Source organism: Prionailurus bengalensis, chromosome D1 (assembly GCF_016509475.1).
Source record: "Prionailurus bengalensis isolate Pbe53 chromosome D1, Fcat_Pben_1.1_paternal_pri, whole genome shotgun sequence".
Taxonomy (NCBI): domain Eukaryota; kingdom Metazoa; phylum Chordata; class Mammalia; order Carnivora; family Felidae; genus Prionailurus; species Prionailurus bengalensis.
The window spans coordinates 30,166,101-30,238,189 of NC_057346.1; positions in this window are offsets into that span (position 1 = coordinate 30,166,101).

Here is a 72,089-nt window from a genome sequence, read left to right on the forward strand (position 1 = left end):
TTTCTTTTTTTTTAATGAAATTTATTGACAAATTGGTTTCCATACAACACCCAGTGCTCATCCCAAAAGGTGCCCTCCTCAATACCCATCACCGACCCTCTCCTCCCTCCCACCCCCCATCAACCCTCAGTTTGTTCTCAGTTTTTAACAGTCTCTTATGCTTTGGCTCTCTCCCATTCTAACCTCTTTTTTTTTCCTTCCCCTCCCCCATGGGTTCCAAAATGAACAAATCAGGAGACTATAGATGCTGGAGAGGATGTGGAGAAACGGGAACCCTCTTGCACTGTTGGTGGGAATGCAAATTGGTGCAGCCGCTCTGGAAAGCAGTGTGGAGGTTCCCCAGAAAATTAAAAATAGACCTACCCTATGACCCAGCAATAGCACTGCTAGGAATTTATCCAAGGGGTACAGGAGTACTGATGCATAGGGCCACTTGTACCCCAATGTTCATAGCAGCACTCTCAACAATAGCCAAATTATGGAAAGAGCCTAAATGTCCATCAACTGATGAATGGATAAAGAAATTGTGGTTTATATACACAATGGAATATTACATGGCAATGAGAAAAAATGAAATATGGCCTTTTGTAGCAACGTGGATGGAACTGGAGAGTGTGATGCTAAGTGAAATAAGCCATACAGAGAAATTCAGTCTTACTTTAAATGCACTGAAGAATTGAAACCTCAACTAATACTCCTAGTTCCCTTATGCCCCTTTGCAAACTCTGCAACACTCAGGCCTATCCAAGCCTATCAGCCTCAACCTACATTCATCTTGTGATCATCAAGCACTTCTGGGCTCAGTGTTGCTTTTCCTCCACACTCAACTCTAGCTCCATCTTCTCTCTGGTATCCATTTTGATTGCCAAGTCATTTGCCTTCAATGTCTCCAAGCTCCTCTGAAAATATTATCTGTACTTACCATTTGTTACCTTATATATGGCATGGTTTTTCAGGGGACCATAAGAACCTTACAGGCAGGGTCATTTGACTCCTATTTTTATTTCTAACAACTAGTACTGTTCCCTGTTTCTGGAAAAAATGCCAGAAATGTTCACTGAAAAGAATATAGAGAGCACAAAAATGTGTTACCAAGGCCCTATAGAGTCTTCTCCTTATAGAGACCAGATGACTCCCTACCTTTTTCCTAATTCTTTTCACAACTACCATAGTCAAGAAGTTTCTGGGCTTCTCCATGCTCCCTAGAGAGAGGATGTGGGATGGAGATGGACTCAAACAAAGGAAGCAGTACTCTCATGTAGATGATGTTCCCAGGAGATGGGACTATGCCAAATCCAGTTTTCCTTTTCAATGCATTTGGCTGGAGTCACATACCTAGTGGTTGAGGCCCATCTGAGAAGCAACCAATTCAAGCAAGGTCCAGCTCTCTGAGAGGGGAACTTGGCAAACCCAAGTTGCCACGGTAACTGGGCTCCCAGCTTCAACATTTCCTACTTATGTTTTTTTTTAGTTTGGGGTTTATGTTTTGGAGAGTTTTTTTCCCTTCCTTTTAACCTCCAAGTATGTGAGACTATGTCTGCCAGGAGAATTAAGAGAACACACTGCATATAAGCAACTAGGAACCATGGGGACTTAAAGGTCTCTGAGACTGAAAAAAACAACACACAGGGCCTGGAATCTAAGCAACAGGATATTAGAACAGTGGGTTGTAGTTGGCTTCACAGGCCTCCTGTGTAGCCTCCTTCTTTATACAACCAATTTTTCATGTCATAAATACCACATTCCATTTTTATAAAGCATCAAGAATCTTACATTTCTTGGGTGTGATAGCATTTTTTAAAGAAATAGAGCTTAAAACATGTTCAGAAGGGCCATTTGCCATGTAGACGGTCCCCAGTTCACCCAGCCTGTATTCATGCCAGCCTGGAAATATCATCAATCATTCAATATATTAACTGGACCAAGGTGTGGGTATAATTTTGGAGACAGGAAAGGAGATAATGCTCAAAGGGACCCGAGAACCAAGGACCATGTGTGGAAGGTTGTTCCAGCCCTACCATTTTCCAGTTGGTAACTCCAACTCTGAATGGCTAGTCTAACCTCTACCTGAAAGGGATGAACAACAAAGCTTGTGGTTCGGATGAAATCCTCCATGATCATGCTTTGTCCTGAGATTTTGTGCCAGCAGAGTAATTTTGGCAGTTTTAAAGACATAATGAAAATGGTCTACCTTAACTTTGCCAATTACTGAAGGAAGGCTACTTATCTCTCCTGTTAGCCACTAAGATGACTTGAGTGTTTAGAAGACACAGACAGAGGAGAGAAGAGTTATTAAGTTTTAATGTAATATACAGAAAAATTAGAAATAAATATGAGAAATAGAATATCTTAGATCATAGCTAAGAGATCAAGTTGACCTCAAGTTAGAGATCACCACTAACTTTAAGCTGTATAAAAAAACAAATTCAATGCACACACACCCATGTATATTACACATACATAGTTTGCATATTATACATATAAGACCATATAATATATATATATATGACTACATATTATACATGAAAGATTGTGTGTGTATATATATATATACACACACTAAGACATACATATATATATACTAAGACATATATATATATATACACTAAGACATATATATGCATATATATGTCTTAGCATATGCTGTCATGTATGCATGTGGTTTTCAATGCAGTATGCAATTGCCAGTAAATGATGCAGATAAAGATTTCAAAAAATGTTTTTCTTCTTTCACACACCTACATATGTGTGGCATGCATCATTTCCAAAAGACATGATAATAATCTATCAGTTTTAGGAACTAAACTAAGCCCATAGGGATAATTAACTCAGGCATGCAATAATAAACATGTCAAGATAGGAGAAGCATTTATTCTCCTAAACAAGAAATGACGGTCTGATGGGAAATGTTATTCCATGGTAGGTGAACAATATGCCCATAATCAATCTTCTATAGTAAACTGTCATAATTTGTGCTAATATGTATTGGTCAGGAGATACCTACTCCTAGAAGGAATTAAAATCATGACTTTGGGAATAGAATTCTAGAGTTCACAATAAGCCTCTTATGGGTCTTCAGGTCGATTTTTCTATTCCCAGGAAAGACCTCACTTAATCCACCATCATCTGTCATCATCTTCATCAAAATGTTTTGTCTTATGTGTAATGAAACTTAATTTAAAAAATATATTTTTTAATCTACAGATACATTTCAACATCTCAGAGCCATGTTGAAGTCAGGATACTTGTAACATTCTCCTTAAATCCACTGCTGCCAAAAAAAAAAAAATCAATTTCTTATTGTTTTATTTTCTGTGAAGAAAAGAGGCAATTTCTATTGACACTGTATGGAAGTATTTAGAAATTTGGAGCCAAATGAAAAAGCAACTGGAGTAGAGTACATATTACCAGATGCCAACAAATATTTTGAATATAAATTCCATTGGTTTTAAGACAAATTGTTTCATTTTAGCTTTTTTGGCATCAAAAAATTTAAACTTTTATCGTAAGATACATTAACATTTCAGAACCATTAAAATGAGGGTCATGTGTACCTTAGAACCAAGAAAACAAGGTTTGGTTTGTTTTTGCTTATTTTGTTGTTTTATCATGTTAACAGTCTCATGAAACTGTGCAGTGACTATATAGAATATGAAAGCCAGGGCTTATTCCTGGGTTCATGCAACACCACGCTGAACTTTACATATATTCATATGTATGACCAAAAAAAAAAAAGTTCTCAGTCTTAATGTCATATCAATAGAGAAAACTCAGACTGAGTAGAAAATGGATGACAAGGTGTCAGAAGCTCTCATGTGGATAACGTGTCAGGAAACAAGATTTTGCTTAGTTTTCTTCTTCCATGAACCTGGCCTCTGACTTTTGGGCAATTCAAAATGGAATGTGAGGGTGCCTGGGTGGCTCCATGTGTCCGACTTCACCTTAGGTCATGATCTAGAGGTTCATGAGTTCAAGTCCTGCTTTGGGCTCTGTGCTGACATCTCGGAGACTGAAGCCTGCTTCTGATTCTATGCCTCCCTTTCTCTCTGCCCCTTCCCCATTCATGCTCTTTTTTTCTCTCTCTCTCTCAAAAATAAATAAATAAATAAATAAATAAATAAATAAAAATATTAAAACATTATAAAACTAAACAAAAAATGGAATGTAAAACTGCACTCTGAATAAGACATATTAATGGGCAATGGATTACTCCTACCCACCTTAAATAACCATAAAAACTGAATGAAATATATTAGGCAATTGTTTTCAGGCATTGGACAATAGGCAGCCCCACACTCCAATCTTTGAGAGAGGGAAACTCATGGAGATGAACCCTATGATTACCATAGATGTGCCTGCAGATAATTTCCTGCCATTAGCACCACAGCTTGGAATCAAAGCAGGATACAGTAGCTCTACTAACCTAAAAATGCAGAGTTCAAACTTTGGAGTAGTTTAAGAGACTGGTATTCTTAAAGGCAAAAACCAGGGAGGAGGAAGCAACACATCTGTGTCACCATGATTCTATATAAAGGGGTTCCTTTGACACCTGCAGCCAAAGTCTGAGTTCCAGGTGCCCAGGGTGTGAGTAGACAAGGCTTACCAGAAACTGAATTCTACAGGCTGAGAACAAAAGAGTAATTTTAAAGTTCAAGCAGTTCTGTGGAGCTTTGGGATTATTGCCCCATTTGAGTAGATAGACCTCATTTAAATCTTGGTAATTCCTCAGGAACCCAGCTGAGACACCAGAGAGACCATCCCTGAGGAGTAAGGACCAAGCCCTAGAGTAAAGCATTCTATCAAAGTCTAAAGGCAAGCATTGGCTAAATCTTCATGGAGGAGAGAGTTTAAAGGTTGAGTACTGCTGTTAGAGGAACTTTAGAGAAACTTGGGTTTTCCAAAGATCATCCCAATAAAACATGAATTCAAGTCTATGTAACTTCAAGGCCAGAAGTCAGTAACTGAACTACCTTCTAGGTAAAAAGTATCACTTTTCACACAAAAAAATTACAGAATCCAGTCTCTGCTGTGTGCCCTTCCCAACAAAATCCAAAAATATTAAAAAATCACCAGATATTCAAAAATGGGAAAATATGACCCACAATAAAGAAAAAAGGTAGTTTGGAAATGGAAACATATCCTCAAATGACCCAGACAGGCTTTAGCAGACAATGGTTTAAAGTCGTTTTTATACATATGTTGAAAGATACTTGATTCTTAAATGTAAGGAAGACATGGTCTTTATTTTTTTTTTTTTGGTATTTTCATTTAATTTATTTTTTAAATTTACATCTAAGTTAGTTAGCACATAGGGCAACAATGATTTCAGTAGATTCCTTAATGTCCCTTACCCATTTAGCCCATCCCCACTCCCAAAACCCCTCCCATAACCCACAGTTTGTTCTCCATATTTATGAATCTCTTCTGCTTTTTTCCCTCTCCATGTTTTTATATTATTTTTGTTTCCCTTCCCTTATGTTCATCTGTTTTGTCTCTTAAATTCCACATATGAGTGAAGTCATATGATTTTTGTCTTTCTCTGACTAATTTCACTTAGCATAATACCCTCCAGTTCCAACCACGTAGTTGCAAATGGCAAGATTTCATTCTTTTTGATTGCCGAGTAATACTCCATTGTATATATATACCACATCTTCCTTATCCACTCATCCATCGATGGACATTTGGGCTCTTTCCATACTTTGGCTATTGTTGATAGTGCTGCTATAAACATGGGGGTGCATGTGCCCCTTTGAAACAGCACACCTGTATACCATGGATAAATGCCTAGTAGTGCAATTGCTGGGTCGTAGGGTACTTCTATTTTTAGTTTTTTGAGGACTCTCCAAACAAAAGCCACTCTGTTTTCCAGAATGGCTGCACCAGTTTGCATTCCCAGCAGCAGTGCAAAAGAGATCCTCTTTCTCCACATCCTCACCAACATCTTTAGTTGCCTGAGTTGTTAATGTTAGCCATTCTGACAGGTGTGAGGTGGTATCTCATTGTGGTTTTGATTTGTATTTCCCTGATGATGAGTGATGTTGAGCATTTTTTCATGTGTCAGTTAGCCATCTGGATATTTTGTTTGGAGAAGTGTCTCTTCATGTCTTTTGCCCATTTCTTCACTGGATTGTTTGTTTTTTGGGTGTTGAGTTTGATAAATTCTTTATAGATTTTGGATACTAACCCTTTATAAACTGATCTGTCATTTGCAAATATCTTCTCCCATTCTGTCGGTTGCCTTTTAGTTTTGCTGATTGTTTCATTCACTGTGCAGAAGATTTTATTTTGATGAGGTCCCAGTAATTCATTATTGCTTTTGTTTCCCTTGCCTCTGGAGACATGTTGAGAAAGAAGTTGCTGTGGCCAAGATCAAAGAGGTTTTTGCTTGCTTTCTCCTGAAGATCTTGATGGTTTCCTGTCTTACATTTAAGTCTTTCATCCATTGTGAGTTTATTTTTGTGTATGGTGTATGAAAGTGGTCCAGGTTCATTCTTCTGCATGTCGCTGTCCAGTTTTCCCAGCACCACTTGCTGAAGAGAATGTCTTTATTCTATTGGGTATTCATTGATGCTTTGTCAAAGATTAGTTGGCCATACATTTGTAAGTCCATTTCTGGGTTCTCTATTCTGTTCCATTGATCTGGGTGTCTGTTCTTGCACCAGTACCATACTGTGTTGATGATTACAGCTTTGTAGTATAGCTTGAAGTCTGGGATTGTGATGCCTCCTGCTTTGGTTTTCTTTTTCAGGATTGCTTTGGCTATTCAGGGTCTTTTTTGGTTCCATACAAATTTTATGATTGTTCTAGCTCCGTGAAGAATGCTGGTGTTATTTTGATAGGGATTGCATTGAATATGTAGATTGCTTCGGGTAGTATTGACATTTTAATAATATTTGTTCTTCATATCCAGGAGCATGGAATACTTTTCCATTTTTTTTGTGTGTGTTTTCTTCCATTTCTTTCATAAGCTTTCTATAGTTTTCAGTGTATAGATTTTTCACAGACCCATAACCAGTAAGGAAATCAAATTAGTAATCAAAAATCTGCCAAAAAACAAGAGTCCAGGGCCAGATGGCTTTCCAGAGGAATTCTACCAAACATTTAAGGGTAAGCAGATGGGCTAAATGGGTAAGGGGCACTAAGGAATCTACTCCTGAAATCATTGTTGCACTATATGCTAACTAATTTGGATGTAAATTTAAAAAAAAAATAAAAAATAAAACAAGTTAAAAAAAGAAATTACATTGTTTTCCCCTAGAAGTCAAACTATGAAGCACTTTATAGTTCATAAAACAAGAGACCGAGAGACTTGTGGTGTTCCTGAAGAGCGTGGCTGGCCCAGTTGGGCGGGGCTTCCTGTAATGGCTCCGTTCTCCACTAGTTGGCGCTGCTTAACTTACTGGGGTGGATTGTTGTGGCTCTTGTAGGTGTGTATGTGCATACACGGGAGGGGTGAAAATAGCATCACCCAGCTGCCCAGTCTCTAGTATTGGAACTCTGTGCTCTCCTTGGCCAGCTAGCACACACCCATCCTTTGTCTCCATCTTCCATCCACTCCCCACTTTTACGGTGTCTGTGACCAAGCCATCAGGTTGCCAGGCAGCACCTTCTCCTGAGTTTTGTCTCAGATGCAGCTGCACCCAGGAATGTTCACAGGACCATGCTGCTGCCACTGCTCAGAGACTGCAGTTGGGTGCCAGCCCACCCCAGAAAAAACTTATGTGATTATATAGCAGCAGCATTATGTAAAATCACAATACAAATCTGCCACCAGGTTTCACCCTTAATGATCTTGTTCCAGCACCAGCAAATGTGGTTGTTTTCTGGGGTCTTCTGGGACCAAGTGGCCACACAGCCTCTACCAAATGTTCTTCCACTAGGGGAACCACCTGTCCCAGTGTGGTCTGAGGATCCCAAGACCTTACTCTGCTCCTGGGGATTCACCTTTGCCACCAGAGTACCTCCAGGTATTGAGCTGCAGAGTTTCAGACTCTGTGATCCCCCTGTTTATAGAGTCTTAATGGAATTTAAACCCTCTCCTTTCTCCTTTCTCTCCTTTTAGCTCAGTCCCTGTGGCTGCTCCCACTTTCCAGTTTCTTTGGGGGGGGGATGTTTTCCTGTACTCTCCCCCTGTCTCCATACTCTCTCCATAAGTGGAAACAGCTCCCTGCCCTCTGCAGTTTCTCTCTCCCCCAGTTCACCTCTCCATGCCACATACCTGCTGAGTTCTGTGGTTCAGGTTGTGCAGATTGTTGTGTTAATCCTCAAATAAGTTTTCTAGGTGTGCAGGATGGTTTAGTGTTGATCTGGCTGTATTTCATGGTCTTGAGACACACAAAAAACTTTCATGCTGTTCTGCCATCTTGGCTCCTCCCCCTAAGGAAGACATGCTCTTAATGAGAAAAGAGATTCAGAATTCTAGAAGAGAAATGAACATTATAAACAACAATAACAACAAAGAACCAAATGGGGAAAATAAAATAGAATAAGTAAAATTTTTAAAAATTCTGGACAGCCTTTTATTTTTAAAATGTTTTTAATGTTTATTCATTTCTGAGAAAGACAGAGCATGAGCAGGGGAGGGGCAAAGAGAGAGGGAGATACAAAATATGAAGCAGGCTCCAGGTTCTGAGGTGTCAGCACAGAGCCCAACACAATGCCCAAACTCACAAACTGTTGATATCATGACCTGAGCCAAAGTCAAACACTTACCCAACCGAGCCACCCAGGTGCCCCATGGACAGTCCTAACAGCAGATTGGAAGTAACATAATAGCCAGTAAACTTTACAAATAATCAATAAAAACTATTCAATCTCACTAAGGGAAAAAATTGTAACTATGTGAGGTGATGGATGTTAACTAAACATTTTACGGTAATCATTTTTAATATATATGTATGTCAAGTCACTATGTTGTACACCTTAAACTTATACAGTGTTGTATGTCAATTATATTTCAATAAAACTTAAAAAAAACAAATAAAATAATAAAGAGTATCTAATTTTAATCGGTGAGAAAAATTATTGAAGAAAAATGAATACAGCCTTAGAGATCCATGGGGCAAATGTAAACAGTTTAACATGTATATAATAGGTACACAGAGAAGAGAATGAGAATGCAACTAAAAGCATATTTGAAGAAGTATAATAGCTGAATATTTGCCAAATTTGATGAAAAATACCAACTTTCAAATTCAAGAAGTTCAATAAGCCCACGCAGGATAAATATAAGACAAATCATAGCCAGTCACAACATAGGCAAACTGTGAAAAAAGAAAAAAAAAAGAAGAAGAGACAGAGAGAGAGAGAGAGAGAATCTTGAAACAGCTTATTGTGGTAGTAGAGGGGTGAATATTATGCATAGGGAAACAGCCACCTGGATTATTAGATTTATTTCCAAGTTGGAAACAACTGTCACCAGGAGACAATGTAACAACATTAAGTTCTCAATTAAAACCATCTCTCAATCTAAAACTCTGTATTCAGTAAAAGTATCCCTCAAAAATTAGGATGAAATACAGACATATTTAAGTAAACTAAAGCTGAAAGAATTTTTCAACAGCAGACATATAATAGAAGGAGTACTGTAGAATGATAACAGATGCTCAGTCTTATAGTGAGGCAAGAAAAACGGAAATGGCTAATAAGTAAGTAAATAGAAAATAGTATATTTTTCCTGTTTTTTTTATTTCAAAAAATTTTTTTTGATTCCCAGTAGTTCTTAGTTTTCTTGGTAGTGTGGGAATATGAAAATGACTAAACACCTTGAAACCACACAAAGTGATATTAATAATCAATGGGAAAATTATGATGGTTCTACCTTTACAATTCTTTGTCAAAATATTAACTCTTTACTCTTCATTATGTAAATGCATAAGAAAGAGAGAAAAAGTAAAATCAATATTTAGATACTGTAATTTAGAACATCAGAATCATTGAGAATTGAAATATTTCCACTACAAAAAGAAATTACCAAGAGTAGCTTGAAGAATGCTTGCCTTCTCTTCATATAACTTAAGATATAGAATGAACATCTTTGTTATGCCTTGGAAAATTTTTAACTCCTTTTTAAAGTTTGGATCAGTTCCTAACAGATTACATTTTTAACTGATGAGGGCTTTGTGCTTTCAATATCATGAAGTATCTCTAAGAGTCTTTGAAATGTGATTCATTTATTTTTGGGGTGGCATTACTTCTTGGAAGACACCATCATCCTTTTTAATCACAGATACTTTTTTAATTTATGGTTATAATTTTGCCTTCACTAAGTCATTTGGCTGAATATCTAGAGTCTCTCAAATAGTGGCAGTGTCAACAGTCCCACATGATCAAGTATTTCTTCAATAACTCTGCTGAAGTTCCAGGGAAGTTTCACTTATCACATACTATTACTTTTCATTTCTTTGCTGCTCTATCATCTTTGTTGGCCAACTTCCTCATTTTACCATTCATTTTTGTACACTATTATGTGGGTCTCTCACTGGGAGACAAAGAAGTGACACACCTATATTGCTTTGCTGTCTGTGCATTAGTTAATGCACTAATAACTAAATGTTATTTTTTTAATTTTTTTAACATTTATTTATTATTGAGAGACAGAGAGAGACAGAGTATGAACAGGGGAGGGACAGAGAGAGAGGGAGACACAGAATCTGAGCTGTCAGCACAAAGCCTGACATGGGGCTCAAACTCACGAACCACGAGATCATGACCTGAGCTGAAGTTGGACGTTTAACTGACTGAGCCACCCAGGTGCCCCTGAACTAAATGTTATTTAGTTAAGTAACAAATGAAAGGCGACATAGTCATGAACAGACTTAGCAAGAAGATTGGTTACTGATCATGATATACACCGACTATTTATGCCGTGATTCACTGACTGAAAAGCCAGCAACAAAGTTTGTATTTTATATAATTACTCACAGCGGTAACTGAAATGTAAGTCCTTTTGTTAGAGGACTGATATTAATTAAATGAATGTTATAACTGAAATTTGTGTATCACAACTGTACAAAGCTAGGACTACCTGTATTTAAAGCAAATATAACATTATAGGGTACAGTTTATAATGAATGCAGAAGTAAGAGAACACAAATAAACTAACAAAAATCCTAGAGTTGAAAAATTCATTAACTAAACTGAAGAATTCAATAGAGACTTTCAAAAGTAGACTTGACCATGCAGTAGAAATAATCTGACCTGAAGGTTAGAACATTGGAAATTACCCAGAGGAGAAAAAAAAAGAAAAAATGAATGAAAATAGTGAGGAATACCTATATGAATTATGGTGCACAATGGAAAGAAACAATATTTATATTCTGCGGTATGGTAATAGTGCAGAATTCACTTAAAACTAGTTAAAAATAAACATGGTCAAAAACATAACTATGACAATCTGTTATTAGTTACATAATATAAAGAATATATAATTATAACCGCAATTATTTAAAATGTGAGGGGAGGGAAAAGTAAAAATGTAAAGTTTATGAATTCTATTGAAGATATCAGTTTAAAATAGGTTGTTATAATTTTAAGATATTTCCTGTAAGTGTCATGGTAACCACAGGGGATAATCTTGTAGTAATTATGCAAAGGAACATGATAAAGAATTCAAATCAATCTGATACCAGAACACATCAAAAAACACATACAAAAAGACAGCAAGACAAGAAACAAGGAACAATATATCTACAAAACAACTTAAAAATGATAACAAAATACCAATCATAAGTTCTTATCCATTAATGATTAAACATAAAAGGAATAAATTCTTCAAAGGACAGAATGACTAAATGGATTTAAAAAACAAGATTCAACAATCTGCTGCTCACAAGAGAGTCACTTTGGTCTATAAAAAACACATAAACTGAGAGTGAAGGAATGGAAAAGGACCTCTCAAGTGAATGGTAACAAAAAAAACAAAAAACAAAAAGCAGGGGCTATACATAGACAAAATAGGCATTGAATTAAATATTGTAAAAAGAGACAAAGAAGATTATTATACAATATAGTACATCAAGAAGATATAATAACTATAAATATTTATGTGCCCAACATTGAAGCACCTAAATATATAAAACAAAACCTAATATAGCTAAAAGAAATAAACTGTAATATAATAGTAGTTGGGAACTTTAATATGTCACTCTCAATAATGGATAGATTATTCAGAAAAATCAATAAAGAAACAGATTTAAACAATAGCATAGATCAAATGGGCCTAACAGACATATACAGAACATTCTATCCATAAACAGCAAAATACACATTTTTCTCAAGCACACATGAAAAATTTTCTAGGAAAGACCATATGTCAGGCCACAAAACAACTCTCAGCAAATTCAAGAAGACTGAAATTATATCAAGTATCTTTTTTTTTTTACTGCAATGCCAAAAAACTAGAAATAAAAATAAGGGGCCAAAAACTGGAAAATTCACAAACACATGGAAATTAATCATTCTTCTCAACAACCAATGGATCAAGAATAAATTAAAAGGAAAATAAAAAGTTTTCTTGAGACAAATGAAAATGGTAGCATATTATACCAGAACTTGTGGGACACAGCACAAGCAGATCTAAGAGAGAAGATCATTCTAATAAACACCTGCATTAAAAAGCAACACAGGGGCGCCTGGGTGGCTCAGTCGGTTAAGCGTCCGAATTCAGCTCAGGTCATGATCTCGCGGTCCGTGAGTTCGAGCCCCGCATCGGGCTCTGTGCTGACAGCTCAGAGCCTGGAGCCTGCTTCAGATTATGTGTCTCCCTCTCTCTCTGACCCTCCCCCATTCATGCTCTGTCTCTCTCTGTCTCAAAAATAAATAAACATTTAAAAAAATTTAAAAAAAAGAACCAAGACAGATCCCAAATTAACAACCTTACTCTATGACTTAAGGAACTGTAAAAAGAAGAGGAAAATGAGCTTAAAGTTAGAAGAAGAAAGGAAATAATAAAGATTAGAGCAGAAATAAGTGAAATAGAAAACAGAAAAAATGATTAAAAAAAAAAAAGGTTAACCATACTAACAGTAGGTGCTTTGAAAAGATAACCAAATTTGACAAACCCTTAGCTAGGCTAACCAAGGAAAAGAGAGAAAGTAATAAAATTAACAAAATTATAAATGAAAAAGGAAAGGAGACATTATAACTGTTATAACAAATTCAAAGGATTATAAGATGAACAACTATACACCAACAAATTGAACAACCTAGGAAAAATTCTTAGAAACATATAACTTCTCAAAACTGAATTAGGAAGAAGTAGAAAATATGAATTGACCAATCACTAATAAAGACATTAAATCAGTAATAAAAAAAAAAATTCTTCCAATGAGTAAAGCTGAGGATCAGAGGACTTCACTGGTGAATTTTACCAAACGTTTAAAGAGGAGTTACACTAATCCTTTTCAAACCCTTCCAAAAAAATGAAGAAGAGGGAACACTTTCACACTCATTTTATGAGGCCAGCATTATCTTGATACCAAAAAAAGAAAAGGACATAGTAGAAAAGAAAATTATAGGCCAATGTCCCTGGTGAATATAGATGCAAAAGTTCTCAATAAAATACTAGAAAATCCAATTCATCAGCACATTAAGATGATCATTCACCATGATTAAGTGGGATCTATCCCTGGAATGTAAGGATTGTTGAGCATATGCAAATCAATCAATGTGATACATTACATTAATAGAATGGAAAAAAAGAATCATGATCCTCTCAATAGACACAGATAAAGCATTTGACAAAATTCAACATCCATTCCTGATTTAAAAATTCTTAAATTAGGTATAGAAGAAACATCTCAACATAGTAAATGCCATATATGACAAACCCACAACTATCATACTCGATAGTGAAAGATTGAAAACTTTTATTCTAAGATCAAAAATAAGACAAGGGCGTCTACTCTTGCTACTCCTATTCAAGATAGTGCTAGTTACAGCAATCAGGCAAGAAAAAGAAATAAAAGATATCAAAATTTGAAAAGAAGAAGTAGAATTGTCTCTATTTGCAGATAACATGCTTTTAGATCTAGAGAATCCTAAAGACTAACCCAAAAAAACTGTAACATCCAATCAAAGAGTTCAGTAAAGTTGTAGGATACAAAATTAACATACAAAAATCAGTAGCATTTCTATACACTAACAATCCAATTTGGGGAAAATTTGATTACATTTTAATAGTATCAAAAACAATATAATACTTGGAATAAATTAAGTAGGTGAAAGATTTCCACACTGAAAACTACAAGACACTGATGAAAGAAATCAAAGCATATACAAATAAATGGAAATGTATCCAGTGTTCCCGGATTGGAAGAATTAATATTGTTAAAATGTCAAAAATACAAAAAAAAAAAAGCCATCTATAGGTTCAATGCAATCCCTATCAAGATTCCCATGGCTTCTTTTACAGAAGCAAGGGGAAAAACTCCTAAAATTTATACGGAGCCACAACAGACTCCACGTAGTAAAAGAAATCCTGAGAAAGAAGAACAAAGCAAGAGGCATCACACTTTTTGATTCAAGCTATACTAAACCTACAGTCATCAAATCAGTATGGTACTGTCATAAAAACAGACAAATGGATCAATGGAACAGAATTGAGAGCCCAGAAAGAAACCCAAGTATATAGAGGTCAACTAATATTTGACAAGGGTGCCAAAAATACTCAAAGGGAGAAAAGAAAGCTTTTAAATAAATGGTGTGAGGATAATTAAATATTTACATGTAAAATAATTAAACAATAAAACTGGACCCATATATTACACTATTCCCAAAAAATTAACTCAAAACAGATTAAAGAATTAAATGTAAGATCTAAAACCATGAAATCCCTAGAAGGAAACATAAGAATAACACTTCTTGACCTGGGTCTTGGTAATGATTTTTTGGATATGACACCTAAAGTGCAAGAAATAAAATAAATAAATAAATAAATGAGTGGGAATAAACTAAAAAGCTTCTCCACAGCCCAAGAAACTACAGCAAAATGGGAAACAATCTACAAAATGGGAAAAAAAATATTTGCAACCATATATCTGATAAAGGGTTAATATCCAAAATATGTAAAGAACTCATACAACTCAATATCAAATAATAATAATAACCTGATTTTTATTTTTTTAAATATGAAATTTATTGTCAAATTGGTTTCCATACAACACCCAGTACTCATCCCAACAGGTGCCCTCCTCAATACCCCTCACCCACCCTTCCTTCCCTCCCATCCCCCATCAACCCTCAGTTTGTTCTCAGTTTTTAAGACTCTCTTATGTTTTGGCTCCCTCCCTCTCTAACCTTTCTTTTATTTCCTTCCCCTCCCCTATGGTCTTCTGTTAACTTTCTCAGGATCTACATAGGAGTGAAAACATATGCTATCTGTCTTTCTCTGTATGACTTATTTCACTTAGCATAACACTCTCCAGTTCCGTCCACGTTGCTACAAAAGGCCATATTCTTTCTCATTGCCATGTAGTATTCCACTGTGTATATAAACCACAATTTCTTTATCCATTCGTCAATTGATGGACATTTAGGCTCTTTCCATAATTTGGCTATTGTTGAAAGTGCTGTTATAAACATTGGGAGTACAAGTGCCTCTATGCATTAGCACTCCTGTATCCCTTGGATAAATTCCTAGCAGTGCTATTGTGGGGCCACAGGGTAGATCTATTACTCCACACCCAAAATAACCCAATTTTTAAAATGGGCAAAGGATTTGAGTAGACATTTATCCAAAGAGGATATACAAAGAGCCAACAGGTACATGAAAAGATGATCAAGATCACCAGTCATTAGGGTGATGATGACATATCGCCTCATGCCTAGGTGATATGTGCACTTTGGGGATTTTAAATGGTGCAGCCACTATGGAAAACAGTATGGAGGAAGCTCAAAAAATTTTAAAAAATATTACCACATGATCTAGCAATTCCACTTCTGGAGATATATCCAGAGGAAACAGAAACACTAACTCAAAAAAAGATAAATTCACCTCCATATTAATGGCAGCATTATTTACCATAGCTAAGACATTGAAACAACTTAACCATCCACTAATAGATGAATGGACAAGGAAGTTGTGTAGTATATACACAGTGGAATATTATTCAGTCATAAAGCATGATGAAATCCTACCATGTGGACCTTGAAGTCATTATCAAGTGAAATAAGTTATACATATAAAGACAGATACTATATGATTTCATTTAAATGTGGAATTATAAAAAGACACCAGACTTATGGTTACCAGATGCCAGAGGTGAAAGAACTGGAGGAAGGTGGTCAAAAGGTACAAACTACCAATTATAAGATAAAGAAATACTAAGGATGCACCATACAACATGATAACTATAGCTAATGTTACTGTAGGATCTATAGAAAAGTTGTTAATAGAGTAAATCCTAAGAGTTTTCATCATGAGAATTTTTTTCATTTTTTGTTTTTCTTTTTATTGTATCTATGTGAGAAGATGAATGTTTGCTGAGCCTATTGTGGTAATCATTTCACAACATCTGTAAATCAAGCCATCATGCTGTATGCCTTTAACTTATACAGTGATATATGTCAATTATTTTTCAATAAAACTTTTTCACATATTTTATATTTTATCACATAGTCAATATGTGACAGCTATTACAGTGCACATGATATCTGAACTCAAACTGGACTATGTCAAGTGACAAAGGATTGTATTTTTTCCCTATTTGAAACTACCAACAAAGAAAATCATTACAAAATAATAATAAATTCACTTAATAAATCACTTCATAAGAATGTAATTTTTAAAAACTGAGATAATCACACCCCCATAAAAATTCTGAAGATATTATTGCTATAAATAGGTGGCATATCAATAAGTATATATTAATGTATACATGTACATAATTTAATATATATACTAAAGTTCATGTCTTAGCTGAAGCTGGGCCATATATCTAAAAGCTGCACATCACTTCCATCCCAAACAATTCTTAACCTTTGACTGTCAAACTCCTACTCATCCTACCAAGCTCATGTGCCACCTTCTCCAGAAAATCTCCCCCATCTCACCTCCTTAGTAGTTCTTATTCATGTCTGTATTGCTGAATTTACCATCTTCTTTTCTCAACATCTGGGTATCCTTTTCTTACATTAGTTACTGAGGTCCTTCAAGATAGGGACAACTCCTAACTCTTCTTGGCTTATCCTTTCCATGTAACCTCCCCAAACACATGTCATTCAGTGCTTTGCACACATTAGGTATTTAATGCAGGTACTTAGTAGTTTAAGTTAGCTTCTTCTCTGCCTCTTTATCTATGATATGTCCATAAGTGACTGTGCATGTGTTCCCACTATATTATTCAAGTGTAAACATTTCAACCCCATCCAGAAATCAGATTACAGCTGATTCCTCCAATTGGGGTTCCTCCTGGGAACTGTAGCTTGGAACAGTGAAGCACATCCTATTAATGAGGCATGGATAAAGCATCTGGAACTTATTAGCAATGGATAAGATGTCATTACTATAATTTATTGGAGATTTTCATCTTACATAATTTAGAAATGATCAAACTGTGGAAACTGTGAGTGCAACACAAACTATGACTTGCTTTTTGCTATGACTTGCTTTACTGTTTGATCTCTCTTCAGTCAACATAAATTGTTTCACATCATTGCTTAGAGAATCAACACAAATCCAAGTTTCACCAAGAAAGGAGAATTGACCTTTCCAGGTTAATCACTATGGCTGCCCTGAGTCAAGATCGAAGCCAGAGTCAGGAGCACCAAAATCAGCTCAACTGAGTTTACACATCTATGTTAGGTCACTAGGGTATGATTGAAAACAATGTAGATTGAGAATTAGAAGAAGTAAATGGTTTCAGTGGGAGCAGGCTAAGTAAATGAGAGTTCTGAATCGAGTTTTCAAGACAAAGTCAAGAGCACAAGATATTTGAGTCCAAATCAAATCATCAACCTAATATCAGAAGCATCAAAATCAGTCAAGATCTCCATAAGAACAGATCCATGTCTTATTCATCCTTACATCTCTCTTCTACTCTGAGCACTTTCCTTAACACATTAGTAGAAGGCATAAAACAAACAAATAAAAACAAGAACCTTTTGAGCAATCTCTAAAAGTTTCAATAATTAATCCATTTAGGCCTGAAGTACTCAGAGAGCAATTTGGTTTTATTTATACTGAAGAATAGAGAAGAGGCTTCTTCTTCATAACGTAGCAAACTATATCCTGGGCTTATTTCTGATATGCTATGACAAGCTTCCAAATCTCAGTGGAGTTTATTTCTCATCGCATAAAGTAGTAAACACATGTCCCTGCTCAGATTGAGGCTCCTCACTTGGGAGGGCCCCACACTTCTATTACCTAGTGGCTCTCTGTCTCCCAGTTCATGACCCCAAACCATCATATCCATTAACATCAAGTCAGATGGGGAACAAAGAAACATGGAGGACTAAGTATGAATTTTTTTTAATGAAGTTGCTTGAAAGTGGCATAAAATACTTCCACTCATATCCTGGTCAAAACTGAGTTACCAGGCTGCCCTAACTGCAGAGAAGGCCAGAAAATATAGTCATGCCTAAGAAGAGACCAGGGGATTGTTTATCAGTTAACAGACTATGTCACAATCCTCTCTGTGTTCCCTTATTTCTCAGAGGGATGAGGGGGTGAGAAAAAAAACTCCCAACTTGAGATTGTTAAACCTGACTTTAATTCACCACTTCCAACTTATTCTTCCCCTAAAAATGTAACACTACCTTGGAAGAACCTTTCAGGGATTTGACAATATTCCAGCTGAGCAAGGTAGATAGCCAGAATTAGAATCACCCCCCTTTACCTGTCTTTAATATGCAAGCAACACAAGTTCCTTATGTTTCTATTTATTGGTTCATTCATTAAACATTAAATATTTTTTCAGCATCTACTCTGTGGAAAGCACTGTGCTGGCTATACAGAAGAGATAAACAATACAGTTCCAGGAAGTAGAGATGATTTCTCAGGTGAACTGGGTTTTATCTAAGTTCTATAATCAAGTTATAGCAGCCAGGCCAGATTCTGGCTCACCTCAGTTTTGAAGGTGAGGTGCTAACCAAGGGGAAATGGCTTCCCCCAAGCAATAACATCCAAGTGTGTGTGACTACCTCACAACTTGCCTCTGGATCCCTACTATATTACTGACCCTGGTTCCTGCACCCAGCCCACCCTGTGTTCCTTATATATGCTTTTCTGATTATTCACATCTTGTTATTTAATTACACCCTTTCTGCATTTTATTGTATATGAATAAAGTTACCATCTCTCAGGATGATCAGAATGCAAAACTCTTGGTGCCAAAATATGCACAAAAAGATGCTGAAAAAACATTTTTTTTAATGATAAAAGATGCTGATAGCAGTTTCTCCTACAAGAAAGGACAGTGAAAGTAGGGCAGAGGGACAGAAGAATGCTCCACTCCTGACCCTCAGGCCCCTCCTTTCTTCTGTATCACAGTCAGAAAGCTCAGCCTCATAGTTATGCATATCCTACAGAAGATGCCAGATCAATGGTTCTTCGACAAGCTGCTACCCTGGTGTCACTGGACCCTTCTTATGTCCCCTCCAGAAGTGCTGGCTCAGCTGCTGAGGAGGGTCTCAACCCAAGTTCTGTAAGTATCTAGTTACTGGGTTCACAAGAGGATAAGTAAGTGAGTATAACAGGACAGAACAGATGCAGAATGAGGCCTCGGGATGAGGTCAGCTTTCCTTTGCATCTTGTTTATTGTTTGGAGACCTAATCATCCTGGTGTCTAGGATTGAAGGGTTACATATGTATGAACATGTTTCAGGGAAAAAATGAAAAAAGAATCAATTAATAAATGCCCTTTTGGTCTGAACTCACATCATGGACAATCAATGTCTCAAATTATTATCACTGGGGCTGGCCAATGAGGAAGTCAGTCAACTACCAGTTTAAAGATATTAAAAAGAGATGCATAAGTTTGTGCCCAAGAGTCATAAAGAAGGATGTTGGGCAGAGAGAAAATTCAAGAGTGAAACAGAGAAATAGAAACTGGGGATACCAGAGTATGACATGCAGGCTAGGTGAGGAGATGAGAATCAAGTTTCCTGTCACTTCTTGAGCAGGATGTAGCCAGGTTCTTTTGCAGAGCACCTGTGCACCTACACAGATGGAGGCCAGTCCCAGAGAGTCCCCGATTACTTCAGAAATTTTCCTCCCTATAAACGTTCTACAAGATCCACTTTCAGAATCAGGAAAGAGACAGAGATTCTAATCTCCTTTTTTTTCTACACAAATTGATTGAAATAAAGCAATTTTGCAGCTCCTACTAGAAATCTCATTCATTCAGCAAGTATTAACTAAAGGCCTATTGGAGTTCTTTTTTTTATCTATTTAAACTGGTGCTGGTATTCCTTTACCAGATTATATGATGGCTCTGCCACTTCCTCTTTCTGCTCTCCTCCTTTTTCATATCTGACACACGTGTATGAGCCAATAAGCTTAGCATTTGGTGAATATCTGCAATGGTGGGGATCAAAGTGGTCACAGTAGATATTGAGACAACAGAAAAAAAAACAGACTTTTGTTTCTTAATGCTTGATAGCATGTAAACACAATGGTAAGCCTTACACTTTTGGAAGGAGGAGCTAGATGGGTCCACACACACATAGCCTTGGAAACTCTGCTGCCTACCAAATTAGGGAGCTGAGACTAGAGAATGAATTTATTTGCAAAGAGGTGTACCAATATCATTGTGAGTACAAGGTTTCCACACTCTAGCCATCTCAAACACAGAAAAGTACTAACACCTTATATGTGTCTCATGCTGTGCGAGGTGTTGTGAATTACACAAAAGAAATTTAAGACACAGTCCCTTCTCTACAGGATCCAACAATACAGCTTAATGAAGCCATTGAATAACAATTCAAGGTAACATGTGACTAAGTGTCACAGGAGTGATCCAGCTGGTCTATGCAGGAAGATATCAGGAAGATATCGTGGAGAAAATGAGTGGGGGCTGTAGCATTGGAGAAGACTTCTACAAGGAAGTGGGGAGATAGCTGGACACAGATCAACAGCAGCACTTACATAGCAGAAGAGGGGGAGAAAGAGCCCAGGCAGGGGAGGTAGTGTGAGCTAAGCCTTAGAACAAGGAATGAGCAGGTTCCTGTGTCAAGGACTTGTTACAGCAGCTGACTAGAACACAGGTGTCCAAAGAAAGACAGTAAGGGTCCAAATTAGTGTTGGAACCAGGTCATGAGGGACATAAAAAGAATGTTCCAGGAGAAAATGGGGACCACCGAAAGTTTTTGAAGTTTTAGGACAGTGATTTGGAATCTACTACAGCCGTACAGGTCTGAGTGATCACGTACTTAGGTGGGACAGTGGCTGTTGGAACAGTGACAATCTGTATCTATATTTGTGAAGATGGGGTCATATAAGACGTCTGCAGTTTAAGGGACCAGAGGGAGATTCAAGCAAAGACATCTCTGAAGCAACTAGTGTGTCATGTCTTGAAATTGTATGATAAGTTGAGCTGTAGACATCAGACAGGAATAGTCACCAGGACATGAACAACAGTCAAAATAGTCTGAACTGGTTCAAACAGAACCAGTTCAAAAAGGGGGAAACAAAACATTTTAAAGAAAAGTATGGCAAAAAACAAAATCACAGTTAGAAAATAAGGAACACTGAAAGACAAGTGTCATCGTAAAAAAATTACTGCATCATGTATAACAGGCAAAGAATTGATATCCAAGCTATAAAAATAATTTAAGAAAGATAGAAAGGAAGGAAGAAAGGAAGGAAGGAAGGAAGGAAGGAAGGAAGGAAGGAAGGAAGGAACCACTAATTACCTAATCGAAAACTAGCTATAGATGTAAATAGGGAACTTGATAGAAGAGAAAATACAAATGGCTCAAAGCACATGAAGGACATTTGGCCTCAGCAGAATGTGGGACCCAGGACAACATGATGGTGAACTGTGCAGACCCAGGCCAAGTCTGAGTACCTCCACCACTCCTTACAAGCTGTGAAAGCTTGGATACCATATTAAACCTCATTTTATTGTCTGTAAAATGAGAATGAGAACAATAGAAACTATCTGAAGGGGTTGTGGTGAAGATTAAGTAAGTTAATATATGTAAACTGCTTAGAATAATGTCTGGCACTGAATAAGTGCTATGTAATTGTTAGCTATTATTAATAATAGATAAATATAAATTAAAATAACAATGAGATATAATTTTTCACCCACAGATTGTCAGAAATTTTAAATTGTGACAATATCAAGTGTTGACAAGGATTTGGGTGATATGATACTCATAAATTGTGAGTGGGGATGTAAATTGGTACATCTACTTGGGAGGAAAAAAATGGCATATCTTATAAAATTGAAAATCGGTTTGTTTCATAACCCAGCAGTTCCACTTTTGTGTATATGCCTTGGAGAAACTCCTCCCAATGTGTACAAAGAAATATGTTCACGGGTGTGACTGGAGCATTTTTGTTGTTGTTGGCTGGTAGAACACTGGAAAGAAGGTAAATGTCCATACATAGGGGAACGTATCACAAAGTAATTCAGTGTTATACATATTTTATAATAGAATATTTTGTAGCAACTAAAAAGAATAAACACAGATCTCTGTAAATACAACTAATGGCTAGGACAAACACTAACGCCATGTGATGCCCATGTATCATTCATGGATATGTAACACTAAAAGCCAGAGACATGAACTGCAAGGCTTGCCTCTGGGAACTATTGGAGAGGAAAAGGAAAGGGGATGTTGACTGAAGGGAACTTTAACTTGAATGTCTCTATAATGCTTTATTTCTTCAAGAAGAACAAAAGAATACTAGATACCAAGGAGACAAAATGCTAATAGCTGTTGATTTTGAATGGTGAAGCTGTACATGTGAGTTAGAGTATTCATTGTACTTTTCTATATTTTTAAATCTTGAAAAAAGGATAAATGCTCTGAACAGATGTTCTGGATGTCATCTAAAATATTTCATGAGAAAAAGAAGAAAAGCAGTAAAAGGAGGGTAGAGAACTGGGCCTCAGAATAGCACACTCAGAGGGAGGGGTCAGTGAGGGAACCCACCAAGGCAGGGAAATTCATAGCAAGAGAGGTACAGCCCTTTGGAGGTCATTCAACCTGAGGCAGAGGTAAGTGCAGTAAAGAGGGGTTTCATCACTCAGAATGGGGGCCTAGAAAAGAAATGACCCAGGAACAGACTATAGGCTCATGAGCAATGAGTGCATGTTCTGCAAGAGAGGAGCCCCATCAAAGAGCAAGCATGGGATAACTATTGAGGTGGTATAGACCAGCAGGCTAGTGATTCAGACAGTCTGGCTATGAAGAAAAGTTGTAGCAACATGAGAGGATGAGGGTTACTGAAGGAGAGAGTGTGGGTCAGGGTGTATATTGATTCAAGAATCCAAACCAATGCTATTGGTAGAACAAAGAGAAAGGGGCAATGGGAAAGAGGGGGAAGTAATCCCCCAAGAGCTTGACAGAGCTGGAATCCAGGGCCCAGGTCCAGGCCCAGGCCCAGAGGGCAAGCACAAACACAATGAGAACCCATTCGGCTGGGGCAGCCCTGCTGCTGGAACGAACTCCCAGTGCCTCTGATGTGCTCAGGGATGCCTTAGAGAATCAGTCTGTGTTTAGGCCCGACTTACTACAGCCACCCACGAGTAGAGCTGGCAGCATTCCCCAGGGTGGGGCTGTGCAGCAGATGCACACTTTCTCATTAAGTGACTTGCATATGGAGTGAAAACACCTCTCCCCTTCGCCCACCCTGGCTCCCACCCCTCACGTGCACCATGAGCTGCCAGCTTCCCCAGCTCCCTGCACACCCAGCCAAAGCTGCTGGGGCCTGGCAGCACAAGGCCATGGCTGCATGTTCAGAACAGGAACAGAGCAGGGGCAGGGAGGCTGTGCTGCTCTCTCAGCATATCTTTCTTCTGGAGATTGCAGGGTCTCTCTCAGATGTGACAGAAACGGTCACAGACAAGAGGACACATTATTTTTGCTTTCACTGCTCAGTGATCTCTGCTTCCACCTGGAATCCTCCGGGGATGCAGACCCCAGCCAGTAGGAGAGAGGAGGGGGAGAGTAGGAGGGAAGAAAAGAAGAATTATCACCCTACTCAAAAACAGGGCTACCTCTTAAGACCCTTTCTAGGACCATGCCCTTCCTGCCTTGGGCATAACAGTTTCCTGTAAGAGGCCTCTGTCCCTAGGGAAAACACAAAGCCACCCTCCATCTTTTCTCACTTTCACACCAGGGCAGGATTGAGACCTGGTAAGGCTCTAAGCATGGAGATTAGGGTGGCCCTTGGTATAAAGTTGATCACAAATATTATACTAAACCACAAAAAGAAATTTTCTAATTCTACAAAAATTAAAATAGTTTTGTTTAGAAATTTGTAAAGTGCAAAATTGTGGAGAAGGTTATCAAAGATGATTTTTTTCCTCTTTTTCGTGTCCCTGCTGTATATGTGGCCTGCACACATTATAGTAATGCATCTTAGGTAATCCTGACACAGATGTGTGTATATGCAAACTTATGCACATAAAGTTCTCATGCATTATAGGGGAACTAATCACACATACACAGAGACATAAAACCTGCTTATTCCTGTCTCAATTCCTTGTTTCTCCCTCCCTATAAATTAAGATAAAACCTTGTTTTTCCTATGTCTTAGTCCTGTTTAGTCTGGGTCTTCCGAAAGGCTAGATGTCAAGAAGGCATTATAAGGGAAAGAAAGGTAATGGGAGAAATGTCTTAGGGAAAGCGGGGAGCCATAGGAGGCTGAAGGGGCTGTCAGACCACTATGCAGGTCTGACCCTATGTGGGAGATAATGGAGGAATGAAAAAGGTCATGGACTGAGATGAACTGCTATGAGTTTCTATCATGAGAAAGGCCTTCTGGTCAGAGTTACTTGTCAAAGAAACTTGTAGGTAATACGGAGAAGCAAGAATTCATTTGCCTAAGGGCACTTTCTCAGGACAGGGGACTTAAAACCCTCACAAGTACCCAGGGATGGAGCAAACTCATTGCTGGGTTGGTTTATAGAAGCCTGGAAAAGAGATAGGCCTGTTTTCAGTGAAGTGGGAATGCCTGAGATGTTCTGGAACATGCTGGAAGAGGGAATAAAGAAGCTCAGAGAAGTGGGCATACTAGAATGGATGAATTGTATGAGGCTGGAAGACCCACTAGAGATTCATAGGCCATAAGGGGGCTGAGGACAGTTATTCACTAAGAACCATTATGAACGTGGTAGTGAGAAGTGCACTTATCATCACAAAGATGTTCAGTGTGGCTTACCCTTGAAGGTCAAGGTCAATGGTAGGAGAAATGCTCACAGAACTAAGCTGGTTCATTTCCATGAGGATAATGGATCTAAGAGTACTAAAGGCTAGGTGATGGCACTTAACTGCCAGAAAGCCAGGAGACAACAATTACTATGTCTGCAAAGACCAGTGGACAAGCCAAGTGGTCTTGACATGGACTCATGGAGATGGTTAATAGATTATAACGTGCTGAGGGGCAAAATAGGTGGGCAGCCAAGAGTGTGCTGCCTAACAATTCTACCAGCAACAACAAAGAGTGGAAGAGCAGGAGACTGAATGGGATAGCACCAGAGTAGCTACAATTCCTTGTTCAGTTACCAGCTGATATACTCAAGTATATTGAGTCAATTTTCAGATTCAGAATTCACTGAATAGAGTTGGCTGGATGACTAGGAGGTAATGCTGTGGCAGGTATATGAATATGAAACCCCAGTGAAAATTCCCCCAGTCCTTTCCCAAGGAGAATTATAACAAATTAATAAGGTGACTGTATACTAAGTAAAGAGAAATATCCAGGAATATTGAGATCTACTGGACACAGGGTCTAGATATTCAGAGACCCAAAGTGACATCATGTCTGTTATACTAGGAATTTGTGGGGCCAGGTAATAACAGGAGTGTGGCTGAAATCTGGCTTACAGTGGGCTCTGTGGGACCATAGATACACCCAATGGTCATTTTCTCAGCTTCTGAATATATAATCAGAATTTTTTATATGTTTGGCAGTTGGATTAAGTCCATTTTTGGTATAACTTTGTTAATTTGGATTGGATTCTTGAAGAGTCAGCCACAAAGATGGGTATATATATATATATATATATATGTACACACACATACTGGGGAAGGGCTGTGCAAAAAAATGGGGAATTATATGAAAGCATCTGGAGGTCTTGCCAGACCTTGAGACAGGTCTCCTGTGGAAGAGAAAGAGGGACAAAAGAAGGAAAAGAAGGAAGGTCATGGACTGCACAGCATTTCTAAGAAAGTCTCCACAAGGTGAAGAGCGAGTCCTTGAATCAAAGCCACACATCTGAAAACCCTTGTCTCTTCCAGGAACAGGCCTGCCTTAGTTTACCTATTGTAATCACTCACTAGCTGGAGTGGCATGGAAAGCATGCCTGGGCACAAAAGTGGTAATGGGTTTCAGGACACAGAAGGTGGGACCATGAGTCAATTACTGTCCTTCCCTGAGGAGGAGATCTGAAAGGTCCACTCTCATGCCTACCACAAAGCCCCCACACAAGTGCAAGATCCTTTCTTTCCTCTTTCCCCAGATTCTATACAGCCATTATTTGCATTTGGCTAGTTTCAGTTGATTTTTACATTTTTGGCACACATTTGGGATTCAGTAATTCTACCAACATTTACTGAGCATTTACTAAGTGCCAAATTGTATGCTATGTACTAAAAGTGGCGGAAAAAAGAGTTACAGGTTGTCCTTGATCATATGGTGTTTGCAATCTGGTAGAAGGAAACAACTATGTAAACAAATAGGGCAAGGAGGTATTAAATGTCTGTGACAAAGTCTTCATAGGATAAAAGTGGACTTAATGGGAGAGGTGTCTGTCATATGTAATTTGGGGAGGAGCAAGTACCATGGCAAAACTTTATTAGCAAGAATATGGTGCTGGAGCAGAGTCTGGAAAGCTGAGGAAGCATTTCCCAGGTGAGCAGTTCAGGGGACACTGAGGGGCTGAAGATCAGGGCACAACATTTGAAGCATGAACAACAGGGAATACTCTAAAAACTAAAAATTGAATATGTCTAAAATTTAGGATGCCAGGAGCAGAATAGCAGGAGGCAAGACTGACTTCAAGGCCAGATCATGAATGCAGATGATTTGGGCCTAAGTATGGGACAGGATCTTGTCCTGTCAGCCTTGAGGAATTACTGACATTTTAAGGGTAACACAATGGCAAGATTCACATTCTTAAGATAATACACCCTGGGATTTTGGCAGAGGATGGATGACCAGGGAAAAAAAGTTTGTAGAGACCATTCTGATAATTCTAGAGAGAAAAGAGAGGGGTCTATTATACCCAGTGGCAGTTGAGATGGAGATGCAATGATGGATAAGAGATGTTGAGATGACAGAACATGATGAATTTGGTCAGACTTGAAAGCATTTTAGCTGTGTCACCTGGGTACATGATAATACACAGTAAGTAGTGAACAAAGCAATGAGATAAGTTTGAAACATGGTGAGTTTAAAGGACCTTTGAGCCTTTGATTCATAAGTTGGAGACATCCATCCAATAAACAGCTGGGTAAGAGAGTAAGAAGATAACAACAAGTTCTGGACTATTTATGAAAATGAGGATGCTTTTTGATAATTTAACAAAATTTGAGTGCTTTCTATGTACCAGGCACTGTGCTGGCATTACAGAGAGAGAGAGAGAGAGAGAGACAGACAGACAGACAGAAAGTGGGCAAGACAGTCTAACAGGGAAAGGAGACCCTTAAGCAATTGCAACCATCATGTAGTATGTGCCCTGAGAGCAGAAGTGCTAGAGTCAGGATAGGCTTCTGGAAGAAAGTTTCACGTAAGCTGAGACTGAAATGATTATTGGGGTTAGGTCAAAGAGCATCTGGGAGAGAAATGGGAAAGTTAGGGAGTATTCCAGACTGAGGGAATAGCAATGTTCAAAAGAATTGAAAGAGATCTTTGGAACCTCTTTCTCATGTTCCACCATCTGGAAGGTAAGAGAATCTGGTGCAAGAGACAGGGAGAGGTGAGTCATTTTTCTTTCTTTCTTTTTTTTTTTTTTTTTTTTTGTATTTAGAGGGATTCTACTTGGTGAATCTTCCTCTCATCCAAAGAACCTCTTTTCTCAATAACTTCCTTTCCTGTCACTCTTATTCCATGTTGTGTGAACCTCGAATAAAACCTTGGGTTGTGTAGAGTTGCTTCCTCAGTGGAACAAAGCTTCTGGATTATGAATTGAGGGAGCATGTCAGCGGGTGAGAGGCAAATGCACCAAACCCACCATAGCCACAGCGCTCCGTGGACAGGGATACACCTGGGAGAATATACAACACACTCATTCAAACCAGAGAGCAATGATGGCAAAAGATAAACCTGCCATTTGAATAGTGCCCTACAATCCACAAGCATTATTCACATTATGTTTTTACTTGAGGAGAAAAATGAGCCTCGAGGTGATGTTTGAAAGATCCTAACCAGAAATGGAATTTGGGTTTTCTGGTTTCAAATCCTATGCTTTTTTTCACTACATTAGAGGAAATGGTTAAGAGTGTGGTCTCCTGGGCAAGAGAGAAATCAATTCATAGGTAAAGTATCTATTCCAGTCTGTTCACTCATTAAAAATCAGAGAGCAATAACAACACCAAGATCACAAGGTGACCCTAAGTATTTAAAGAGTTAATGGAAGAAAGTTACCCACATGAGAGCCTGACATTAGCATGCATTCAATAAAAGTTGCTTTAACAACCAGAAGTGTGATAGGATTTTATGAAGCATTCTAAAACAAAGATTCCCAGGCCCCATCTTCAGAAAGACTTACTAAGCCAAACTTGCTGAGGTTTAGGAACCTGTGATTTTGCAGTTTTCCCAGTGATTTAAATACATATCCCAGGTGGGAAATTCCTACTCTTCCTCAAAAATACAGGAGACTGAGTTCAAGGAATAAACGTTTACCTGGAGATGCTGACACTAATCTTATCAAGATTTACACCAAGTGGGGTCATCTCAGATCCCAATTCTTTTTTCTCCAGGTCAATAACTTTTAGAAGTAGAAAAATGGGAACCGCTAGGTGGGAGTTAGCTGACTATGTTGGCCACCCTCCTCTCTCTGTTTTCTCTTTCTCTCTTTTGCTCCATGGTGAATGTAGAGGCTTTGATGGCACCTCTGCAAGCAGCTCATGGTCAGTCAATAGCCCCAGGATGAGAGCCTACCCATGCTGGAGCTGACGCCTCCCTCAGCTTTGATCTCCATGGGTCTATATTGAGACTGTGGATGATAAGGGTAGAGACCTGCTAACAGTACTTCATAAAGGCTGTCACACTTACTTTTAGCCCAAAAGAATGGTCTGGTTTGGGGATAGTGTCAAGGCAAGATAAAGGATAATCCTAGGATATCCAATCCAACAGCAGCTATAGCCCATGACCACTTAGCAAAAATAACCAGTGCTCTCTAGCAAGAAAAGCACTGCTAGGCTCTCTCATTTATGTGAATGATATTTGTAGAACAGACTATGTGCCAGTGATTAGAGTAAGTGTTGGGAATAAAGAAATAAACAATGAAAATGTTTCTCTTTTCATTAAGTTTTTGTTTTTTTTAATACCAGAGAGGGAGAAGGAAATGTCTATATTTCCATTTTAGTGGCATTTGAGTTCCTTGTTCTGCAGGAAAACAATAGAGTATAAGTCAGTGTAAGTAATGCTAGTTGCTATAACAAACAACCTCCCAATCTCAGTGATTCATTTCTCACTCATTTCATGATCCCAGGGCCCATGCCCCTTTGTATTTGTGGATCAGTTATTCCCTAGGGTCTCTTCAGAATTCTCTGCATTTAGCCAGCCAATAGAGCAGAGGGAGATAGGGAGAGACAGAGACACAATGAAAGAGAGAAAGAAAGGAAGGGAGAGGGATAGAGTGAGCAGACAGAGATGTGCATGGTTTTAGGGAGCAAGTTTGAAATTACTATGCTCCCTTCTATATCCCACTGGCCAGGACTGAATAAAATAAAAAGGGAGGCTCAGGAAAAAAAAAATCTCATGAATATTGTTGAATACCAAGAACTTCTGTCACAAATAGGTAAAAGCAAAATAAAACGAGTGGGGAAGTGAGGCAGGATATTTTATAGACGTGAGTGAGCCAGTCTGGACTATGGGGAGGGGGAGAAGGAGAAATAAAAAATAGTACACTGTTTCCAATTACCGTAAATCCCTGAAGAGGTCATTTTTACATTATTTTTTATTGAGGGATGATCTATTTTTAAGCAGAATTTCTGGTTCTTTCTGACCCACAGAAACCATTTTCCTCTATAGGATAGAGAATTACCAAATCTTAGTAATATATAGACCTCGGAAGCCATGAAAATCCTTCTAAGGCTGGCCATTATCACCTGAGCTGTCTGTGGATGATGGCAGGAAGCTTAGATCACTCCTGTTTCAAGCATCAGGGGTACTCCACTGGGGCTCAAACATCTCTTTGGTTTCAAGCTTGGACTTCCAAAGAAAACAATATGCAATATCCAAATCTCTACTTATCAGGTAAAGTGCCATTCAGGGGAGGGATCAAGAATTGCAGAAAATGGAATCAGAAGGAAGAGACTGGAGGAGGAAAAAGAGAAAAACCTTGAGAAAGAAAACATTCCACAGCTGGGCCCACCTCCAAAAAGAAGTGAGATCCAGTTCATTCTGCAAATGACACAAATAATGGTGGGTGCTGGGGGTGGTTCCTAATTTGAATGGAGATATAAGATTTTGGCATCCAGCAATTTTGGAGAAACTCCACTGCTTGCCTCGTTTCTTGTTACCATTCCAAAGATGATTCCAAACACTGAAGTAAGACACAAAGTACTGCTGCTAAATTCTAGCAGCAGAAATATTTCCCAGGAATTTGCCCATTTCCCCTGACTTGGTTAGGAGTACTCTAAGGAGCGATGTTGTAGGTAAGGTTCCTGATACCTCCTTCCTGTCCTGCCTTTCCTTTAACTACTGCTTCAGTTCATTGTCCAACTCTGCCTACCATTTTGAAGACAGTGGTGATGGTAACAATGATGACGGTAATGATGAGGTAACATTTGTGGTTTATCAGTACACTTTATCAGACACCGTGCTATTCACTTACATTTACCTCACTGCATCCCCCAAAACACCCAGTGAAGGGAGTGGAGTGCTAAAATCTCCATTTTAGTAGGAAGAAATCAAGGCTCAGTTGTGCCTAAGACCACGCTTAATAAATGGTACAGTCTAAATTACAACATTCAGGTGTTTCTGGCTCTGAGCCCAAGCTTTTCACCACCATGCTACCATGCTGTTCTGCCTCTGCAAACCCACCTGCTCACTTTCTAAGGCCCCAGAGCCCTAGTCTCTATTATTGTCTCACTTTCGTGGCAAGTTACGAGATCCAAGGGCTACCAGGGAAGAAAAAAGAAGGAAGCAGAGTCCCCCTATCCCTCAATCCTGCTGTCAGACAAGGGAGCAATCTTGAAGGTTGAAACTCCCAGCAGACAGGAGGCTGACAGCCTATCTGCATTGGGGCACAATTGTTCTGACAGGTTTATCAGCAGCTGGGTGCTTGCAATAAGATGTAAAACATGGGCTTTTGTTTCTAGAGAAAAAGCTGCCGCTAAAAGGCTGTTAGATACTTTATCTGAAAGGCCTGGAGCAGGGATTTCTGGGAAAAGGTCCCATGACGCCAACTTCACTCAGGATATTCTCTTAGATTCTACTTAGATTCTCCCAGCCCCAAACCCTTAATCTCCAATCTTCCCAAACACTTTCAGAGACTTCCTTTTTTTCATGACTGCTGTCCTATGGTTGGCTAGGAAATGTGTAGACAACTGTTGATGATAAACCTCCCTAAACAAGAGGTTGAGTCTTAGAGGTCATGAGATACAGACAACTGATGCACATGATGGGGAACATAAGGTACAAAGAGTCATTGAGATTGAATCTTCTGTCCTGATGGTCAGGGTGCCAGGATAAGGAGCATTCGTAGTTCTTTCCAGGCTGATGTTACATTTTGAGAACAGGGCAAGCTACTTTCTAGAACAAATATGGAATCATAAAGTATTAGACCCGAGAAAGACTATAAAGGCTAAAACAACTTCCTAAGTTGTCACTTGAGGTGACTGTCACCCATGGCAAGTAAATGATGTGCCCATGGCCACATAGATATTAAGTTTTTTCTAAGCAACATTTTTCTTCCCACTTGACTAGCTAGGTCTTTTTATCTTTCTTTTTTTTTTTTAATTTTTTTTCAACGTTTATTTATTTTTGGGACAGAGAGAGACAGAGCATGAACGGGGGAGGGGCAGAGAGAGAGGGAGACACAGAATCGGAAACAGGCTCCAGGCTCTGAGCCATCAACCCAGAGCCCGACGCGGGGCTCGAACTCACGGACCGCAAGATCGTGACCTGGCTGAAGTCGGACGCTTAACCGACTGCGCCACCCAGGCGCCCCTCTTTTTATCTTTCAAACTAAGTTTGAGTGTAACAACTTCTAGTTCCCTGACACCTACAGCCTCTGGCTAAGTTGGGGTCCTCCTTTGCTATCATGTCACCGTGGTATACTTAACCATAACCATGGTATACTTATCTCCTTCATGGATATTACCTCCCTCTGGGCAAGAACCATTTACAACTTCTCTAGGTTTCCTTTGTATATAATACAGCTTAACGTTAGGTGAAAGTGTGATAAAAATGGCATCATTCAAACTTTCAAATGAATTCATCCCCCTCCTCTTCCAGTTCTTTCCCCAATATGTTAGACAGCCTGTCCACCACTGAAATGTAAATTCCCTACAGCAAATAATAAGAGATGGGGCAATGGTGTTGTGTATAGTCACTGGCTAATAATGAGCAAAAGAGCTTCCACAGCTGGGGGGCAGGGGGGGGGCAGGTGGTGAAGGAAAAAATCTTCCATATCCCCACTTTTAATACTTTAATTAAAATGTGGTTTAAATGGGATTTCTTGTGCTCTCCTCATCTTCCAGTGACTACCATCATCTGAGAAAAGAGATGATGTCCCTCTGATGGTCATGTCTCACACCATCACTCAAACTCTCACCGCCGGCTGTGCAAAGCAAAAACAGAGCAGTAACTCTGAGTTTCTGGTACTGCAGTGAAGGAAGATGAGGAAACCCACACCTATTCAGCACCTATTATGTACCAGTTCCCATCCTTGTATTTGCATGTTTTCCTTTTAAATATTAACAACAAGGTATGAGGGTAGATATTATTACCTCTACTATATGGATTAGGACACCAAGACTAGTAACTTGCTTATGGACACACAGCTACTATGTGGCTGAGCTACAGTTAGAACCTGATCAATTCGATACCATTATCCCTGCTTCTCCCACCATTCTATGCTGCCTCCCCAGAAGCTGAAGTTCCATTTATCTATGTTCTAGTGCCCTAATATTTCCATGCTTTCCTGAAGGGCACCATCTTCCCCCAACATCTTTATTCTTGTTCTTGCTATCTCAAATGAGCTGTATTCTACCTAGGAGATAGAAAAGTTGTACACTGACAATTTGGCTTCTTTTGTTAGGAGCCCAAACAAATATGTTTCCTAAAAATTCCAAAAAAAAGACCTTTTACTTGACGAACATATGCATAGGAAGAAGATATACGCATTGGCCCCAAGTCACCAAATATTAGGTGACCTTCTACCCCATTGTACTCATTCCATTGGTTTTCCCCAAAGCAATACAGAACCCTGGCTATGTTCAGAATAATAACATCAAAATTATTTCTACAAAAAAAACATACTCTGTGCTGTCTTTCTTCAGGACTATATCATGGTATTGAGTATCAGCCTTTGTGCAACACAGCAGTTCCATGGCCTTGACCATGTGGCCTGTTTCGAGAGTGCCATCCACAATATCCTTTCAAGACACACAATAATTTGCCTATATTACGCTCTGTAGTGTTCACAGAGTGGTATGCAGTCCCCTGAATATAAAAGCCAGAAAGGAAATGATTTGCCAGTGGCATCATGACTAATCCAGGGTACTTAGACATTATGTACTACAACTTTTAAATGAGATTTGAATGGCTTGTTCATATCCCCATCTTCCAGGTGGAAAAAAATGACCTATGCAAGTGAGAAGAGTTCCTTGAAAGAAACTTTATCACATGTGGAGTGACAAACCAATAGTGATTCCAGCACTGGCAGGTGTCAAGCTTGCATTCCCTTTATCAGGTGTGCTGTCACTTAACCTCTCTCTAAAAAAGGAGGTAGATTGGGTTTCTGTAAAAAGCAATGACTGTTTCAGTCTAAAGTTATTTATGACATTAAACTTGAGGTTTTCCCAAACGTGCACAAGACTCTTAGCATGGCTCTCCACAGCAGCCAATGCAAACACAGAACTAATGAGGGCCAAAGCTGATAAGTCATCATGGGGGTAGGCAGCTTTGGTAAGTTATGCACTCAGAGCAGTTATATTATCCCAGTGCAACCCATTACAGCATTATTAGCAAGAAAATAGCATTCTATATATTAATATGTGTAATAATTTCACTAATAAACCTGTTTTCCAAAATGAAAAATCCCTCCATGGATCATTTTAAAGGTGCCACTTGGCCAGAGTTTGCTGCTTTTGTGAATAAAGTATCTTGAATGGCTTCCAGCTCTGATCATCCTATCCTCAGTCACACCCACCTACAAAAGCTTCATTTTTTCCAACATGAATGTATTGTCCTTCAGAAACCTAGAGCTTTCTTCAAATTTACAGCCATAGATATGTATTATATATTTTATATATATAAACTTTTTCAATTTGAAACAATTTCACTGAAGAGGTGTCTTTTGCTTATGAGATATGGCTTCCCTGTTTTTAAAAAAATGATGTTAAGTTATAGTTTCAAAGAAGATCAATGTTTATTTGCATTCAACATTCAGGCACTGAGGACCTCAATAAGATTATATACACAGAAACGTCAGAGCCCTAATCCTTGAGTCACTTACAATCTAGTGACAGAGACAGACAGTATGTTAGAAAGTCCAGCCCAACACAGTAAGTTTTTGCACAGAGTGCTAAGAAGGTGCTTTGAGGGTGGGTGGCCAGAGAAGGTATCCTTAAAGAAGGAACACTAGAGCTAATCTTTTCTTTTCTTTTCTTTTCTTTTCTTTTCTTTTCTTCTTTTCTTTTCTTTCCTTTTCTTTTTGCCATTATTTTAAATTTTAATTGTAACAACTTTGTTGAGATATACTTGAAATAAAAAAGAATATACTCAAAGCATACAATTTTATATATTTTTATATGTGTATATACTCATGAAATATGATCAAAATAATGAACATATTCATTAACCCAAAGTGTCTTCATGTCCATTTGTAACCTTTCCTTCTCTCCCCTTTTTTACTTCCCGTCTCCAGGAAAACTCTGATTTGCTTTCTGTCACTATACATTTCATTCCTAGAATTCTATATAAATGCAATAATATGGCACATGCTCTTTTTCTTCTGCCTTCATTCATCAGCATAATTGTTCTGAGACTCCTATGTTGTAGCATGTATGGATAGTTGTTCCTGTTTATCACTACCAACATTCCATTGTATGACTCCACCTGAAGATGGACATCTGGTATTGTCTTCAGGTTTTGGCCGCTACAAACAAACCATATGAATATCCATGTGTAAGTCTTTGTGTAAACGTATACTTTCATTTCTCTTGATTAAATGCCTAGGTGTGTAATGGCTGGATCATATGGTAGGCATATATTCAATATTGTTTTAAGAAATTGCCAAGCTATTTTTCAAGGTGATCATACCATTTTATATTCCAAGTAGTAATGCAGGAGAGTTCTGTTAAACATCTTTACCAACACTTGCAGTGGTCAGTCTTTTTAATATGAACCATTCTAATTGATGTGTCCTGATACCTCATTGCAGTACTAACTTGTATTTCACTGTAGACTAACCACATTGGAAAACTTTTCATGTATTTGCCATCTGTATATCTTCTTTGGTGAAGTGTCCAGTCAAATCTTGTGTTCATTTTTTTCTGTTGTGTGTTTTCTTATTATTGAGTTTTGAGAGTTCTTTATATAATCTGGATATAAGTCCTTTATCAGATAGATACTGTGCAAATATTTTCTCTGAGGTTTGTCTTTTCACTTACAGCTGAGTTTTGAAAGATAAGTAGAAGTAAAAAGCTATGGAATTATGTTGGAAGTCATTCCAAGACTTTCAAAATAACGCAAAGGAAAGGGGAAGAAGGTGTGAAAGAAGCTGGTGCACTCTGAAAACTGCCAACAGTTTCACGTGGCTTGAGTGTGGAGTACTCGGAAGGCAATGGCAGAAGATGGCTGGAGGAGTCATTATCATTAAAGTGACAATGATCCAACCAAGAATTTTAAACTAGGGAGGGTCATAATCATATCTGCATTTCAGAAATATCACTAATGTAATAATATGGAGAGAATATGGAGTTGGGAATTAGAGATACCACTGAAAAAAGATAGTATATAACTGAAACCAGTTCAAACTATCATTTTTTTTTTTGGTAAGGAAAGGGGCCTCTAAATAGATACTAAAGGAACTGGAGCAGGTTGAGGTAGAATGGAGACAGTTAAATGGAAAAATATGCCTCATCCACCCAGATAGTGTTGTTGAGTTTCCAGTGGGTAATAGATATGGCTCGCAATGTATTTTTCTAATTTGAAGACAGATTAATATTGACCAATCACATTCAGATCCAAATTTAAGAAACTGTTTAACATAACCACTAGGCTTCAGGCTCTGTTCTAGGCCTCTATATACTTGTGGTTTTGCTTAATCCTCTCAATAATCCAGAGAGGAAAGTGATTCAGTTGACACTGATTTTACTAACGAGGAAAGTGAGATTTGGAGAAATTAAGTGGCTTGCCCAAGGCTCCAGCTCTAGTGAGTAGCAAAGCAGATTCTTTATCCAAATTCAGATTTTTTATGGGCATCTTCTGCAAATGCCAGAAACTAGCTAGAGTTAGTAAAGCTTAAAGGAAAGGCCAACTGGTCTATATAGTGACAAACTCCCAGCCCTTGACCTCATGAACACCTGTCCCCAAAGGCACAATTAGAGGGATGATGACCATCTGTTCCACACACTCACGTAAAGCTCAGCAGGAGAAAATTGGCATAAAGTAGAACTGTAAGAATGTCGGTTCATAAATTATTAATAAAACAAGACTTTGCATGAAGGGTAGTGAGGCACTAGGACAAATTTCTAATAAAATACCTAATATTTATTGAATTTTTCTTCCAAGTACTAAGGGCTTTACATGGAATATTTTATTGTATTCTTGTGATAACCTTGTGGGCATAGGTACTATTGTGCCCAATTTGCAAATGAGGATTACAAGTCCTTGTGGATTCCAAGTAATAAGCCATGCCTGGGTTACACAGTTAGTAAGTGGCTGGGCAGGAATTTGAATCAGTTTCTGTCTGACTCCAGCCATGTAACAGTTGCTGCCTCTTGGGTAGACTTGTGCTTTCTACTCTAGAGGATACATAAGGGCAAGTGAGATACATATCTGTGTGTCCTGGAGACAGGACAACGTAGAATATGACCGTTCTTGGAGTGAAAACCCTGACTTTCCTGTAGCAACAGGTGATTATAAAATAAATGATCCCACGAATGCCAGCCTCTGTCACCAATGATAGCCCGGAGCAGATGTCTGTAGGACAGATGGTGCTTTCCAGAGGAGAGAACAGCCACAAATGGTAGCTTCCTCCTGGAGGTGACAAAGACCTCCTCCCAATCTTATTAGGTTCAGAGGACATCTTACAGTAGGAAGGCCATTGAAACCCCTTCCCTCACCCTGCTGCTCTTACAGGATCCCCTTTCCCACAGGCCCTGACTTTGCCAGAGTCTACTGGGCACAGAAGAAGCCTCTACAAGTGCTCTCCCATAGGCCTCACCAGCATTCCCACTCACACCAACTCCTCTGCTGTGACTCTGACCAAACTCACTTGGCATGGTCAGGTATTGGTCCAATAAGTCCCAGTGACCAGGAGGCCTCACTCACTCACTGCTCACTCTGCTTCCTGCAAAGCTTTCCCATTCATCCTCCTTTTTCCCTTCGTTTTTGCCTTCATTTACTAATAGTGATTGAGGATAAACTATTTGGCCAAAACTGGGTCAGACACTGCGGGCATACTGGAGAATAATCTTCTCCTGAAGTTTGTAGTCTAGTTATGGGGACAGACCTAAAACAAATAATTGCACAAACAATTCATTATAACTGTGATGCATGCTCCAAAGCTCCAAAGGGGAAGCTCTGGGAATAAAAGAACATGTAAGGAGGCACTGGGAGGGGAAGAGCAGAGGCTTTGCTGAGAAAATGATATTTAGGATGAAACATGAGAGACAAGCATAAATTTGTTAGGAGCAGGAGAGGCTGGGAAAGCAGCATAGTGGAAGGAACAACATGCACACAATTCTCAAGCATGGAAGGAGCTTCATGGGTTTGTTAAATGATCTGAGAGACTAATGGGGCTGGAGAAGAATGAGTTGCAAAGACAGGCAGGATCTCCTAAACTGTGGACAATTCTAGACTTTAGAAGAATTTTGGAGGAAGAAATATGTTTGGAAATGGAGAATTCATGGTCCAGTTTACAGTTTTAAATGTTCTCCATGGGGCGCCTGGGTGGCTCGTCGGTTGAGCGCTGACTTCGGCTCAGGTCATGATCTCACAGTCTGTGGGTTCGAGCCCCCCATCGGGCTCTGTGCTGACAGCTCAGAGCCTGGAGCCTGCTTCCGATTCTGTGTCTCCCTCTCTCTCTGGCCCTCCCCTGCTCATGTTCTGTCTCTCTCTGTCGCAAAAATAAATAAAAACATTAAAAAAAATTTTTTTAAATGTTCTCCATGATCAGAGATTGCAGTACAGACTTGGAAGGAGTGGCAGGTGAGGCAGCAGTGAATTGTGTATATGAAACAGGAGAACCAGTTAAGGAGGTTATTATGGTAATTCAAGGGAAAGAGGATGATGAAGATATTCCTGATGAAGAAGGAGGAGGATGGCAGCTTAACCTCCAGTAGCAGTAGTGGAGATGGAGAGAAACAGATATTCAGGTGGTAGATCGCAGAAGTTGGCAATTGGTTAGACTCTGGAGGGCAGAAGAGAGGGAAGTGTCAGGGATGATTCCCAGGTTTCTGGCAGGAGCAACCCCTCCTCCTCCACATCTCTCCAATATGCTGTCTCCATCTCTCTTCCCATCTCACCAAAGAAATGAGTGCAGGCAACCCAGAGAATAAAATATTGCAGCATTAATGCTATTTTTGTACAGTAAAACCTGGAGATAAAAATCTCCCAACTTGTTATATAAGAAGTGGAAAATGTCAGGAGACATATTTCCTCCAACATTAGGGTTTCCAATTTGTTTCTGGTAGACCTGATGCCAGTGCTTTGCCTCCCATAGAGGAGGGGAGAGCATCCCTTTGGCCACCTTCCTTGCCTGTGTCTCTTGGAGGCATAAGAATCTGCAGAATTTATTTTGGATTTTAGGTCAAAAAATTGTTCTGACTTATTTGATTGTTAGGAGAAAAAAATTGAGGCATATTCCACATGCCATACAAGTCACCCACTTAGGGTATACAATTCAATATGTTTTAGTGTGTCTGCACAGAGTTGTGCAGTCACCACCACAATCAGTGTTAGGATATGTTCACCACCCCCCAAAGAAACTCCACACTCACTATCTGCCACTCTCCATTTATCCCCAATCCCTCCCTTCTTTAGTCCCGGGCAATTACTAACTTACTTTTTATCTCTATAGAGCTGCACGTTCTAGATATTTTATATAAATGAAATCATATATCATGTAGTATTTTGTGTCTAGCTTCATTTATTTAGTAAAATGTTTTCAAAGCTCACCTGTCTTACATCATGTATCAGTACTTCTTTTTTTAATGGCCAAATAATATTCCATTGTATGGATATACCACATTTAAATTAACCACTCATCATATTATGCTAAGCAAAATATGCTAAGCCTTATCATAAGGCAAATACCATATGAATTCACCTATATGTGGAATTTAAGAAAGAAAATAAATGAACATAGGGGGTGAGGAAAGAGGGGAAAACTAAGAAACAGACTCTTAACTATAGAAAACAAACTGATGGTTACCAGAAAGGATATGGGTAGGGAGATGGGTTAAATGAGTGATAGTATTAGGGAGGACACTTGTTGTGATAGCACTGGGTGTTGTCTGTAAGTGATGAATCAGTAAATTCTACACCTGAAACTAATATTATGCTTTATGTTACCTAACTAGAATTTAAATAAAAACCTGGGAACAAATCAATCAATAAATTAATTAATGAATCATAAGTTCACAGAAATTTGGATTGTTTCCACTTATTGACTATTATGAATAAAACTGCAATTAACATTATTGCACAAGTTTTTTTTGGACATTTTTTTTGTCTTAGAAATTTCCCTTGGAATGGATATTTTGGATTCTTGAATGTGTCTTCAGGTGAAGATTGTACCTGCTTGTAATTCATGAGCCTTTGAACAAATACGCTAGACATAGCCTCAGTAAAGAAGAATAAAAAGTATTGCTAAGGAGTCTGCAACTGCATTTATAAACTGAAAGAATATACTTGCAAATATGCTTACTTCCATGTATGAGTGTGTGTTAGCGACAGCCATGATGCTGAAGGAAAGTTTAAGAAAGCAACATGTAAATAAATGCTAATTAGTATAGTATGAACTAAGAGTCTAAGTACTTTGGTAAAAAAAAATTATTAAGAGGTCCTAGGATTGAGATAAATCAGGATCCTGAATTCAACTCCATTGAGTTCATCATTAATTACTGACTTAATACACTAGAAGAGCTAATGCAACTTCAACTCTTTCCTGTTGCTAGCAGGTCAGAGTGGGGATTTGGGAAAGACTAATCTAGTTGTTCAAATGTCACGTAGCTCCTCAGGTGCTAGATACACTTACATTCTGCCCACAACTGTTGGCAGATGACAGATCAATAGGCAAACATCGACTCTATGCACACCAGGCACACTGCAGAGAGACCAACTGAGCTCACCAGGACAGATGAGATGCAGCAGAGTAAGAAGGCAGAGGCAAAGAGCAAGGTTAGATCCAGAAATCTCTGTATGAATAAAACTGCCTTCTCGCCTCTGAAGGGATAAAGACTAGGGACTTCAGAATAAACACAGGGCAGACTGTTGGACACTCAGTGGTAGAAGGAAAAGAAGACCAGCAGAGGATGCCACAGATCAACTACCCTCTTATATGAGAACATAAGGGTAGGAAAGCAAGACCCCTCTCAGAACAAGGGAATGCCGGGGCGACATACCCTCAGGGGCCTTTTGGAATGGAAGATGTGTTGATGATCACTTGACCAGGCAGAAGCGTAGAGTGCAGCACCCCTCACTGTGTGGAGTGAGAACCGAGAATGGCAGAGCCCCGGCAGTTCCTGTTTTTAATTAATGCTGGGCACTTCTGACTCTGAGATCTAAATTTGGAAGGCTTCAGGGAAAGGAAACATTAACTTTCTCTGGTTTACATTAATCATCTTGCAGGATCACATATCCAAACACCTTAGATTGCTTTTCCACCCAGAAAAAAGATCCAGGGGGAGTCTACGTGATCTCTCCTAAGTGTCTACTATACTCCCACATCCGTTCTCTTGCTCTTGCTCCATATTTGATATACCTGGTTAAATTAAAATTAGATGATGGATTCAGGACTGAAGGATATTAAGCTCCCCTCTACAGGAATGTAATTGGAGACCTTGACATATTCAGGGTCAGGAATAGTAGATGGTGAAATTCTTCAAATCCCAGAACAGTGGCTGGAATCACATCACCAGGCACTGTCAGAAACATAAGTGTTCATATATGATGAAAGAAAATAACCTATAGCCAACAACCAATTAATATTCAGGCTTCTGATCCCCTCAAACAAACATGAGCTAACTGGTTGCTTTCTATGAGAATGGGCTGGAATGTTAGTTCAGGCCTCTTCAGGCTTGTCAGGGAGCTAGTATTCAATCCTACTTTATCATGCCCCTGACTTCTGGGATTTCAGTTCATTTTAGAGGAAGTCACTGGGAACCTGTGAATTTCAAATCTCAGGGGCAGGCACAGCAGGAGAGACAAAGGTGCATAGAGTTCTGGCAGACTTGCTGAGTTTTTTTTTAATGTTTATTTATTTTGAGGGGGGGCAGAGAGTGGCAGAGAGAGAGGGAAAGAGAGAATCCCAAGCAGGTTCTATGCTCAGCCCAGCATGGTGCTCTATCCCATGACTGTGAGATCACGACCTGAACCGATATCAACAGTCAGACACCCAACTGACTAAGCCACCCAGATGCTCCCAGACTTGCTGAGTTTTGGGCCACTGGACCGATATCTGAATCACTGGCTGTCAAGTAAGGTGCTGACCCCTCAGAGCCTTGTGGTATTGGGGAATGCAAACAGGAGGAAGCTTCTGATACTCCACAACCCCTGGAGGTTGTTTCTCCCTCTTTTCTATTTTCTACCACATTTTTACCTCCCTCTAAAGTATTGCCTCTCAGTAAATCCATGAGCTTCTTTCTCAAGTTTTGAATCACCGTAGGTTGTTTTGCAGCAAGTGGATGAAGGAGGAGGAAAAAAATCTGTTACCAGCTCAAGTACATTTTGCTCTGTTAATCAGCATTTTAAAAAATTATCTTTTCCATTCCTTAGAGAAGTTGGCAGAGTCTCCCAACTGTTTTGAGAAAATGTAACCATCAGACCATCTGGGGCTGACATTTTCAACATGGCAGTCAGGAGAGCTCATCTTAAGAGCTCCATAGATGATAAGGAGCATGTTGTCTCTGCAGGATCCCCCTCAGGAGGGGCAGGGGCATACAGAAGCCACTTATAGATAGTAATCTATAAACTGAGCCCTCTGCCTTCTCTGCATTCCTCAGACCCCTTTCCCTGCTCCTCCCCTCCCAGAGATGTGTGCTGTCAGAGATCATACCTTGTAACATTAGTAATGGATGTTGACTCTGAGAATATCAAAACACCCTCCAAGTTTGAAGATCCACTTTTGTTAAATAAAACTTAGGACCACAAGAGACTAAGATAAAAGCACATATATATGTTTTCATGTGAAGCAAGAGTGATTGTTTAGCTAACAAGACTGGGGAATTAAGATTTCTTAATAACTAGGTCAGCCGAGGGCAGTTGAGGGAATTACAAAGAACAGCTTAGAATCACTGGTGTGTCCCTCCAGGCCTCCTAAACACTTGCAGAGCCAAAGTCCACCTAATAGTTATTACTGCTGCTGAAGTCAGATGTCCCAGTGCTACAGACCTCATCCTTATTAACCACAACACAGCCCACATGGATGCCAGCTGGTCCGTGCCAAGACGCAGATGACTGACTACCGCCCTTAATTACTTTCCAGGCAAACCATCACACCTTAGTCCTCTAGGCTCCCCCCCACGTACTTCACACCAGGTTACACATCCTTTACCCAGCTACATTTTCCAAACAGCAACGGCTTCTGTTAGGCTTATCTTTGTCATTAGTATTCATCTGTCTCATCCAAAATTCATATAATTGGGACAGACCTAGGTGATCCCCAGAAAAAGCACCTGTATGTGTACCCTCACTTCACTCACTCTCCCCAGCTCAGTTCTTATTCACAAGCCACTGGCTACAAAGATATGAGGAAAGACCAGAGTAAATCAAAATAAATTAGAACAAAATAAATTAGAACAGTTGTATCATATATATGTGTTTCCATGCTGAGATTAATAGAGGCTTAACTCTAAGGTAACAATTGCCATTTATAATTAGAAAGATATTCTGTTCATGTTTATTGGGCTCCTGCCCTGGGCCCAGGACTGTGTTAGGACTTAGGGGCACTGAGACATGTTCCCCATCTTAAAGAATTCACCATCTAGGGGTACCTGGGTGGCTTAGTTGATTAAGCGTCCAACTTCTGCTCAGGTCATGGTCTCATGGTTCATGGGCTCGAGCCCCACATCAGGCTCTGTGCTGACAGCTCAGAGCCTGGAGACTACTTCGGCTTCTGTGACTCTGTCTCACTGCCCCTCCCTCCACTCTCTGTCTCTTTCTCTCAAGAATAAATAAACATTTAAAAAATTGTTTTAAAAAAAGAATTCACTGTCTAGGCAAGCGGACTCCAAGACAATCCACAGGTCAGTATGATGAAAGTGTGAAGCCAAGCATGTGCAGCAAACACCGGATGACTTCCTGGAGTAGGTGACATTCCAATTGGCTTTTGAAGGAAGAGTAGGAGCTGCTTAGGCTAAGAAATGGAGGAGAGATACAAATAAAGGGAAGATGATGCAGGGTGGCTCAGAGGTGTTAAATAGTGTAAACTTCAAGTACTTCTGAAGAGCTGAAGTAAAATGTGAATGTGGGAAGGAAAAGGAAGCCTTGGAAGCCAGCAGGACAAGTTTGGGAAAGGGCTTGTGCCCTAAGAGCTAAGGCATTGAATCCTGTCTACCGAGGTATTTGAATGCTGACCACTGAGAGACTTTTCCATACCAGAGTTGTAAGGGACAGGTTTGTATTTAGAAAGGTTACCCTAGTAGCCTGGAGGAGGTGAAACTCCAGGCGGGCAGAGAACAGAAGCAGGAAGCTCCCTAGTGAGACTACAGGGGAAGTTAGTGTGACAGTTGCACAGACCTGAGTAAACCCTCCAAGTCCCTTTCTGTGCAAACCCTTGCCCCTGGAGACTGCTCATCTCTTTCTGTCCCTACAATTTTGCATTTTCCAGAAAGTCATGTAAATGAAATTACACAGTCATAGGCTTTTGAATCTGACTTCTTTCACATAGCTTAATGCATTTGCAATTCATCCACGTTGTTGCGTGTATCAGTAGCTCTTTCCTTTTTATTGCTGAGTAACACATCGTTGTAAGGATGTAACACAGTTTATTCATTCCCTGGCTGAAGGACATTTGGGTTATTTCCAATATTTTGGAGATTGTAAGCGAAGCAACTATAAATATTCACATACAGTTTTTATGTGAACATAGCTTTCTTTCTAACTTGGGCAAATACCTAGGAGTGAGATTGCCAGGTTGCATGGTAAATGTACATTTCATTTTATAAAAAACTGCCAAACTCTTTTCCAAAGTGACTGTACTACTTTCCATTCCTACCAACAATGCATGACAGTTCCAGTTGCATTACATCCTTGCCAAATTTGGAATTAACAGTTTGTTGTTGTTGTTGTTGTTGTTGTTGTTTTTAGGCAAAGTAATAAGGACCTAGTTGTATCTCATTGTGTTTTAACTTTGCATTTTCCTAATGACTGGTGATGTCAAGTACTGACTATTTTTTTTACTACAAACATAGGTTTGGCACATAATGGGTGCTTAGTAAGTACCTCGATGCCACTATTAACATCCTCTTTATCATCCTTACTTCTGTAAAAAGAGGTGAGAAAATGAACCAAAGTAGTAACAATTGTACAGACAAAATATTGAGATAGAAGTAACAGGTCTTTGTGATTAAATGTGGGGGTTAATGAGAATGTGTCTAACATACTCCTCTGGTTTCTGAATAGAGCAATTGGTTGATGTGATGCCAATCTGTGAGACATGGAACACAGGAAGAGGAGCAAGGTTGGAAGAGAGCTGTTCATTCCAGGTGTGGACATGGTGAACTTGAGGTTATCATGGGGCCATTGAGTGGACTCTCAATGTTGAAGATTGACTCTCAGTGTTAGCTAATAATTTGCCAGGACTTGAATTCATACTTGCTAAGGGCCATTTTTAGCATTCACTACAAATTAGAAAACATGACAATTAGGAACAGGCACCTCTGCTGGGCAAATGTTACTTCCGTGGCTGATGGCGTGCTGAGCCAAGCAGAGGACAGGCTGAATTTCAGCCCCTCCTTACCATGCCTGTCACCCTCCCCAACAAAGGCCTTTGTGCATTGCACAACCACAACCAGGCACGCGGCTCTCATATCAACTCCTGTGCCTTTTTAACTACATCATGATACTAATTCCACTGGTCAACAAAAATAAGCCTCCTTATATACAGCCAAGCCTCACTTACATGGTAATACAGGTTACTAACTTCTGCAGAAGGAAGCCTCAATTTACAAATTTCCCCAGATATAAATATTATCAACTTTGAGTTATGTTTGACTCACTTCTGAGGTATTTTATATCATTATCAGTTTTATAATGCCTTTGCAGTGCCAAAATAATAATCATATTGAATATGGTACTAAAAGAAGTCAAGTGTATACAATGAAATGAAATTTAGATTTACACTGATGGATAAGTACTCATTTCTTATAAATATCACACTGGATATACATACCAAAGTGTTTGTAAACAGAGAGGCTTTTGTACATGCATATGTAAACTAATATGATTATATCATATGTCTAACAAACCTGTAAATAAACTTAAACTTTATAATAGGGCAAAAGGCCTTGTCAGATTTTCATGTGATTACCCCCTTTCCTTCTCATTCTCTCACCTTAGGGGAGGAGGCAGTTAACAAAACTGGGGCAATGCAAATTTGGAGGGTGGCTGAAGACAAGGTCAAATATGGATGTACCCTCATGAGAAGTCCTAACTCCCCATACCTGGGAACCCTGGTTCAAAAGAAATGGGTCAAAAGCACAAACTGCCAAGTGTTAGGAAATTTATCAGAGAACTTGTCCTGGTTTTAGAGATGCCAACAGATCCTGCATTAAAGCTCATGTGTATGGAGTAAAGAGGTGACAATAAAACAGTCATAGCTAACACATAGAACTTACCTGTGCTATGCAGTCCCAAAAGCTTTATACATATTAACTCACTTAATATCCATAACACCCCCAAGAGGTCTATATCATTAGTTACTCCATTTTGCAGATGGGTAAACTGAGGCACTGAGAGCTAAAGATTGCATGGAGCTAGTAAATGACAAAATCAGTATTCAAACCAGGTAGTCTGTATCAGAGTCCATGAAGACAGTGCCTGCACCATTTTACCTCTTGAGAGGAGGTATTTGTGTCCACATATGTATATTTGTATATATATTCCTTAATAGGTTTGTATAAAATCACACCTGAGGAAGCTGGGAAGATCTATGAACACACCTTGCCCCCTCACTGTGCCTTGAAGAAAGGGAAAAAAAGTCTCCATTTCATCTGCCGCATGGAAGAGAAACTTGTGATCTTGGATATCAAAGTTGGCCCTTACACAAGGCAGAACACTTCAAGGAATAAAATGAGGGCTATCCTCCAGTCAGACAGAACAGACACAAGTGCAAATTCCAGTGGCCTCAGTGTCAAAGGGAAAATTAACTCACCAACTGCCAGCCTGCTGATCCTTGACCAGGGCCCTATTGTAGTAGGGAAGAGATACATGTCCTTGAGTGCCTACGTTTAGACACTCCAGCATGGACTTGGGCTCTTTCTGGAGTCAAGTACTGACCTTTTACAGAACCCTTCCCTCCCTCTCTCTTTCATCAGAATGTCCCACTGTTATAACCTCTGTAATTCAAGAAGGAATATCCTGGGCTTTTTTTTTTTCTTTTTTTAATTTATTTATTTTGAGAGAGAGACAGAGCATGAGTGGAGGAAAGACAGAGGGAGACACACACAGAATCCAAGGAAGGCTCCAGGCTCCGAGTTGTTAGTACAGAAGACAACACAGGGCCCAAATCCATGAACCACGAGATCATGACCTGAGCTGAAGTTGGATGCTTAACTGACTGAGCCACCCAGGCACCCTTGTCCTGGGCTTTTTTTTAAGACAAGCTAACTGATGGACCTCATTCTTGGAGTACAGAAAAATAAAGTCTCACCAGCAAGAGGGCCTTTTTAGGCAAATACAGAGACCATACATGGTCAGATATGATCCAGTAGCCTTTCCCTTCACACTCTGTGCAGAGTGGATGGCCCTGCCCCCTTGGCTGCCTCGTCTGCTCATCCAATCCTCCACAACAGGCACAGACATTCCCTCCAGTCATTTGATATGCAGTCCAGGTGTTGCAGTGCTTCAAGTTAAAGGCTTCCAGTTCTTCACAGCACCTAAACATAGTAGATTACCCTGAGGTGAGAGGACAGGATCCAGGCCTTCAAAATGGCCCTGCACCTCACCCTCATGCACACCTTTGGACCCAGATGGTGCCCAGTTCCTCCACCTGCTCCCTCCTGGGTCATTATCCTGCCAGCAATGCTGGGCTATGTTGAGAAGCTTCTCAGCATGAAGAGCTGTACAGTCCAAAGGCTTGAGGGAATGGAAATCATGGGGTCTGTGTCTGGTGAGTGCTTTCCTCCCAGTGTGCAGCATTAGAAATTAACCCTTTCTCCAAGGGTCCTTCCTATCAGACTCTGCATCCAATTAAAACACTATGAAAGGCAGCTTGCTGTTAGGACACACTCAAAAAACTCAACAGCCCTCAAGTGGCAAATGGTATAATTCCCATTTCTGTCAAAGTGGGACAAGTAGGTTAGGGCCTGAACAATGTGTCTCCTACACAGTCACTGCCCTCTAACAGCTCACCAAGCACAGGGAAAGAGAGGACAAAGAGAGAGGGTACCATCACAGAATAAAGGTTTTTCTGGACAGGCAGATTATTGTAGGACTAACCAAATTGACCAATCCAGTTACCTGCTTCCAGACAGAATCATGTATCATAAAAATTATAAAATATTTAAAGGATCTGCCTGACTCCTAAAAACTTCTAGGAATGGAGAGCCCTTGCCCACTTACAGTGGTGGTTTCTCAAAGGATATTCTGACACTCCTGCCATTTTGGTAGGAGTTGTAGTCACCCAAATGTTCTGCTTTGTAACATTATATAACTTAATTGCATTTGTAGCCCACTCAGTCTTACGGTATAGAGGGAAAGTGAAGCAACCTGACCTGAACATCCCAGGGAGTTAGCAATTTAGGGACATGATAGCTGGATTGTGTTCAGGATAGTTTTTCAGGAGTTTGTTTTGTTTTACCTTTCACCTATCCTCCGACTTGTGGGACAACTTATGGTATGTCAACTCATTTAATGCTGGCATAAAGAAACCCATGAAATGCTGACACCCCAATAAAGTCTTTACAACAATTCATATCTGAAGCTCCTTTATTTCTTCTAGATGCCACAGCAAACATGAAATCAACCAACATCTCAGGAGGTCAAGCCCTGCATTGCTTCTCTTTAGCAGAAGGTCAGAGCCTGCTAAACAATGGAAGTGCAGAGAGTTACAGGTTGAAAGAGGCCAGGAAACTAAAACCCACCAGAAATAGTTTTTATGTGTGACTCTGCATCTATGCGTGTATACGTTGAAATGGGATCTTTTTAGAGGTTAAAAAGAAGTAGCAAGGTTGAGAAGATTGTTTCCATGCATAGAGTGATGATTCTTGGTCTTCTGGATCCTACTGACAGTGCAAAGTTTTTCCTCACCTACTCATTTCCCCCCTTTGTGTAAAATGGATATAATTCTTCAAAAGGATCCAAGATTGGAGTAATGTCAATGAAAAGTCTAACATTTTCAACTTAGCACTAAAAAAATGTAGAAATTTGAATCACCTGTCTGCTCCTCTGAATTTCTTCTTGTCTAAGTCCATTTTCTTCCATAGAAAAGGAAGTTTAAAATGTACCTCTCCTATCATGTGATCCAGCTTTTACTTATGTCAGATGAAAAGCTGTCCCTGCATCAAGTTTTCCTCCAAGGATCTTTAACATTTCATGACTTAAACAAGCACCCTTTAATCCTTGTCTCTCAAAATGCTTTATGGGGATAAATAACCCTATTAGCAGAGACAAATAACAGCAGAGAAAGAGATACATGATGAAGTAAGAGACTAAGATATGAAAGAAGATGGAGAGCCAATGAGGTAGAGATACACAAAAATGTGATAACACGTGGCAAAAATGACTGAGAAGGCTCTGATCTCAATATTGAATCAGAGAATTCCAACCCCTGAGAGTGATCGTCAGCTCATGGGGTGAAGACACCAAAAGTTACGATACTCAAATACAAGATGATAGTGTGGTGGAATGAACAAGGGCTTAGGCATCAGACAAACCCAAGTTTGAATACAAGCCCTCCCATATACCACCTGTATATGTAAGTCCCCTTGCCACACCTGCTGCATGCTTCCAGAACCCCCATGATGGTATCAGGAGAGAATTGGCTCACAGCAGGTGAGGACAATTCCGTGATTTATGTATTTATACTGAGTATGATTTATGAGAATAAGAGACTGCATAAAACTGTCACCCTCTCTCTCTTAACTCTGCTTTGCCTACTGACTTTTTCTCCATGTGCTGACTTTTCCCTTTATGTTCATAACATCACAATGGTGTCACATTTCCTTTCTCTCTTTTTCCCCTCCTCATAATCTTTCTCTTCTTTTATTTTGTGCACTCTATACTTTTGTGGTGGCCTGCATCTGAACTGGCCTTACCTAGTATTATCACCTTTGTGTACTCCTTTCCCTTTCCAAAAAGAAGAGGGCAGATGTATGTAAACCAATAGGATATTGCAGGCATGATGGTGTGTGATTTCTGAGGCTAGATTGTAAATGCTGAGAGGCTCTCACTTTGTTCTCTCTAGATCAATTACTCTGGGGAAATACAGCTGACATGTGATTACATTCATGAAGCAACACCATGGAGAGGTCCAAGGCAAGGAATGGAGCCTTCCTATGAACAGCTTATGTGAGTAAACCATCTTGGAAATGGATCAGCCTTGATCAAGCCTTCAGATGATGTCTGCAGCTCTATTATATTGCAGTTTGACTGCAATCTCCTAAAGAGGTTCCAAGCCAAAACCATCCAGTCAAGCCACACCCAGATTCCTGACTTGGAAAAACGATGTGAGGTAATTAGGACACATTGTTTTAAGCCATTAAGTTTTGGGGGAATTTGTTACACAGAAAGAGAAAACTAATACAATCTCTTACCATATGTTTTAGCCTCTTACTACCATTCCCTATTGATTTGTTAGCCGTACCACATTAGGATCCCAAAGTTGATACATTTAACTCTGGTACAGACTTTTTACAACTTATACCATGGCTTCCATTGACTGAACACTTTCCTTTCCCATTCAAACTGGACATTCCACCAACACCAAATTCCTTTCCTACAAAGAGACTCGCTTCAGATGCCCTTACATTTGATTAACATCATGCTGTATAGCTTCTTAGGAATTTTCAAACTCGGTATCTACTTCAAGTTTTAATGTAATTTTATGGAGTAGGAAGGAAAAAAGTTAATCCCATTATATAGATGAGGAAATTTGAGACCCAATGTATATAAATACTGACTTGCACAAAAACACAACTACTTGGTAGTAGAACTAAGTTTGGAAACCTAGTCTTTCTCTTCTGCTCTGTCTCCTCAAGATAGGCAATTCAAATATGCAGTGATCTAGCTTTAGGAATCAATATCTAAACAACTCAATGTGGACTCAGCTGCTACAGATTTTTGTAAAATAAGCCTTCATACATAGGTCTAAGTGAAAAAAGAAATGCTACCAATTGTTTCAGTTATCTGCTATTCTATTGGAAAACATTACAAAATTTAGTGCCTTAAAACAACTATGCATTATTATATATCTCTTTCCTCTGGGGGTTGATAATCTGAGCTTGGTCATTCTCACTTGGGACCCATTTTTTTTTTAAGTTTTTTTTCAACGTTTATTTGTTTTTGGGACAGAGAGAGACAGAGCATGAACGGGGGAGGGGCAGAGAGAGAGGGAGACACAGAATCGGAAACAGGCTCCAGGCTCTGAGCCATCAGCCCAGAGCCTGACGCGGGGCTCGAACTCACGGACCGCAAGATCGTGACCTGGCTGAAGTCGGACGCTTAACCGACTGCGCCACCCAGGCGCCCCTTGGGACCCATTTTAATGTTGTAGCTATATGGTGCTGAGATTGGAGGCATCTGAAGACCTTTTCACTCACATGTGTGCTGCCTGTACTGGGATGGCTGTAAGTGTTGGCAGTGGGTTAAGTATATCTCTTTCTAGATCTAAATGTAAACCAGGAAGCCATCAAAATCTTAGAAGAGAAGGCAGGCAAAAACCTCTTTGATCTTGGCTGCAGCAACTTCTTACTCAACATGTCTCCAGAGGCAAGGGAAATAAAAGCAAAAACAAACTATTGGGACCTCATCAAAATAAAAAGCTCCTGCACAGTGAAAGAAACAATCAGCAAAACTAAAAGGCAACAGACAGAATGAGAGAAGATATTTGCAAACGACAGATCAGTTTTTAAAGTGTTAGTATCCAAAATCTATACAGAACTTATCAAACTCAACACCAAATAAAAAAAACAAATAATACAGTGAAGAAATGGGCAAAAGACATGGTAGACACTTCTCAAAAGAAGACATCCAGATGGCGAACAGACACATGAAAAAATGCTCAACATCACTAACTATCAGGGAACTACAAATCAAAACCACAATGAGATATCACCTCACACCTGTCAGCATGGCTAACATTAACAACTCAGGCAAAAACAGACGTTGGCAAGGATGTGGAAAAAGAGGATCTCTTCTGCACTGCTGGTGGGAATGCAAGCTGGTGCAGCCACTCTTGAAAACAGAATGGAGGGGCGCCTGGGTGGCGCAGTCGGTTGAGCGTCCGACTTCAGCCAGGTCACGATCTCGCAGTCCGTGAGTTCGAGCCCCGCGTCGGGCGCTGGGCTGATGGCTCAGAGCCTGGAGCCTGTTTCCGATTCTGTGTCTCCCTCTCTCTCTGCCCTTCCCCCGTTCATGCTCTGTCTCTCTCGGTCCCAAAAATAAAAATAAATGTTGAAAAAAAGAAATTAAAAAAAAAAAAAAGAAAACAGAATGGAGTTTCCTCAAAAAATTAAAAATAGAACTACCCTATGACCCAACAGTTGCACTACTAGGTATTTATCCACGGGACAGAGGTATGCTATTTCAAAGGGACACATGCACCCCAATGTTTATAGCAGCACTATCAACAATGGCCAAAGTATGGAAAGAGCCCAAATGTCCATCTATGGGTGAATAGATAAAGAAGATGTGGCAAATATATACAAAGGAGTATTACTTGGCAATCAAAAAGAATGAAATCTTGCCATTTGCAACTACGTGGATGTACCTAGAGGGTATTATGCTAAGCAAAATTAGTCAGTTAGAAAAAGACAAATATCATATGACTTCACTCATATGAGGACTTTAGGACATAGAACAGATGAACATAAGAGAAGAGAAACAAAGATAACACAAAAACAGGGAGGGGGACAAAACATAAGAGACTCTTAAATATGGAGAACAGAGGGTTAATAGAGGTGTTGTGGGAGGGGGGATGGGCTAAATTGGTAGGAGGCATTAAGGAATCTACTGAAATTACTGTTGCAGTATATGCTAACTAACTTGGATCTAAATTAAAAGAAGAAGAAGAAGAAGAAGAAGAAGAAGAAGAAGAAGAAGAAGAAAATAAAAAAGAAAAATTAAAAAAGAAAAAGAAAGAAAGGGTAAAGATTAATATCACAATGAAGGCACAAAATTTTTAAATTCCCTAGGGTTCTCTTGATCTCAGTTTGAAAAGCACTGTTTGGAAGGATTTCTGCTTGCCTGTATGCTTTGTTCTACTTATTTTTAATACAAATTTCTTATAATCTTAAAAAAAGGCATATCGCTTTCTATTCATGTGGACTCTCCCTGTGGCTGACTTTTGCATTTTTAGAGCAAAAAAAAAAATAGTCTTAGTGAAATCAATCTTATGTGGTAACAGAATTCTTCTTTGCACTCCAAGAGCAATTCTTTTAAGAGGTTCAAGCAGAAGCTGCAACTCTTCTTGTGATTTAACCTCAGAAGTTTCAGAATGTCACTTCCACCACATTCTACTGGCTAGGCAAGTTACTGAGGCCAGTAGGGAAACATAAAAACAGACTCCACCTCAGTGTGGGTAATTCCTTTTTTTCCTAAAAAAAGGAAAAGATGGTGGCCTTCTTGGAGGTATGTCATTACAGTCCACCCTCTGGCTCCAAAAATGTATGATATTCCTTTATGCAATATACACTCACTCTCTTCCAAGACTAAAAAAAAAAAAATTATTCCATGACAGAAACAGCTCAAAATCTAGAATCATATCATCTACGTTAGGTTCAATGCAAATAAGCCTCCTTTGGAACAGCGTCTTGAATATACTTTCTTTTTATCTGAAACCTATATGTAAGCCCCTTTGCCACCCCTGCTCTATGCTTCCAGAACCCCCATGATAGTATCAGGATGCAGGAGAGGATTGGCTCACAGCAGGTGAGGACAATTCCCAGATTTATGTCTTTCTACTCACTATGACTTATGAGAATAAGAGACTGCCTAAAACTGTAATGCTAAAAGACAGAAGATATTGGGAAAGTGGCAAATCTACCTGCATAAATGAAATAAACAGTCATCTGTCCACTCACCCACCGAAAACATATAATGATGAGACAGGTGTGGGAAAACTACAATATACCCTACTGTGCTAAAAGAGTATAAATAAGTGTTACCATGCCAGTGACTATGTCACAACAATCCTGAAATTCTACTGGGCACACTTTGCTAGATCCTTTTGAGGGCCCAGGCTTGCTCCCAGAAAATAATTCTTTATTCTTTCCTCTGGGCTTATGTTTCCATCCTCCGAATTTTCTTTTCTTTTCCATGAGAAATGGCCCTTGTTTTACACTGAGCAGCCTCCTCATTTATTTTCTGCTCATAGAACATTGGGGCTCTAGAGACCTTCTCTATACTGTATCTGTCCCTTTGTGTGCAAGCTGAGGTAATTCCTTTAAAAAAATGTGTAATCCTCCTTACATCAAATTATAATCCATTTACTGACACAAAGGCTCTAGTCCTTTTCTCTTTCTAAGACAGCCCCTTTTCCTTTTTCTCCTTTGGCCTCAGAGTCAGAATACTGTGGAATATTGTTCCTAAGCTTCTTAGATGCCTTTTGTGGAGTTTAAACTGTCTACAAGGTATTCCCATAATAGTCCCTCTAGTGAAGGAAGTCTAAGATGCACAGACATAATATTCTTAGAAGCCCTACTAAGTATGCCCTTAACTCTCTATGACATCTCAACAACAGGTCTTCTAGCTTTGAGACTTTTATTCTGAAACCATAACTTACTCATAATGCCCTGGATTTTATCTTTTTCCTGGGGGCATTTCTAGTTGGAAAAAGTTTTACATGGAGAGAATGAGAAATAATTTTTTTTTAACCCATTAAGGCAGGATCCATTTACATTTCCTTAAAATTCTGTTTGAAATTAAATGGTATCTTCTTTAGTTCATCTCTACTCATATTTTATAATAGGCAGCTAGAAAAAGACATTTGGCACCTTTTACAGCCTGCCTGCAAATCTCTCCAGCCAGATCCATAAGATTATCTGTTACTCTTTCTCTTGTCCACATTATCACAGGTGACAGTGCCACCAAAATTTCCATCCTATATATGACAACTGTTCTCTTTTTTCTAACCTCCAGCAATATTTTCTTCTCTGTCTTTCAAGCCTTCATCAGTCGTACCTTTGAGGTCTTTATAGATTTCACTACAGAAAATTTGTGGATATTCCAACTTCTACTCACTGCCCAGAGTAAAAGAAAATGTCACATGATCTAAGTTTATTCTATAGCAGCACCTCTCTTTGAGGTACCAAAATATTTTTCCAGTTATCAACTTTTGCTTTAAAAACTATCCCAGGAATACCTGGGTGGCTCAGTCAGTTGAGGGTTAGACTCTTGATTTTGGCTCATCTCATGATCCCAGTGTGGTTGGATTGAGCCCTGTGTCAGGCTCTACACTGAGCATGGAGCCTGCTTAAGATTCTCTCTCTCTTGGGGCGCCTGGGTGGTGCAGTCGGTTAAGCCTCCGACTTCAGCCAGGTCACGATCTCGCGGTCCATGAGTTCGAGCCCTGCATGGGGCTCTGGGCTGATGGCTCAGAGCCTGGAGTCTGTTTCCGATTCTGTGTCTCCCTCTCTCTCTGCCCCTCCCCCGTTCATGCTCTGTCTCACTCTGTCCCAAAAATAAATAAATGTTGAAAAAAAAAAAAGATTCTCTCTCTCCCTCAACCCCCCTCCCCCACTTGTGCCCACCCTTGCTCTCTCTTTCTCTCTCTCAAATGAAAAAAATAAAAATAAATAAATAACAAATATAATAAATAAAAACTATCCCAAAACTTATTTGACTTTATAACTCACTACAAAACTACAGTTATTAAGACAGTGTGGTATTGGTGAAAGAATAGAGAAATCAATCACTGGAACAGAATAGATGTCCCAGAATAGATCTATATAAATATAGTCAAATTACCTTTGACAAAGGAGCAAAGGTAACACAACGGGGCAAAGATAGCCTTTCAGCAAATAGTGTTAAAACAACCAGAAATTCCCAAGCAAAAAAATAAATAAATCTCTACATGACCTTATACCCTTCACAACAATTAACTAAAAATGGATCACAGACCTAAATGTAAAATAAAAAATCTATAAAACTCCTAGAATTTAGCATAGGAGAAACCTTGGATATACCTTAGATATAGTCATGATTTTTGGATGTAACACCAAAGTCAATCTATGAAAGAAGTAGTTGATAAGCTGGATTTCATTTAAAATAAAATCTTCTGGTCTATGAAAGACACTGTCAAAAGAATGAGAATACAAGTCACAGACTGGTAGAAAATATTTGCAAAAGCCATATCTAATAAAGAACTGTTATCCAAAATACACAAAGCACTCTTAAAACTCAAGAACTAAAAAAGCAAACAACTCAATTTAAAAAGGACCAAAAACCTTCACAGACACCTCACCAAAGAAAATAAACAAATGGCAAGTAAGAATATGAAAATTCTCGACATCGTATGTCATCAGGAAGATGTAAATTAAAACAATGAGATACTACTGCACACCTATTGGAAAGGGCCAAAATCTGGAACATTGACAACATCATATACTAGTGACGGTGTGGAGAAACAGGAATTCTCATTCATTGCTAGTGGGAATGCAAAATGGTCCAGCCCCTTTGGAAGACAGTTGGCATTTTCTTACAAACCTAATCATACTTTTACCATAATATCCAGCAATTATGCTCCTTGGCATTTGCCCAAAGGAGTTGAACACATGTTCACACAAACCCCTGCACACCAATGTTTATAGAAGCTTTATTCATAATTGCCAAGACTTGGGAGTAACCAAGATATCCTTTAGTAGGTGAATGGATAAGTAAACTGTGGTACAACCAGACACTGGGATAGTATTCAGTGCTAAAAAGAAATAAGCTATCAAGTCATAAAAAGACATGAATAAACCTCAGATGCACATTACTAAGTGAAAGAAATCAGTCTGAAAAAGATAAATACTGTATGATTCCAACTACATTACATTCTAGAAAAGGCAAAACTATGGTAACAATAAAAAGATCGCAGGTTGGCTATGGTTTGGGGAGAAGAAGGGATGGACAATTACAGCAAAGAAGATTTTTAGAGCAGTGAAAGTGCTACCATAAAGATGAATGATACCGTAATAATACATGTTATTATACACTTATCCAAACATTTATCCATTATACATTTGTCCAAACCCGTATAATATGCAACACCAAGAGTAACTTGGGTGATTATGATGTGTCAATGTAGTTTTATCAAGTGTAACAAAGGTACCACTCTGGTGGGGGATGTTGCTAATGGGGGAAGGCTATGATTGTGTGGAGGTAGGGGATATATGGGAAATCGTTCTACCTTCCCCTCAATTTTGCTGTGAACCTCAAACTGCTCTAAAACATAAAAGTCAATGAAAAAATCCCTAAACTTTAGTGCCTTAAAGTAACAATATATAATTAGGTCTCATGGTTCTGAGAGTTGATGGATTCATCTTGATGGTTGTCACCTGGGTCACAGACTATGCATCTGGAGTTCTCTCTTGTCCAGCAAGAGAGAAAATGCAGAAATAAAAGCGAGAGAGGCTAATGTCTGGGAGGAAACAAAAGCCCTGAGCAGGGGTTTCATCTCCATATTTTTTGAGCTCTCAGGATATTACACAGATGGTGAGTGTGCAGAAGAAAACCATCAAATAGTAATCATTAACTTGAATGTGTAAGAAGCAAAGGGTCTCGGGGGGGGTGGGGCAAGTGGAGTTTGAAGTTCTTATCAAAGTATATTGGCACCAGGTGTAAAGTAGTTTCCTGCACGTGATATAACAAATTACTCGTGATCCCATTATAATATCTCCCTAACTAACCTTGGGCACTTTCGCCCTGTGGCGGCAGCTTTCCACCCTAAGATTTATAACCTATTTATGTAAGAATGAGGAATTCTTGGGCCTATTTCCCCACAACCTGGCTGTCAGATGGCTGTGGTCAGATGGCAGGTAAAACTGGAGTCATCTGAAAGTTTCTTCACTCTTGTACTTAGCATAAGCAATTGGAAGACTTGGTTTATTGAGCATTTCTATCCCTCCGTGCAGCTTTTCCACACGGCTATTTTGGACTTTCTCAGATCATGGCAGTCTCAGGGTAGCTGGGCTTCTTACATGGTAGCTGGCTTCTCCCAGAGTGATCATTCTAAGAGGTCCAAACAAACTCTCATACAGAGGTTCCTTCATTTTCTCAGTTCACAGCACTGAGAGTTGTCTCAGTATCATTTTTATAATGTCCCTCAGCCAGAACAAACAATGCAAAACAAAACAAAGGAGGAAAAAAAAAAAACCTAATGGCTCATTTATTGAGTCATATCAAACAAATTGATAAGTTTTTGTTTCCTAATAACTTTTTAGTAACTATTTAAAAAATAAATTGAAAATGCACTTTTTATTTCATTCTTAAATAAGTGCAATTACTTATTCATGGTATGCGTACATCTATTGGGCACAACCTTGAATCAGATTGTAATCTTTGGATGCCACCACATGTATTTCTTTTTCCAGAGAAATTTTTTGTAATACTTGATTTATTTTATTATATGAATCACCAAAAACGAAGAATTGCAGAAATATGAAGTCAATAAAATAAATGTAACACACTATTAAAATTATGAACTATGTTGAGCTAGTAGTTTTTGCAGTGTCTGATAGATGTCCATGTGTTTTCCTAAAATTTAAGAATAAATCATAGTGTCCCTGTGAGTTTGTGGTGGCACCCAAGGAGCCTCAGCACAGAGTTTGGAAACCACTGTACCATACCAGTGAAATCCTGAGATAAAATGAGGAATGTAAGTAAATAATTCTCAATGAGTCTCATCTTTAACTTTCTATCCTTATCTACCCAGTACATGGTCAGACAAATACTATAGATTTTGCTCTACTTTGGCCAACATCAATAAGATGTGTAAGCAGAATTGAGGTAAAGTTTGAGTCTCTCATCCACAAGAGTAATTTTAAAACGTGTTAAGGAAGTCACTGTTTATTTGCATACAATTTATACATAGCATTAAGTTCTTACATCTCCAAATTTGTATACCCAGTTTACCCACAGAATGCCTAAATTAGTGGTGGATATTCAACACATAATTAATTAATTAACTAATTAACTAATTAATAGTAGATACTGACACTTGTCCAGAAAATAGAGAGTAACTTCCCCTGGGAATTTTATTAATTTGCAATTCTTTGTTTAGAAATCCCTTCAGCTAAATATCCAAGGTCATTAATTACCATTTCGACTTTCCACAAAAATACTAGAAAACAATATGGCCCAATGTCTTCACCACGTTATACCAAAAATTACCTTTTCTCCAATTTCCAGTAACATATTCTTCATTTCTGTCTGAGATCACATCAAAGCCATCTTTAATGTCCATATTTCTAGCAACAATCTGTTCAAAGAAATCTCTGCTTTTTCTGACAAGTGCCTCAAAGCTTTTCCAGTCTCTACTTATCAGCCGGTTCCAAAGACACTTCCACATTTTCAGGCATTTGTTATAGAAACACCCCGTTTCTAGTTACTGAAATCTGCCTTAGTCCGCTAGGGCTGCCATAACAGAACATCACAGACAGGGTGTTTGAACAATAGAAATTTATCTTCTCACAGTTCTGGAGGCTGCAAGCCCAAGGTCAGAATGCCAACAGGTTTTATTTCTCCTGAGACTTTTCTACTTGGCCTGCACTTCTCACTTCTCACTATGTGTTCACATAGCCTTTTCTCTGGGCCAGTGCATCCCTGGTATCTCTTCCTCTTCTTAGAAGGATACCAGTCCTGTGGAACTAGAACCTCACCATTAAGACCTCATCTAACCTCAGTTACCTCTTTAAAGTCCCTATCTCCAAATAAACACAGTCACATTGAATGTTAGGGCTTCAACACGTGAGGAAACAATTCATTCCAAACAGGAATATATGGAAGGGGTGTGCCCTGTGTCACTTCCTTAAAGGATTTTTCTTTTGAAACATAGGGTCTTATATTTTTGTATATTAGTTTCTGGTAATTATTGATGCCCCAGAAACTGCATACAAAAATATCATGTATATGAACTTTTCTGGAGAAAGGGTCTATATTTTCTGTTCTAAACTCCATATCCATCATGGAAAGATTTTTCAAAGATGGCAAGTCTCATGCGCAGAGATTCTGATTTAATTCCTCTTGGGTGACTGTCAGGCATGGATCTTTTTTGTAATATTTGCCATTTGATTCTAATGTGAAGCCAAATTTGAGAATCATTCGTCTAAAACATTTTTATTTAAATTGAAACCTGAAGGTTTTATTTAATTGAAGGTTTATTTAAATTGAAACCTGAAGGTGCCTGGGTGGCTCAGTGGGTTAAGCATCTGACTCTCAGTTTTGGCTCAGGTCATGATCTCATGGTTTTGTGAGCTTGAGCGCCACATCAAGCTCTGTGTTGAGCCTGCTTAGGGTTCTCTCTGTCTCCCTCTGTCTCTGCCCTTCCCCTGCTTATGCTGTCTTGGTCTCTCTCAAAATAAATAAATAAACTTAAAAACATTAAATTTCAACCTGAAAACCAGTAGTATCTGCATTACCTGGAAACTTACTAGAAACACTGAATCTCAATGCACACCCAGACCTACAGAATCTATGGAATCTGCATTTTTGTAAGTTACACACATAATTTGTTTGGTATGCCATTAAAGTTTGAGGAGCATAAGTTTTCCTCAGATTGTAACCACAAAATTTTCAAAACCATAAGAATTTTTTTTCAAAATGTGATTTTAGGATAGCTTACATAGCAGTCCTTTCCTGTTCTTTTGTTTTTTATTGGGTCTAATTCAGAAACAAAGTTATGTCAGGGTCAGTTGCAAACAAGTAATCCATGAATTAACAGCACTGTGAATTACATCCCGGCTTAACCCACAGATTACCTATTATTACCTGTTATTCATCACTGCAAACATTATGCATAATTGCTCAATGATCAACTGCAATTGGTCTACACAGCATTTACCTAAAGATACAAAGAGCTCTTAACTTAAAGAAAATGTAGTATATATATACAATGGAGTATTACTCAGCAATCAAAAAGAATGAAATCTTGCCATTTGCAACTATGTGGATGGAACTGAAGGGTATTATGCTAAGTGAAATTAGAGAAAGACAAATATCATATGACTTCACTCACATGAGGATTTTAAGAGACAAAACATGAACATAAGGGAAGGGAAACAAAAATAATATAAAAATGTGGAGGGGGACAAAACAGAAGAGACTCATAAATATGGAGAACAAACTGAGGGTGGCTGGAGGGGTTGTGGGAGGAGGAATGGGCTAAATGGGTAAGGGGAATTAAGGAACCTACTCCTGAAATCACTGTTTCACTATATGCTAACTAATTTGGATGTAAATAAAAAAAATTAAAAATAAAATTAAAAAAAAACAGAGCTCTTAATAAAGAAAACAGTAGCTGGATTGTGTTAATATTGAAAAAAAATAAAAAGAGAAAAAGGCCTGGAGGGAAACAGACTATGGTAAAATGGTAGAAAATGAAAGGGTGGAAAAGACACATGGTATTTCACTGCCCTGAACATTAGAATCTCAATCTTAATACCTAAGACTTTCAACTCATAATTCTTCACCTCTGCCAAACCATCTCTCATCAATCTTATGGTTATTTTGAATAGATAGGATGGGACTGGATTTGGAATCAGGAACAGGAACAAGAAGAAACTCCTGTGAAGAGGATTAAATTATCGGGGTGCCTGGGTGGCTCAGTCAGTTGGGCATCCAGCTTTGGCTCAGGTCATGATCTCACAGTTCATTGGTTCAAGCCTTGCATAGGACTCTGTGCTGACAGCTCAGAATCTGTGTCTCCCTCTCTTTCTGCCCCTCCTCCACTCGCACTCCCTCTCCCTCTCTCTCTCAAAAATAAATAAAACATTTATATTTTTTTAATTTAAAAATTTTAAAAAAGAAGGATAAATTATCAGATAAATTTCTCTAGGTAAATTACTGGAAGAATTTCACTGAATTAATTACTCTTAATGATAACAAGAAGAATCACAATTTTCTGCCTTTTTACAAATGTCCATCAACTGATGAATGGATAAAGAAGATGTGGTTTATATACACAATGGAATACCACTTGGCAATGAGAAATAATGAAATCTGGCCATTTGCAGCAATGTGGATGGAACTGGAGGGTATTATGCTAAGTGAAATAAGTCAGGTAGAGTAAGACAGATATCATATGTTTTAACTCATATGTGGATCTTGAAAAACTTAGAAGACCATGGGGGCGGGGAAGGGGGAAAAAAGTTACAGAGAGGGAGGGAGGAAAACCATACAAGACTCTTAAGGACTGAGAACAAACTAAGGGTAGATGGGGGGTGGGGAAGAAGGGAAGTGAGTGAGGGCAGGGAGGAGGGCAATTGTTGGGATGAGCACTGGGTGTTGTATGGAAACCAATTTGACAATAAATTATATTAAAAAACAAATTAATTTCAAATGTCAATTCATTCATCAAATCAAATTTTCAAGGCTATATTTAAACTACCATAAAATTTTTGTATTTGGCACTACAGATAGGCATTTTATTTGAGCTTTATATTTGCAGGAACTAAAAAAAACAAAAACAAAAACAAAACCTCTTCCAGACCACCTCTGCACACAGTCACTCCTCCAGAGATTACTCATTTATTCTTACATCCTTTTTATCTACCATCCTCACTACAACCCATGGACATTGGTTCTAGATGAGCAGTAGAGAGTCTTTGGAACTAGTTTGGACCTAATTCCTGCATTTCAGAGCTAATAACCAAGTAGAAATATCAGGTGGGCCAAAAGTGATAGTAAACAAATAAAATCTTAACAGTTAAACATGTCAACATTACAATCTTGTGAATATCAGAAACACTTTGTTTCATTATGAGCCTTACAAAATATCCCCATTAGAACATTCATCTCTGACCACCAACACAGTTGATAAACACTATTTTTAAATCAAATATGACTTTTTATAGGCCACAAAAAATATTTGAGATTATCCACCACTATTAATATTTGAACAAAAATATATATTTATCCAAAAATAATTTGAGTATTTAATATGAGCCACTAATTATTTTAATCTGTATGTTTCATCCTTTTACATCCTTTTACTCTCAAACTTTCTGTTCTTTTTAAAATTTTTTTTTAATGTTTATTCGTGTTTTTTTTTTTAGAGAGAGAGAGAAAGACAGCTTGAGTGGGGGAAGTGCAGAGAGAGAGGGAGACTCAGAATCTGAAGCACGCTCCAGGCTCTGAGTTGTCAGCACAGAGTCCCACATAGTCTCGAACTCACAAACAGCGAGATCATGACTGGAGCTGAAGCTGGCCGCTTTACAGACTGTCACCCAGATGCCCCAAAATTTTATATATGAAGCATATCTTTTGTAGTGGCATACTTTCAGTCTGACAGTTTTAGTGTTTTACATAGAACATTTAGTCTGTTGACATTGAATGTAATTACTAAAAGATGTAAATTACTATCTACTAGATTACTGTTTATTTCTATTTGACCAATTTGTTTATTTTCGTGTACTCTCATTTCTTGTCTTTTTTCTTTTTAATTAATATTCAATTATTTGTTTAATAAATGTTTACTATTTCACACTCCTCCTCTATTAGCTGATTAGTTATACTTCTTTTGGAAGTGATCCTAGAAATTGCAATATATATCTTTAATTACATTCTAATAGGAATTATTAGCTCTGACATGTCCTTTCAATGCTAGAACCTTAGAATATTTAAAATCTATTATCCGCCCTCCCAAATTTTATTTTTAATTGACATTCTTTTTAATTCATAAGTATTTTAAAACCCACAAGAGAAAACATTATTATTCCTTTACCCAAGTAGTATTTATTTGTGTCAATCTACATATTATACTTTTTATTATTGTTCTTTTTCCTGTGTTTACTTATGTGTATCTAGGGTTATTTCTCTTCTGTATGAAGAAATTCTTTTAGTGCACCTTTACTGTTAACAAATTCTCTTAGATTTTATTACTGTCTTTTTTAAGCTTTGAAGAATAATTTTGCTAAATATGTAATTGTAGGTTGACAGGGTTATTTGGAAGCTTTCCTGTTATTTTGGCATATTAAGGTGTTCTATTGTTTTCTAACTTAAATTTTTATGCTGAAAAGTTAGCTGTTAGTCTTTTGTTGCTCCTTTTTACCTTTAGGTAATGTGTATTTTGCTTTTCGGTTTAAGATTTTCATTTGTTTTTAATTTTATGTAGCTTTACGATGAGTCTAGATTTCTTTCTCATTTTATTGTACTTTGCTTTATTGTGCTTCATAGATATTGCACTGTTTTACAAATTGAAGGTTTGTGATAACCCTGCATTTAGCAATTCTATGAGCCCCATTTTTCCAACAGCATTTGCTCATTTTGTGTCCCTGTGTCACATTTTGGTAAATCTAACAAATTTTCCAATACTTTCAGTATTATTATGTTTTTTATGATGATCTATGATCAGAGATCTTTGATGTTACTACTTAACTTGTGTTGGTGTTCTATGAACTGCACTCATATAAGAGGGTGGACTTAATAAATGTTGTGTGTGTTCTAACTGCTTCACTGAGCAACCAATGCCCCACCTCTCTCCCTCTGCTTCAGCCTCCCTATTCTCTGAGACACAACATTGAAATTAGGCCAATTAATAACCTTACAATGGCTTCTAAGTGTTCCAGTGAAAGAGTCACGTATCTCTCCCTGTGAATCAAAAGCTAGAAATGATTAAACTTAGTGAGGAAGGCATGTCAGAAGCTGAGATAGACTGAAAACTAGGCCTCTTCACCAGTTAGCTGGGTTGTGAATGAAAAGGGAAAGTTCTTAAAGGAAATTAAAACTGCTACTCTAGTGAAAACACAAGTGGTAAGAAAGCCTTGTTGCTGATAGAGAGAAAGTTTTTGTGGTCTGGATAGAAGACCAAACCAGCTAAAACATTCCATTAAGCCAAAGCTTACCCCAACAAAGGCCCTAACTTTCTTCAATTCTATTAATTCTAAGGCTGAGAGAAGAGTGAGGAAGCTGCAGAAGAAAAGTCTGAAACTGACAGAGTTTAGTTTATGAGGTTTAAGGAAAGGAGCCTTCTCCATAACATAAAAGTAGAAGCTGTACCAACGTACCCAAAAGATCTTAGCTAACTAAGATAATTAATGAAGGTGGCTACACTAAAGAATAGATTTTCAAAACAGACAAATAGCCTTCCATTGAAAGAAGAAGCCATCTAGGACTTTCACAGCTAGAGAGTCATTGCCCGGCTTCAAAACTTCAAAGGACAGGTTGACTCTCTTGTTAGGGGCTAATGCAACTTGTGGCTTTAAGTTGAAGCCAATGCTTGTTTCATTTTGAAAATCATAAAATCCTTAAGAATTATGCTAAATCTACTTTGTCTGTTCTCTATGAATGGAACCACAAAGCATAAATGGCAGCATATCTTTTTACAACATAGTTTATTGAACATCGTAAGCCCACTGTTGACACATAGTGTTCAGCAAAGAAATATATTTTCAAAACGTTAATGCTCATTGGCAATGCACTTGGTCACTCAAGAGTTCTGATGGAGATGCAAATGAGAAAAATGCTGTTTTCATGCCTGTTAACACAATATCCATTCTACAGCCTATAAATCAATAATTAATTTTTACTTTCAAGTCTTACTTTTTAAAAATACATTTCATAAGCCTATAGTCACATAGATAGTGATTTCTCTGGTGGATCTGGGTAAAGTAAATTGAAAACATTCTGGCAAGGATTTACCATTCTAGATGTCATTAAGAACATTCAGGGAATCCCTATCAAAATAACACCACCATTCTTCACAAAGCTAGAAAAAACAATCCTAAAATTTTCATGGAACCAGAAAAGACCCCAAATAGCCAAAGAAATTTTGAAAAAGAAAACCAAAGCTGGAGGCATCACACTCCTGGACTTCAAGACATATTACAAAGCTGTAATCATCAAGACAGTATGATACTGGCACAAGAACAGACAAGAGAACCCAGAAATGGATCCACAATGCATAGCCAACAGATCTTTGACAAAGCAGGAAAGAATATCCAATGGAATAAAGACAGTCTCTTCAGCAAATGGTGCTGGGAAAACTGGACAGAGACATGCAGAAAAATTAATCTGGACCACTTTCTTACACCATCCACAAAAATAAACTCAAAATGAATGAAAGACCTCAATGTAAGACAGGAAGCCATCAAAATCCTAGAGGAAAAAGAAGGCAAAAACCTGTTTGATCTTGGCCACAGCAACTTCTTTCTCAACACGTCACCAGAGGCAAGGGAAACAAAAGCAATAATGAATTACTGGGACCTCATCAAAATAAAAAAAACTTCTGCACAGTGAATGAAACAATCAGCAAAACTAAAAGGCAACCGACAGAATGGGAAAACAAATTTGCAAACGACAGATCAGTTTATAAAGGGTTAGTATCCAAAATCTATAAAGAATTTATCAAACTAAACACCCAAAAAACAAATAATCCAGTGAAGTAATGGGCAAAAGACATGAAGAGACACTTCTCCAAACAAAACACCCAGATGGCCAACCAACACATGAAAAAATGCTCAACATCACTCATCATCAGGGAAATACAAATGAAAACCACAATGAGATACCACCTCACACCTGTCACAATAGCTAACATTAACAACTCAGGCAACAACAGATGTTGGTGAGGATGTGGAGAAAGAGGATCTCTTTTGCATTGTTGGTGGGAATGCAAGCTGGTACAGCCACTCTGGAAAACAGTATGGAGGTTCCTCAAAAAACTAAAAATAGAACTACCTTATGACCCAGCAATTGCACTACTAGACATTTATCCATGGGATACAGGTGTGCTGTTTCGAAGGGACACATGCACCCCCATGTTTATAGCAGCACTATCAACAATAGCCAAAGTATGGAAAGAGCCCAAATGTCCATCAATGGATGAATGGAGAAAGAAGATGTGGTATATATATGTATACAATGGAGTATTACTCAGCAATCAAAAAGAATAAAATCTTGCCATTTGCAACTACGTGGATAGAACTGGAGGGTATTATGCTAAGTGAATTTAGTCAGTCAGAGAAAGACAAATATCATGTGACTTCACTCATATAATGAATTTAAGACACAGAACAGATGAACATAAGGGAAGGGAAGCAAAATAATATAAAAACAAGGAGGGAGGCAAAACATAAGAGACTCTCAGATACAGAGAACAAACAGTGTTGCTGGAGGAGTTGTGGGAGGGGGGATGGACTAAATGGGTAAGGAGTATTAAGGAATCTACTCCTGAAATCACTATTGCACTATATGCTAGCTAACTTGGATGTAAGTAAATAAATAAATAAACAAATACATTCATGATTCATGGGAAGTGGTTAAAATATCATTAAAGGAGTGTGGAAAAAAAGTTGACTCCAACACTCATGGATAACTTGGAGGAGTTAAATACTTCAGTGGAGGAAATAACTACAGATGGAATGGATATAGCAAGAGAACTACAAGGAGAAATGGAGCCTGAGGATGTGACTGAATTTCTTCAAGCTCGTGATAAAAGTTTAATGGAAAAGGAGTTGCTTCTTTATGGACAAGCAGAGGCGTTTTTTTGAGATAGAATCTACTCCTGGTGAAGAAATTAGGAAGATTATTGAAATGACAACAAAGGATTTAGAATATTACATAAACTTATTTGATAAAGCAGGAGTAGTATTTGACAAGATCGATCCCAGTTTTGAAAGTTTTACTGTGGATAAAATTCTGTCAAACATAACTGCATGCTCCTGAGAAATTATGCATGAAAGGATGAGTCAATTGATATGGCAAAGATAGTATTTTTTAGGAATAAAATATTTTAAGGTATAATTAAGGTACATACATTGTTTTTTAGACATAAAGCCATTGCACACTTAATAGACTACAGTATAGTGTAAACATAATTTTACATGCACTGGGAAATCAAAAAATTAATTTTACTTGCTTTATTACAGTAGTTGCTTTATTGCAGTGGTCTGGAACTGAACTTGCAGTATCTCTGAGCTGTGCCCGTACTTATCCTGCTGGGGTTCATAGAGATTCTTGAATTTGTGGTTTGCTGATTTTTATCAGCTTGTAAAAATTACTAAGTATTCAAATATTTGTATAAACAATTCTAGCACTACTTCTGGGACTACAATTACATAATTTTAGATTCACTATGGCCAAAATGTTCCTTAACCTCATTCCTGTATTTTCATAATTTTTCCTCTCTGCTTCAGTCAATATTTTCCATTGGTCTGTTTCCTTCTCTTCAGAACTTTTCAAGTTCTTAATTTCAGAAATTGTATTTTTTAGTTCTAGAATTTACATGTGATTTTATTGAATTATTTTCTATTAGAGCTTCTTCTTCTAAAATAGTTTAACATTCACAAGAAGTTAAAAGAGTATAGAGTTCCTATATACCTGATAATAATCTTACATACCAAACACATTATCAAAACCAGACAATTATGTTGGTACAATACTATTAACTATTAATAAAGTAAATAAATTAGTGTGGGGGGGATTTTTATCACATGTACAGATTTGAGTGAATATCACCATACCATTTGATATTTTAAGACTAAATTCCAAGTTCTGTGTTGAAATTTTATTATTGTCCCTTTTTTCTCTATTTTTTACAATATTGTAATCATACTTATTTTAAAGTTCTTCCTGATAAAGACATAGAGGTGATTTGAATACTGGAATTAAGTATTTTTTTTTATTTTTTACTTGGTTTTCAGTCCTGTTTATTGGCATGCTGAAAATATTTTGCTGACTGCACGACACCAAAAATAATAAGTTGTAGCAACCCTAAATGATTTTATATTATACTTGAGAGGGTTTACTCTTTCCTCTGTGAGGCAGAGTGTGGAGCCAGTAACTTAACACAGTCCCTTTAAGGAAGGATTGCAGTTTGAGTAAGGCTTTATTTAGTTCTGGTTGCTCTTTAAAAGTCCCAAATGACAGCATGGAATTTTCACCAGGTACCTTTCACACTGGTACATACTGAACTCTAATTCTTCTCTCCTTTATATTATAAGATGGTCAAAGGCTGTGTCTTCTTTTTCAAAGGCTTTCTGCTAAGGTTCTTAGCCTCCCATCCCTGAAATCTCAGTCTTTGGCAAATATCTTGAGCAAAACTAGCCAAGTTTTAGGCTCAATTCTCTAACCTTCCCTTCTGATCCAGGCACCTCAAGTTTCTAATTTTTTGTTTCTCCAGCCCCAGAAGAATGCCAAGAGGTCTGCTTATTTCTGTACATCTTAGCACTGGTCTTCTGCCCGAGACCTTCATCTGAATTTTGAGCCCCTTGTTTTAAGCCCAGAATCAGCAAATACCCTAAAGGAAAAAGAGCATGTTGAGTCACATCCCTGAGGTTTCTCCTTTTTGGGTATTTTGGACCTCTAGTCCTGGATGCCTTAGTATATTTCTGTCTCCAAGTAGAAGTTTTTTCCTTGATATTTTTAGTTGTTCTTAGAGACAGCATGGGTCTACTACAACCTAATCTATCATAGTCAGAATCTGGAAATCCAGAATTGCCTGACTCTAGATTTTATATTTTGATTGCTGTTGGGGAAAGAAAGGCAGAAAATAAACAATAAACAAAATTTGAACAAGATAATTTCAGAGGATGATAAATGCTATGAAAATAAACAAGATGATGTGAAAATCCTGAGGTAGCAAACTGCCTTACATCTTGCATCTGAGGAAAGTATGTCTCACAACATGCCTTGACTTATCATTATAGATTGAAGCTTTGTGCCCCCTTCCCTCTGTTCATATCTTGAAACCTTATTCTTGACGTGATGGTGTTTGAAGGTGGAGCCTTTGGGAAGTAATTAGGTCATGAGTGGGATTATTGTCCTTATAAAAGAGACCCCAAAGAGCTCCTTTGCCTCTTCTACCATATGAGGACACAGAGAGAACAACCAGGAAGAAGACTCTCACCAGACACCAAATCTGCTGGCTCACTAAATCTTGGACTTTAGGCCTCCAAAACTGTGAGAAATAAATGTTTCTTGCACCCACTCTATGGTATCCTGTTGTAGCAGCTCAAACAGACTAACACACTCATCTTATTAAAGACTCAGCGAGGAAAAGCTCTTATTACCCCCATTTTGTAGATGAGAACATCTTAATCTTTGGGGCACAATTGTTCTTCACCAACTAGCAGTCAGACCAGGTTAAAGAACATCAGGTAATAAGATAGCAGGAAGTAGCACTAAATCTGACCCATAATCATTAGGGATTACGCACTTTAGCACAAAGACCCATGACTAACCCAGATCAGAAAAGAGAGAAAATCTTCCAAGGCTTCACCATTCCATACATTTAGTGCCTGCTAGGAAAGAGGCCACTGGAGGGCACTTTGGTAAATGGAGCTTCCTAGATCTGCCTTTAGCAATTGAGGGAGCCATCTATTCTGAAGCCTGCTTAGCTGCCATAACTCACAAGTCTTCCTAATTCAGATGGGTTGGGGATGCTGCACCCTGGAAATAAGCTTTCCCCACCACTGCACTTCACTCAGCTCTCAGCCTTACATCATTTCCAAAGCATTAAGCACTCTGCAACTTGAGAATCCTGCCTCTGGGTGACATCTGTAACATCTGACATCATTTAGAAGACACTGCAAGGGTAAAAGAGCACTTTTTTGATCAGGGACATAAATAATTCTGAGAAAGAAATTAAGTTAAAAGGCTTTTCTTTCCCTAAATGGATTTGCAAGATTTGCCTTCCCAGCCAGGGCTGCTGTGAGGAGATCTATTTCAGGGAGCCAAGAAGGTAACTTTGAACAGTTGACACTCAAGCATTATGTACTATGCAGAATAAAGAAAGACACAAAGGGAACTCCCAGGCTGTAAGGATGTACTGTTAATTTCTAAAGAAGAGGAGATACAGGATGTGGCTTCATTATACTTCTGGGTGCCCTTAGTGTGAACAGCAAATGGAAGAAGGAAGGTGGATATCTGTCCAGAAAGGAAAACCTCTTAATCTCTAAGGATGTTCATCAAGATCTTGGGAAGCTGCAAGTGACCATCTCGTGCCAAGAAATTCCAGATATTCTTCTCCGTCTCATCCACACTTGGCAAGATTAAGAAAGACTGTGTTTGTTGTTTTGTCTTTCCAAACTCAGCATACATATCAGGAAAAGGAAAAACAGATCAGACTTGAAACTTCCTCATAAAATTTACTAAAATTGCTACCAAATGTTGACAATAACAAGAATTTCTATTACATCTCACCTCTGACTCTTAGCACAGAGTAGTGTTAAGAGTAGACATTCCAAAGACATAGGGTATAAGAATGGATAAAAAAAAAAACAAGATCCATCTATTTGCTGTCTACAAGAGACTCATTTTACCCTGAGCACACTTTCAGATTGAAAGTGAGGGGATGGAGAAGTATCTATCATGCTACTGGAAGTCAAAAGAAAGCTGGAGTAGCCATACTCATATCAGACAAACTAGACTTTAAATTAAAGGCTGTAACAAGAGATAAAGAAGGGCATTATATAATAATTACAGGGTCTATCCATCAACAAGAACTAACAATTATAAATGTCTATGCACGCAATACGGGAGCCCCAAATATATAAAACAATTACTCACAAACATAAGCAACCTTATTGACAAGAATGTGGTAATTGCAGGG